Source organism: Peromyscus eremicus, unplaced genomic scaffold, assembly GCF_949786415.1.
Source record: "Peromyscus eremicus unplaced genomic scaffold, PerEre_H2_v1 PerEre#2#chr22_unloc_1, whole genome shotgun sequence".
NCBI classification, from domain to species: domain Eukaryota; kingdom Metazoa; phylum Chordata; class Mammalia; order Rodentia; family Cricetidae; genus Peromyscus; species Peromyscus eremicus.
In genome coordinates this window covers 381,717-453,329 of record NW_026734286.1, presented here as the reverse complement: position 1 = coordinate 453,329, position 71,613 = coordinate 381,717, and positions in this window count along the sequence as shown.

Sequence of the window (71,613 nt, the reverse complement as noted above, 5' to 3'; positions counted from 1 at the left end):
GTACAGTGTATTGGACTGAATAGAAGCTACTGTTCTTTTCAGTTTCCTAAGCAGAGTTGAACTAGATATGGCCCTTTTGTGTAGGAACCACAGTTCTTTTGTTCTGAGCAAGCTCACTGTTCTGGCCCTATTTGAAACACAGTAGAGTAGAAGAGTGCTCTTTTTTTCAAAAGCAGCACTCACATTTGTTCCCAGCACGTACAGTGTATTGGACTGAAGAGAAGCTACTGTTATTGTCACTTTCGTAAGCAGAGTTGACCCAGATATGGCCCATGTGTTTAGGAAACACAGTTCTTTTGTTCTGAGCAAGCACACTCTTCAGGCCCTTAGGAAACACAGTAGAGTAGAAGAGTGCTCTATTCTCAAAAGCAGAGTGTGTTTCTTGTAAGGTGAGCTAGTGTTTGTTTCCCATCCTTAAATGGAGTTAAATCACATGCAGTTTCTGGTCCTATGAGCAAGAGTTGTTTTCTGTTTAGGAAAGGCACTATTGTGTTCCCATTGCCATACACAGTGCAAATAGTACTCGCGTTTGTTCCCAGCAAGTACAGTGTATTGTACTGAAGAGAAGGTACAGTTATTGTCAGTTTCCTAAGCAGAGTTGAACTAGATATGGCCCGTGTGTGTAGGCGGCACAGTTGTTTTGTTCTCAGCAAGCTCACTGTTCTGTCCCTATAGGAAATAAAGTAGAGTAGAAGAGTGCTCTTTTCTCAAAAGCAGAGTGTTTCTTGTAAGGCAAGCTAGTGTTTGTTTCCAATTCCAAAACGGAGTTGAATCACATGCATTTTCTGGTCCTGCGAGGAAGAGTTTTTATGTTGTTAGGAAAGTCACCTTTGTGCTCCCATTTCAAAAACAGTGCAAATAGCACTTGCGTCTGTTCCCAGCATGTACAGCGTATTGGACTGAAGAGAAGGTACAGTTATTGTCAGTTTCCTAAGCAGAGTTGAACTAGATATGGCCCATGTAGGTAGGAAGCACAGTTCTTTCATTCTTGGCAAGCTCACTGTTCTGGCTGTAAAGGAAACACCGTAGAGGAGATGAGTGCTCTTTTCTTAAAAGCAAAGTGTGGTTCCTGTAAGGCGATCTAGTGTTTGTTTCCCATTCATAAAAGGAGTTGAATCACATCCAGTTTCTGATTCTACAAGCATGAGTTGTTTTATGGTTAAGAAAGACACTATTGCGCTGCCCTTTCCAGACACAGTGCTAATAGCACTCGCGTCTCTTCCCCACAAGTACAGTGTATTGGACTGAATAGAAGCTGCAGTTCTTGTCAGTTTCCTAAGCAGAGTTGAACTAGATATGACCTGTGTGTGTAGGAAGCACATTTCTTTTGTTCTGAGCAAGCTCACTGTTCTGGCTTTATTAGAAACACAGTAGGGTAGAAGAGTTCTCTTTTCTCAAAAGCAGAGTGTGTTTCTTGTAAGGCGAGCTAGTGTTTGTTGCCCTTTCAAAAACGGAGTTGAATCACGTGCAGTTTCTGGTCCTATGAGCAAGAATTGTTATCTGGTTAGGAAAGTCACTATTGCGCTCCCATTGCCATACACAGTGCAAATAGCATTGGTGTCTGTTCCCAGCAAGTACAGTGTATTGTAATGAAGAGAAGCTACAGTTCTTGTCAGTTTCGTATGCAGAGTTGGGCTAGATAATGCTCGTGAGTGTAGGAAACACAGTTCTTTTGTTCTGAGAAAGCTCACTGTTTGGGCCCTATAGGAAACACAGTAGAGTAGAAGAGTGCTCTTTTCTCAAAAGCAAAGTGTGCTTCTTGTAAGTCGAGCTAGTGTTTGTTTTTCAGTGATAAATGGAGTTGAACCACATGCAGTTTCTGGTCCTACGAGGAAGAGTTGTTTTCTCATTAGGAAAGTCACTATTTTGCTCCCTTTGCCATACACAGTGCAAGTAGCACTCATGTCTGTTCCCAGCAAGTACAGTGAATTGGATAGAAGAGAATCTACTGTTGTCAGTTTTGTATGCAGAGTTGAACCAGATATGGCCCGTGTGTTTAGGAAACACACTTCTTTTGTTCTGAGCAAGCACACTGTTCTGGATCTATAGGAAACACAGTAGTGTACAAGAGTACTCTTTTATCAAAAGCAGCGTGTGTTTCTTGTAAGGCGAGCTAGTGTTTGTTTCCCATTCATAAATGGAGTTGAATCACATGCAGTTTCTGATCCTACAAGCAAGAGTTGTTTTCTGGTAATGAAAGTAACTTTGTGCTCCCATTGCCATACACAGTGCAAATAGCACTCGTGTCTGTTCCCATCAAGTACAGTGTGTTGGACTGAAGAGAAACTACAGTTCTTGTCAGTTTCCTAAGCAGAGTTGAACTAGATATGGCCCGTGTGTGTAGGAAGCACAGTTCTTTTGTCTGAGCAAGCTCACTATTCTGGCCCTATAGGAAACACAGTAGAGTAGAAGAGTGCTCTTTTCTCAAAAGCAGACTGTGTTTCTTGTAAGGCCAACTAGTGTTTGTTTCCCATTCATAAACGGAGTTGAATCACATCCAGTTTCTGGTCCTTCAAGAAACAGTTGTTTTCTTGTTAGGAAAATCACTATTGCACTCCCATTTCCATACACAGTGCAAATTTCACTCGCGTCTGTTCCCAGTAAGTACAGTGTATTAGACTGAGGAGAATCTACTGTTCTTCTCTGTTTCCTAAGCAGAGAAGCTACAGTTCTTGTCAGTTTCCTAAGAAGAGTTGAACAAGATATGGCCCGTGTATGTGGGAAGCACAGTTCTTTTTTTCTGTGCAAGCTCACTGTTCTGGCCCATATAGGAAATTCAGTAGAGTAGAAGAATGCTCATTTCTCAAAAGCAGAGTGTGTTTCTAGTAAGGCAAGCTAGTGTTTGTTTCCCATTCTTAAACAGAGTTGAATCACATGCAGTTTCTGGTCCTGTGAGCAAGAGTTGTTTTCTTGTTAGGAAAGCCACTAATACGCTCCCATTGCCATACACAGTGCAAATAGCACTGGCGTCTGTTCCCAGCAAGCACAGTGTATTGGACTGAAGATAAGCTACAGTTCTTGTCAGTTTCCTAAGCAGAGTTGAACTAGATATGGCGCGTGTGGTTAAGAAGCACAGATCTTTTGTTCTGAGAAAGCTCACTGTTCTGGCACATATAGGAAATACAGTAGAGTAGAAGAGTGCTCTTTTCTCAAAAGCAGAGTATGTTTCTTGAAAGGCGAGTGAGTGTTTGTTTCCCATCATAAACGGAGGTGAATCACATGCAGTTTCTTGTCCTATGAGCAAGAAGTGTTTTCTTGTTAGGAAAGTCATTATTTCGCTCACATTGCTATACACATTGCAAATAGCACTGGCGTCAGTTCCCAGCAAGTACAGTGTATTGGACTGAAGAGTAGCTAGTGTTCTTGTCAGTTTCCTATAGATTTGAACTAGATATGGACCATGTGTCTAGGAAGCACAGCTCTTTCATTGTGAGCAATCTCACTGTTCTGGCCCTATAGGAAACATAGTAGGGTAGAAAAGTGCTCTTTTCTCAGAAGCAGAGTGTGTTTCTTGTAAGGCGAGCTAGTGTTTGTTTCCCATTCGTAAATGGAGTTGAATCACATGCAGTTTCTGGTCCAAAGAGCAAGAGTTTTTTCTGGTTAGGTAAGACAGTATTGTGCTGCCATTGTCATATGCAGTGCAAATAGCACTCGCGTCTGTTCCCAGCAAGTACAGTGTTTTGGAATAAAAGAAGCTACAGTTCTTGTCCATTACTTAAAAAGAGTTTAACTAGATATGGTCCGTGTCTGCAGGAATCACAGTTCTTTTGTTCTAAGCAAGCTCACTGTTCTGGCCCATATATGAAATACAGTAGAGTAGGAGAGTGCCCTTTTCTCAAAAGCAGAGTGTGTTTCTTGTAAGGCGAGCTAGTGTTAGTTTCCCATTCAAACACGGAGTTGAATCACATGCAGTTTCTGGTCCTACGAGCATGAGTTTTTTCCAGTTAGTAAAGTCACTATTGCATTGCCATTGCCATACACAGTGCAATTAGCACTCGCGTCTGTTCCCAGCAAGTACAGTGTATTGGAATGAAGAGAAGCTACAGTTCTTTTCAGATTCCTAAGCACAGTTGAACTAGATATGGCCCGTGTGTTGGAAGCACAGTTCTTTTGTTCTGAGCAAGCTCACTATTCTGGCACTATAGGAAAAACAAGAGAGTAAAAGAGTGCTCTTTTCTCAAAAGCAGAGTGTGTTTCTTAAAAGGCGAGCTAGTGTTTGTTTCCCATTCATAAACGGAGTTGACTCACATGCTGTTTCTGTTCCTACGAGCAAGAGTTGTTTTCTTGTTAGGAAAGTCACTATTTTGCTCCCATTGCCATACACAGTACACATGGCACTCGCGTCTGTTCCCAGCAAGTACAGTGTATTGGATTGAAGAGAATCTACACTTCTTGTCAGTTTCCTAAATAGAGTTGAACTAGATGTGGCCCTTGAGTGTAGGAAGCACAGTTCTTTTGTTCTGAGCAAGCTCACTGTTCTGGCCCTATATAAAACACTGTAGAGTAGAAGAGTGCTCTTTTCTGAAAACCAGATTGTGTTTCTTGTAAGGCGAGCTAGTGTTTGTTTCCCATTCATAAACGGAGTTGAATCACATGCAGTTTCTGGTCCTATGAGCGAGATTGTTTTCTGTTTAGGAAAGTCACTATTGTATTCCCTTTGCCATACATAGTGCAATTAGTACTCGAGTCTGTTCCCAGCAAGTACAGTGTATTGGACTGAAGAGAAGCTACTGTTCTTGTCAGTTTCCTAAGCAGAGTTGAACTAGATGCGGCCCGTGTGTGTAGGAAGCACAGTTCTTTTGTTCTGAGCAAGCTCACTGTTCTGACTCTATAGGAAACACAGTAGACTAGAAGAGTGCTCTTTTCTATAAGCAGTATATGTTTCTATTAAAGCAAGCTAGTGTTTGTTTGAGATTCAAAAACGGAGTGGAATCACAAGCAGTTTCTGGTCCTATGAACAAGAGTTGTTATCTCGTTAGGAAAGTCACTATTGTGCTCCCATTACCACACAGTGCAAATAGCACTCGCATCTGTTCCCAGCAAGTACAGTGTATTGGACAGAAGAGAAGCTACCATTCTTGTCAGTTTCTTAAGCAGAGTTGAACTAGATATGGCCCGTGTGTGTAGGAAATACAGTTCTTTTGTTCTGAGCAAGCTCACTCTTCTGGCCCTATAGGAAACACGGTAGAGTAGAAGAGTGCTCTTTTCTCAAAAGCAGAGTGTGTTTCTTGTAATGCGAGCTAGTGTTTGTTTCCCATTCATAAACGGAGTTGAATCACATGCAGTTTCTGGTCCTACGAGCAAAAGTTGTTTTGTGGGAACGAAAGTCACTATTGCGCTCTCATTGCTATACACAGTGCAAATACACTTGCGTCTGTTCGAGGAAGTACAGTGTATTGGACTGAAGAGAAGCTACAGTTCTTTTCAGATTTCTAATCAGAGTTGAACTAGATATGGCCCGTGTGTGTAGGAAGCACAGTTGTTTTGTTCTGTGCAAGCTCACTGTTCTGGCTCTATAGGAAACACAGTAGACTAGAAGAGTGCTCTTTTCTCAAAAGCAGAGTGTGTTTCTTATAAGGCGAGGTAGTGTTTTTTTCCTATTCAAAAACGGAGTTGAATCACATGCAGATTCCAGTCTTAAGAGCAAGAAATGTTTTGTTGTTAGTAAAGTCACTATAGGGCTCCCATTGCAATATACAGTGCAAATAGCACTCTCGTCTGTTCACAGCAAGTACAGTGTATTGGAGTGAAGAGAAGATGCTGTTCTTATCAGTTTCCTAAGCAGAGTTGAACTAGATATGGCCCATGTGTGTAGGAAGCAGTCTTTTTGTTGTGAGCAAGCTCACTGTTCTGTCCCTATAGGAAACACAGTAGAGTAGATGAGTGATCTTTTCTCAAAAGCAGAGTGTGTTTCTTGTAAGTCGAGCTAGTGTTTGTTTCACATTCTTAAATAGAGTTGAATCACATGCAGTTTCTGGTCCTACGAGCAAGACTTGTTTTCTGGGAAGGAAATCACTATTGCGCTCCCATTGCTATACACAGTGCAAATTGCACTTGCGTGTGTTCGAGGAAGTACAGTGTATTGTACTGAAGGGAAGCTATAGTTCTTGTCAGTTTCCTAAGCAGAGTTGAACTAGATATGTCCCGTGTGTGTAGGAAGCACAGTTCTTTTGTTCTGAGCAAGCTCAAAGTTCTGGCTCTGTAGGAAACACACTAGACTAGAAGAGTGCTCTTTTCTCAAAAGCAGAATGTGTTTCTTTTAAGGCAAGCTAGTGTTTGTTTCACATTCAAAAACTCAGTTGAATCACATGCAGATTCGAGTACTACTAGCAAGAGTTGTTTTCTTGTTAGAAAGTCACTATTGCGCTCCCCTTTCCATACACAGTGCAAATAGCACTCGCGTCTGTTCCCAGCAAGTACAGTGTATTGGACTGAAGAGAAGATACTGTTCTTGTCAGTTTCCAAAGCAGAGTAGAACTAAATACAGCCCGTGTGTGTAGGACGCTCAGTTCTTTTGTTCTGAGCAAGCTTACTGTTTTGGCACTATAGGAAACACAGTAGAATAGAAGAGTGCTCTTTTCAAAAGCAGAGTGTGTTTCTTGAAAGGCGAGCTAGTGTTTGTTTCCCATTCATATACAGAAGTTGAATAGCATGCAGTTTCTTGTCCTACGATCAAGAATTGTTTTCTTTTTAGGAAAGTCATTATTGTGCTCCCTTTGCCACATACAGTGCAAATAGCACTCACATCTGTTCCCAGCAAGTACAGTGTATTGGACTGAAGAGTAGCTACTGTTCTTGTCAGTTTCCTGAGTTGAACAAGCTATGGCCTGTGTGTGTAGGAAGCACAGTTCTTTTGTTCTGAGCAAGCTCACTGTTCTGGCAGTATAGGAAACACAGTAGAGTAGAAGAGTGCTCTATTCTCAAAAGTAGAGTGTGTTTCTTGTTAGGTGACCTAGTGTTTGTTTCGTATTCATAAGCAGAGTTGAATCACATGCAGTTTGTGGTCCTATGAGCAAGAGTTGTTTTCTTGTTAGGAAAGTCACTATTGCGCTCCCATTGCCATACACAGTGCAAATAGCACTCACGTCTGATCCCAGCAATTACAGTGTATTGGACTGAAGAGAAGCTACAGTTCTTGTCAGTTTCCTAAGCAGAGTTGAACTAGATATGTCCCGTGTGTGTAGGAAGCACAGTTCTTTTGTTCTGAGCAATCTCAAAGTTCTGTTTCTATAGGAAACTCACTAGACTAGAAGAGTGCTCTTTTCTCAAAAGCAGAATGTTTTTCTTGTATGGCAAGCTAGTGTTTGTTTTACATTCAAAAAACTGAGTTGAATCCCTTGGAGATTCTAGTCCTTCGAACAAGAGTTGTTTTCTTGTTAGTAAAGTCACTATTGCCCTCCCATTGCCATACACAGTGCAAATAGCACTTGCGTCTCTTCCCAGCAAGTACAGTGTATTGGACTGAAGAGAAGATACTGTTCTTGTCAGTTTCCTAAGCAGAGATGAACAAGATATGGCCTGTGTGTTTAGGAAGCACATTTCTTTTGTTCTGGGCAAGCTCACTGTTCCAGCATTATAGGAAAAACAGTAGAGTAGATGAGTGCTTTTTTTCTCAAAAGCAGAGTGTGTTTCTTGTAAGGCAAGCTAGTGTTAGTTTCCCCTTCTAAAACGTAGTTGAATCCCATGCAATTTTTGGTCCGACGAGAAAGAGTTATTTTCTGGTAAGGAAAGTCACTATTGCGCTCCCAGTGCCATACACAGTGCAAATAGCACTCTCGGCTGTTCCCACCAAGTACAGTGTATTGGACTGAAGAGAAGCTACTGTTCTTGTCAGTTTACTAAGCAGAGTTGAACTAGATATGGCCCTTGTGTTTAGGAAGCACAGTTCTTTTGTTCTGAGCAAGCTCACTGTTCTGACTCTATAGGAAACACAGTAGCCTAGAAGAGTGCTCTTTTCTCTAAAGCAGTATGTGTTTCTATTAAAGCAAGCTAGTGTTTGTTTCCCATTCATAAAAGGAATTGAATCACATGCAGATTCTGGTCCTACGAGCAAGAGTTGTTTTCTGGTTTGGAAACTCACTATTGGGCTCTCATTTCCATACACTGGGCAAATAGCACTTGAGTCTCTTCCCAGCAAGTACAGTGTATTGACCTGAAGCAAAGCTAATGTTCTTCTCAGTTTCCTAAGCAGAGTTGAACTAGATATGGCCCGTGTGTGTAGGAAGCACAGTTCTTGTCTTCTGAGCGAGCTCACTGTTCTGGCACTATAGGAAACACAATAGAGTAGAAGAGTGCTCTTTTCTCAAAAGCAGATTGTGTTTCTTGTAAGGCGAGCTAGCGCTTGTTTCCCATTAAACGGTTTCTTGTAAGGTGAAATGTTTGCTTCACATTCATAAACGGAGTTGAATTACATGCAGTTTTGGTCCTACGAGCAAGAGTTTTTTTTGGTTAGGAAAGTCATTATTGTGCTCCCATTGCCAAAGGCATTGCAAATAGCACTCTCATCTTTTCCCAGCAAGTACAGTGTATTGCACTGAAGAGAAGCTACAGTTCTTGTCAGTTTCCTAAGCAGAATTGAACTAGATAAGGCCTGTGTGTTTAGGAAGCAAAGTTCTTTTGTTTTTTTGCACCACACTGTTCCAACACTATAGGAAACACAGTAGGGTAGAAGAGTACACTTTTCTCAAAAGCAGAGTGTGTTTCTTGTAAGGCTAGCTAGTGTTTGTTTCCCATTCATAAATAGAGTTGAATCACATGCAGTTTCTCGTCCTAGAAGCAAGAATTGTTTTCTGGTTAGGAAAGTCACTATTGTGCTCCCATTGCCCTATACAGTACAAAAAGCACCCGCATCTGTTCCCACCAAGTACAGTGTATTGGAATGAAGAGAAGCTACTGTTCTTTTCATTTTCCTAAGGAGAGTTGAACTAGATATGGCACGTGTGTGTAGGAAGCACAGTTCTTTTGTTCTGAGCAAGCTCAACTATCTGGCCCTATAGGAAACACAGTAGAGTAGTAGAGTGGTCTTTCTTCAAAAGCAGAGTGTGTTTCTTGTACGGCCAGCTAGCATTTGTTTCCCATTCATTAAAGGAGTTGAATCAAATGCAGTTTCTGTTCCTATGAGCAAGAGAATTTTTTTGTTAAGGAAAGTCACTATTGCGCTCCAATTGCCACACACAGTGCAAATAGCACTCGCGTCTGTTCCTAGCAAGTACAGTGTATTGGGCTGAAGAGGAACTACAGTTCGTGTCAGTTTCCTAAGCAGAGTTGAGCTAGATATGGCCCGTGTGTGTAGGAAGCAGAGTTCTTTTGTTCTGAGCAAGCTCACTGTTCTGGCCCTATAGGAAACACAGTAGAGTAGAAGAGTGCTCTTACTCAAAAGCAGAGTGTGTTTCTTGTAAGGTGAACTATTGTTTGTTTCCCATTCATAAACCGAATTGAATCACATGCAATTTCTTGTCCTACAGGCAAGAGTTGTTTTCTTGTTAGGAAAGTAACTATTGTGCTCCCATTGACATACACAATGCAAATAGCACTTGTGTCTGTTACCACAAAGTACAGTGTATTGGACTGAAGAGAAACTACAGTTCTTGTCAGTTTCTTAAGCAGAGTTGAACTAGATATGGCCCATGTGTGTAGGAAGCAGAATTCTTTTGTTCTAAGCAAGCTCACTATTCTGGACCTATAGGAAACACAGTAGCATAGAAGAGTGCTCTTTTCTCAAAAGCAGAGTGTTTTTCTTGTAAGGTGAGCTAGTGATTGTTTCCCATTCATAAATGGAGTTGAATCACCTGCAGTTTCTGGTACTAAGAGCAAGAGTTTTTATCTGGTTAGGAAAGTCACTATTGTGCTCCCTTTGCAATACCCAGTGCAAATAGGACTTTTGTCTCTTCCCAGCAAGTACAGTGTATTGAACTGAAGAGAAAGTATATTTCTTGTCAGTTTCCTAAGTAGAGTTCAACGAGATATGGCCTGTGTGTGCAGGAAGCACAGTTCTTTTGTTCTGAGCAAGCTCAGTGTTCTGGCACTATAGGAAACACTGTAGAGTAGAAGAGTGCTCTTTTTTCAAAAGCAGAGTGTGTTTCTTGTAAGGCGAGCTAGTGTTTGTTTCCCATTCATAAATGGAGTTGAATCACATGCTGTTTCTGGACCTCCAAGCAAACGTTTTTTTCTGGTTAGGAAAGTCACTATTGTGCTCCCATTGCCATACACAGTGCAAAAAGCACTCGCGTCTGTTCCCAGCAAGTACAGTTATTGGACTGAAGAGAAGCTACTGTTCATGTCAGTTTCCTAAGCAGAGTTGAACTAGATATGGCCTGTATGTGTATGAAGCACAGTTCTTTTTTTCTGAGCAAGCACTCTGTTCTAGTCCTATAGGAAAAACAGTAGGCTAGAAGTGTGCTCTTTTCTCAAAAGCAGAAAGTGTTTCTTGTAAGTCGAACTAGTGTTTATTTCCCATTCATAAATGGAGTTGAATCACATGCAGTTTTTGGTTCTACAAAGAAGAGATGTTTTCTGGTTAGGAAAGTCACTATTGTGCTCCCGTTGCCATACACAGTGCAAATAACACTCGAGTCTGTTCACAGCAAGTATAGTGTTTTGGACTGACATAAGCTAAAGTTCTTGTCAGTTTCCAAGGTAGAGTTGAACTAGGTATGGACCGTGTGTGTAGGAAACACAGTTCTTTTGTTCTGAGCATTCTCACTGTTCTGGCCATATAGGAAACACAGTAGAGTAGAAGAGTGCTCTTTTCTCAAATGCAGAGTGTGTTTTCTGTAAGGAGAGCTAGTGTTTGTTTCACATTCATAAACGGAGTTGAATCACATGCTGTTTGTGGTCCTATGAGCAAGAGTTGTTTTCTGGTTAGGAAAATCACTATTGCGCTCACCTTCCCATTCACAGTGCAAATAGCACTCACGTCCATTCCCAGCAAGTACAGTGTATTGGATTCAAGAGAAGCTACTGTTCTTGTCAGTTTTTTAAGGAGAGTTGAACTAGATATGGCCCGTGTGTATAGAAAGTACAGTTCTTTTGTTCTGAGCAACTCTCTGTTCTGGCTCTATGGGAAACACAGTAGAGTAGAAGAGTGCTGTTTTCTCAAAACCTGAGTGTGTTTCTTGTAAGGCGAGCTAGTATTTGTTTCCCATTCATAAACAAAGTTGAATCACATGCATTTTCTGGTCCTATGAGCAAGAGTTCTTTTCTCGTTAGGAAAGTCACTATGCGCTCCCATTTTCATACCATTGCCATACACAGTGCAAATAGCACTCGCGTCTGTTCCCATTAAATACAGTGTATTGGAATAAGGAGAAACTACTGTTCTTGTTAGTTTCGTAAGCAGAGTTGAAGGAGATATGGCCTGTGTGTTTAGGAAACACAGTTCTTTTGTTCTGAGCAAGCACACTGTTCTGGCCCTATAGGAGACACAGTAGAGTACAAGAGTGCTCTTTTCTCAAAAGCAGAGTATGTTTCTTGTAAGGCGAGCTAGTGTTTGTTTCCCATTGATACAGAGTTGAATCACATGCAGTTTCTGTTCCTACAAGCAAGAGTTGTTTTCTGGTAATGAATGTCACTATTATGCTCAAATTGTCATACACAGTGCAAATAGCTCTCGTGTCTGTTCCCAGCAAGTACAATCTACTGGACTGAAGAGAAGCTACTGTTCTTTTCAGTTTGGTAAGCAGAGTTCAACTAGATATGGCCCGTGTGTGTAGGAAGCACAGTTCTTTTCTTCTGAGCAAGCTTACTGTTCTGGCCCTGTAGGAAACACAGTATAGTGTGGGGCGTTTACCCAACCACCCCCACAGTTCCCCAGAGTTTTCTTGAGTGCAAGCAGCAGGAAATATTAGAAGGATTTATTGTGGAGAATATGGCGGAGATAAACAGATAGAAAATAAAGGATAGCCTCGAGAGGGCCTGGGACCTATTCCAAAGGGCCCTGACTGTCTCTGCCCCAGGGTTTTTATAGAGTCACCAAGGGGTGGAGCAAAAGACCTCCTCCCCCAGCACAGCCAAGTGCAGACCATCTCAGACACCTGCACTCAGGCCCGTGGTCTAATCATCCTCTATGTGGACCTGCTGGGTAAAGCCACGAGGAACCGAGAACGGGCTCCCACAGGTCCCCCTTTCTTAATATATAAAAAAATAACTATTAATGGCTTACAGCAATTTCCATAGCTGTTATACCTCCCAATATGGGTGTAGAGGATGATAAAGATGGCATTTCTCTTTTGAATTAGGTCCAAGGTGACTACAGCAGTCTTAGCTGCCTCAAGCCCTTTCTAAGCCAAAAACTCTTAAGGCGACTACAAACTTAAAGAATACCTTAGCTTCATCATTACCATTAACAGGTTAACATAAACATTGCTATACATAGCCACAGTTCTCTCAGTCTTACAACTCAAAGCAAACTCTTAAGAGAACCATTTGAATTAGCATACATGGTGCTAAATATAGTTAACAATTTTCTCTGTCTTACAACTTTAACTCAATCATTTGAATTTTCTTGCTAACAGAACATAGGAAAAACTTCAATGTATTCATATCAAAATTAAATATTCCTTAACTCCACAAAACCAGGGTGCATTAATATCAATAGGGTAAATATAATTTCTGCAAACATAATTCAACCTCATAACTCCTCCTTTTCTTTATAATTTTTTAAACAAAATCTAAAACCTAGTTAGAAGAACCCAAACTCATACAATTCCTACAAACCCATATTGAAAAGCAATCTTCTCAATCTAACCATTAACACTTTGAAAACTTAGCAAAACATCCAAAAGCAGTTTCTTAATAAAACTCTTTACACTTTAAAAGTAGTCTCTTAATATACCCCATTTGCATTTCTTACTAACAAAAACATGACATTAATCCCTCAAACAACTTTTGAAATTAGACAAAGGAATATTAACTCTTCCCCCTTTCTTTATAATTTAAGCAAAATCTCAAGCCTAGTTAGAAAACCCAAACTTTTCAATTTAAACAGTTCCGTTTGTAACACAAAACCAGTTCTGTATGTAATTCCATTTTTACATAAACAGTTCCACAGAACAATTGCATTTTTAACATAGAATACATGAATCACCAATTAATAAAGCATATATGCATACACATCTTGACTCTAGGTAGAAATAATAAATTTCTTCATTTAAACAGTTCCATTTTTAACCCAATTCCAGAAAACAGTTCCTAGGTCATTACTATAAGTAAACTCAAAATTGTCCCATTGCAATGAAATCTCTACTATTCATTTCATTTCTTAAGTCCCAAAATTCAAATGATAAATTCTGGTACGAACCTTCCAAATATGAAGAAATTCATAACCAAAATCTTTTTGTAGTTTTATCTCATTTTAAGTTCAAAAAGTTCAAACAAATAAATTCTGGTATTAGGCTTTCACTTCAAAATATGAAGAAACGTTTTTCAACCAAAACTTTTTGCAGTTAACAATTTTTGTTCAAACAAGCGTCTCTGAACTTATTCTCAAGCCAGAGACCTTTTTAGGTACAGTAGTATTCTAAACCGCACCGTTTTTGATGTTAGCTCAGGTTTTTCTGTGTTGCGTCAATTTTCCACGGATCTCAGCTGCAGATGCCTTGTGCTGGTTCTCGTGTGCGCCATTCTTAGCTTCTTAGTGGCTTCTGGAGCTTTTGAAACCATTAAGACTGCCTACTTTGCAGTCTGCTGGAACACTACCTTCTGTGTCTCAGGTTCTTTCACCATATACATTAGGAATAGACTCACACATAACATATACACTTGTTTACAAACTCACATTCAACATTTACACATTTTTACAAACTCACATATAACGTATTAATATCTACTTATTTATACTCCTTAAGGAAACTATAGAACTACTTTAGCAAATATATTTATTACTTCTTATGTACTTATTTAAACTTACATTTACAACTAGCATCTTTACTTATTACAAGCTTATTACTACATGTCTTAAGACTATATTAGATACTTCTTGCAAGCTTATATTCTTAAAGGAACTCTATAGATCTATTTTACAAACTTATATAAGGCTACCATTAGCATATATTTAACTTAGCAAACACCCAAAGATTTCTTAACACAGAGATCTAACAAGAGAATAATTTCTACAAACTCACATATCTTATTTTCATCTTTTTCTATTTCTTACTCTTAATTATTATCACTATCTCTGTTAGAAAGATTCTCTTAACTAGACAGGAAGTATGTACATCATTTCTAAAGTTTAGAGTTTATAGTCAGCTTTGCTATAAAACACTGGGATTTAGTGAGTGTTGTTGTTATAGAATTGTGATAGTTGTTGCTAGGGGACTATAACCTTCCCAGGATGATGCCACACTCCAAAGTTGCCAGTTCTCTCAGCCGTTCCGGACCAGCAGAGATGCACTGTCAGCGGTAAACGGTTTTTAACTAGAGGCTGTCCCTTCACCCAAATTCATAGTAGTTCCCCTAAGTGTTTCAATTCAGACAAACGTTTCTATTACAGCAGTACTTTTGGTTTGTTCTACCGAAAAACTTCACGCTGAGGGTGAAATTACCGTATTTAGCTGCTGTAAAGTTCTTCGCCAAATACTGCACAGCTATTAGGTGATATAAAGTATTTTTCTAAAGGAGCTAGTAAAGCCACAAGTGGCACTGCTCCGAACTGTATTTAGTAATTTCTCTTCAATAGCTTTAACTCCTGATGTTATTAGCAGCTGTAATATTTAGCATTGATTTCTTATAAGGAACTTTCAGGTGAAGCAACTCTTTTGTAAGACAGCTTTTCTGAAGTTTGTTTCCCATCTATAAAGCAGTCATTTCTTTGAATGCCTATTTCTTATCCCCTTAATTAGATTTGCAAAGGAATCACTCATTGCAGGCTGTTTGTTCAAGACGTAAATAATTTTTAACTTCACATAAGTTTCTTCATATCTAAGACAACGTTCAGTGTATAAACTGCTTTCTCAAGGATTTTAAAGTGGCTTGTTTGCTCTTAAAGGTAGCTTTTTGTCATCTAACCACCGTAAAAACTTTGCACAGCTATTAGGTAAATAAGGCATTTTACCAATGGAGTCCCAAACCGTGAAGCACCTAGTTCCATATCCTTTCAATTTTTCATTGGAACTGACACTTAAACTCTTAGACGATTTTCCTCCTTATTCTTTTAAAAGCTGTATATTAAGTTTACCATGAACGCATTTTCGAGCTGACAAAAGTGTTTCAGGGCAATGTCACCATCTTTAGCGGAAAAACTACCTTTCCCAGAATGCATTTCCCTTATATCAGTCCATAATAATATCAGTCCCTTATATTATTCATTTCCCATAGTTCTTTTTGTATCTGAGAGTCAACTGGTTCTTTTACCAGACTTGCTTACAAATTCTTGCCCGGGAGGTTTGAACAAAGTTTTTTGCTTTTGCAATGGGAGATTTGAACAAGCATTTTACATTTTCAATTATGGCACATTGGGAGGGTTCTGGTCTCTCCTTAGCTGGCCTTAACAGGTGTCTCTCCTTCATTTGACACTGGCCCCCAAATAAGAACCACACCTGCCTCGTTAGCCGGCATTGAGGCTGGCATTTCTGATAGCAATTTTCCTAGTGTTTGCCTTAGCCAGTCAGTGAAAAACAAGATCATGTACAACAGCTTTTCTATAGCTCTTTTGGAGAGATTTTCTCCCACTGATTTTATTCTCATTTTGTTTGTTCCTTCCCCCCCAGATGCAGAACTTCAGGTATCTGTCTGCAGCTCTGTACCTCTGCTAGCTGCCTTTGGAGGTAGCGGCTTTTTTTCTCCCCCCGAATCTGCCTCAAATTCTAGCAGCGTTTTCAGGTCACATATTTTCTGGGGAGAATTATGTCCCATCTCTTTCTTCAGAGTCTTTCTCCCAGACAGTTCCCTGTTTGGTCTTAGTTTATCCCCTCTACCCCAGAAACAGTTTCCAACACTACAGTGGTGGCTTTCCCTGCTCCTGAAGGTAGGGGCTTTTTGTCCGTTTGTTTTCGGGGTCTGTGTGGTTTGCATACAGACTGAAAATCTAACAAGGGAGGTTTTTGCCATTTCTAAACTCCCATTAGGACAGGTGTTTTGTTTCATCAGGCCTTCACCTGGCCCAGTCCCCCAATGGGTTGCATTTGTTTGTCTGGGTGCTCAAGGACAGAGCTTATGCCAGAGCAATCACCCCTTAGGGCCACACTCCATCTCACAGGAGTCTGTTGAAACAAAGCTTTTCTCAAAGAGGTGCTTTCTCTGACACAAAAGAAAGCTTTACTCCTGGATAGTTGTGTTCTGCCCTGGCTGGGCTCTTTCCCCAGACAGCATTCTGACTCTGCAGCACAACTGCTTCAGACACAGTTCAGCTTTACTGTTTTCCCAGAAAGGTCCTTACTTTGATAGAAAAGCTTTTTTCTCAGATTTCTTTTTTTCAGCTGTGGACCTATCAACCGGGGACTTGTAGGAAAGCAGACAACTGTGCCGTTCCCACTGGCTTTAGCTTTGGTTGTTCATTAGCAATCTTCCCCTGGGTCCTGCACCTTCCCTGCCTCAGCTCTGTGCTCTAGGAAGTTTGCAACTGCAGGAACCCTAGTATCCCCGAAATGCACTCCAACTCAGAGACACTGGCCAGTCGCCTCTGGGTTTTTGCTCAGAAGAGAGGATACAAAGCTAACAGTTTGCATTGCTTCAGGGGATCTTTGCATTAGGACGATTAGGAGCACCTTTTCTTTCTGAAACGCTCAACTCAGAAACAAAACCCTTAATGCCTCAGCTTGGCTGTAACTGAAAAGCTTGGCTTTTTTGCTTTTCTCAGGTAAAGTTTCCCGCCCTTTTGGGCTCTCCGTAGCTCTTTACCCACACTCTCCCAAGCGTTTCCCTCAGGGTACTCTGCCCCACTGTCTTTTACTAGTTTGAAGAGACAGAGCTTAGAAGAGGTTTTTAGGAACTTGTCCCTGCCTCCTGCATTACAGGGAGGATTTTTAAAGCTTGAAAGAACTTAGGTTTTGCTGTCTTAAGAGGTTTGTTGTTTTCCCTTTGAGCTAATCACAGGTGGTCCCCATACTAATATCTTCAGGTGATTCTAATTTTGCCCTTTTGAGAGAAAGTTAAAGGCTTTAGTTTTTAAGTTTAAGATTAAGGCTTTTTAGAGAGATCCCCCCCCCCAAGTTTTCCAAGGAAACCTTTATAGTTTAAGAGAAAGATTTTTTCCCAAAAGAGAAAGACCAACTTTTCCCAAAACTTCCCAACTTTAAACTTTGGCTTTTTACACCCCCATTTTTGTCTCAGGGAGAAATCACTTTCTCCTGCAGCTTAGACTTAGCATTTCAGCTGTTTCCAGGTCAAAAGCTTCCATAGGAAACTTATTCTTCCCCATAAGCTCAAAGAGCATTTTTACTACCCGAAAAGCCCAAAGAAAGATTTTTTCCCAGTTTGTGTTTATAGCCCCAAAAGTTAGAAAATTGTAGAGTTTTTCCTGTTTAGTTGCCTTATTTTTTTCTACACGATCTTACACTTCTAAGTTTTTCCTACACTATATTACTACCCTATGCCTTATACTTATTTTTCACAGATAGAAATTGAGAAAGGGATAGAAGATAGAAAATTTTGACAGAAGAGAATTTCGCTGCAGCATTGGACATCCTTCCAGTCCGCTTTCCTTTTCTCTCAAGGATAAAACCCCTGCCTCTCAATAATATATATATATATATATATATATATATATATATATATATATATATATATATATTTCCATAACACTGGCATGCCTTATCCCCTGGCAGGGCTGAACTCAGCACTTTCGCCAAAAACTCTGTAATAAAACTATTATTTTACTTTGTCTTTAGTCCCTGTTCATTTGTCTTTAGTCCCTGTTCATTTGTCTTTAGTCCCCCCTTTTTTTTAGTCCCCCCTTTTTTTCTGTAGTCCCTTTTTTTTCTTTTTTCTTTAGTCCCTGTTCATGGCGCCATTCTGTGGGGCATTTACTCAACCACCCCCACAGTTCCCCAGAGTTTTCTTGAGTGCGAGCAGCAGGAAATATTAGATAGAAGGATTAATTGCGGAGAATATCGCAGAGATAAACAGATAGAAAATAAAGGATAGCCTCGAGAGGGCCTGGGACCTTTTCCAACGGGCACGACTGTTTCTGCCCCAGGGTTTTTAGAGTCGCCAAGGGGTGGAGCAAAAGACCTCCTCCCCCAGCTCAGCCAAGTGCAGACCATCTCAGACACCTGCACTCAGACCCGTGGTCTAATCATCCTCTATATGGACCTGCTGGGTAAAGCCACGAGGAACCCGAGAATGGGCTCCCACAGTATAGCAGAAGAGTGTTTTTTTTTCTCAAAAGCAGAGTGTGTTTCTTGTAAGGCAAGCTAGTGTTTGTTTCCCATTCATAAATGGAGTTGAATCACATGCAGTTTCTGTCCTATGAGCAAGAGTTGTTTTCTGGTAAGGAATGTCACTATTGTGCTCCCATTGCCATACACAGGGCAAATTGCACTTGCATCTGTTCCCAGCAAGCACAGTGTATTGGACTGAAGAGAAGATACAGTTCTTGTCAGTTTCCTAAGCAGAGTTGAACTAGATATGGCCCGTGTGTGTTGCAAGCACAGTTCTTTTGTTCTGAGCAAGCTCACTGTTCTGGCCCAATAGGAAAGAGAGTAGAGTAGAAGATTGCTCTTTTCTCAAAAGCAGAGTGTATTTATGTAAGGCAATCTAATGTTTGTTTCCCATTCATAAATGGAGTTAAATCACATGCAGTTTCTGATCCTACGAGCAATAGTTGATTTCTGGTAAGGAATGTCACTATTATGCTCCAATTGACATATACAGTGAAAATAACACTCGTGTCTGTTCCCAGAAAATACAGTGTATTTGACTTAAAAGAAACTACAGTTCTTGTCAGTTTCCTAAGCAGACTAGAACTAGATATGGCCCTTGTGTGTAGGAAGCACAATTCTTTGTTCTGAGCAAGCTCACTGTTCTGACTCTATAGAAAACACAGTAGAGTAGAAGAGTGCTCTTTTCTCAAAAGTAGTGTGTGCTTCATGTAAGGCGAGCTAGTGTTTGTTTCACATTCATAAACGGAGTTGAATCACATGCAGTTTTTGGTCCTATGAGCAAGAGTTGTTTTCTGGTAAGGAATGTCACTATTATGCTTCAAATGCCATACACAGTGAAAACAGCATTCGCTTCTGTTCCCAGCAATTACAATGTATTCAACTGAAGAGAAGCTACTGTTCTTGTCAGTTTAATAAGCAGAGTTGAACTAGATATGGCCTGTATGTGTAGGAAGCCCATTTCTTTAGTTCTGAGCAAGTTCACTGTTCTAACCCTATAGGAAACAGTGTAGAATACAAGAGTGCTCTTTTCTCAATAGCAGAGTGTGTTTCTTGTAAGGTGAGGTAGTGTTTGTTTCCCATTCATTATTGGAGTTGAATCACATGCAGTTTCTCGTACTACGAGCAAGAGTTGTTTTCTGGTAAGGAATGTCACTATGGCGCTCCCATTGCCATACACAGTGCAAATAGCACTCCCGTCTGTTCCAAGGAAGTACAATGTATTGGACTGAAGAGAAGCTACAGTCCTTGTCAGTTTCCTAAGCAGAGTTGAACTAGATATGGCCCATGTGTGTAGGAAGCACAGTTCACTAGTTCTGAGCAAGCTCACTGTTCTGGCCCTATAGGAAAGAGTGTACAGTACAAGAGTGCTCTTTTCTCAAAAGCAGAGAATGTTTCTTGTAAGGGGAGCTAGTGTTTGTTTCCCAGTCCTAAATGGAGTTGAATCACATGCAGTTTCTGGTCCTACAAGCAAGAGTTGTTTTCTGGTAAGAAGAGTCACTATTGTGCTCCCATTGCCATACACAGTGCAAAGAGCACTCGCGTCTGTTCCCAGCAAGTACAGTGTATTGGACTGAAGAGAAGCTACTGTTCTTGTCAGTTTCCTAAGCAGAGTTGTAGTAGATATGGCCTGTGTGTGTAGGAAGCACAGTTCTTTTGTTCTGAGCACGCTTACTGTTTTCTCTCTATATTAACCAAAGTAAAGTACAAGAGTGCTCTTTTTTCAAAAGCAGTGAATGTTTTTCGTACGGTGAACTAGTGTTTGTTTCCGATTCATAAACAGAATTGAATCACATGCAGTTTCTGGTCATATGAGCAATACTTGTTTTCTGGTAAGGAATGTCACTATTATGCTCCAATTGCCATACACAGTGCAAATAGCATTCGCGTCTGTTCCCAGCAAGTACAGTGAATTGGATTGAAGAGAAGCTACTGTCCTTGTTAGTTTCCTAAGCAGAGTTGAACTAGATATGGCCCGTGTGTGTAGAAGCACAGTTCTTTTGTTCTGAGCAAGCTCACTGTTCTCTCTCTATAGGAAACAGTGTACAGTATAAGAGTGCTCTTTTCTCAAAAGCAGAGTGTGTTTCTTGTAAGGCAAGCTAGTGTTTGTTTTCCATTCATAAACAGAGTTGAATCACATTCATTTTCTGGTCCTACGTGCAAGAGTTGTTTTCTGGTAAAGAATGTCACTATTATGCTCCAATTGCCATACACACTGCAAATAGCAGGCGCTTCTGTTCCCAGCAAGTACAGTGTATAGAACTGAAGAGAAGCTACTGTTCTTGTCAGTTTCCTAAGCAGAGTTGAACTAGAGATGGCCCGTGTGTGAAGGAAGCACAGTTCTTTTGTTCTGATCCAGCTCATTGTTACTCCCTATAAAAAAGAGTGTACGGTGCAAGAGTGCTCTATCTCAAAAGCAGAGAGTGTTTCTTGTAAGTGAGCTAGTGTTTGTATCGCATTCATAAACAGAGTTGAATCACATGCAGTTTCTGGTCCTACAAGCAAGAGGTGTTTTCTGGTAAGGAAAGTCACTATTGCGTTCCCATTGCCATACACAGTACAAATAGCACTCGCGTCTTTTCCCAGCAAGTACAGTGTATTGGACTGAGGAGAAGCTACTGTTCTTGTCTGTTTCCTATGTAGAGTTGAACTAGATATGGTTCGTGTGTGTAGGAAGCACAGTTCTTTTGTCCTGAGCAAGCTCACTGTTCTCTCCCTATAGGAAACAGTGTAGAGTACAAGAGTGCTCTTTCCTCAAAAGAAGAGAGTGTTTCTTGTAAGGCAAGCCAGTGTTTGTTTCCCATTCATTATCAGAGTTGAATCACATGCAGTTTCTGGTCCTATGAGAAGAGTTGTTTTCTAATAAGGAATGTCACTATTGCGCTCCAATTGCCATGCACAGTGCAAATAGCATTCGCTTCTGTTCCCAGCAAGTACAGTGTATTGGACTGAAGAGAAGCTACTGTTCTTTTCAGTTTCCTAGGCAGAGTTGAACTAGATATGGCCCATGTGTGTAGGAAGCTCAATTCTTTTGTTCTGAGCAAGCTCACTGTTCTGACACTATGGGAAACACAGTAGAGTAGAAGAGGCTCTTTTCTCAAAAGAGAGTGTGTTTCTTGTAAGGTAAGCTAGTGTTTGTTTCCCGTTCATAAACAGAGTTGAATCACATTCAGTTTCTGGTCCTACCAGCAAGAGTTGTTTTCTGGTAAGGAATGTCACTATTGTGGTCCCGTTGCCATACACAGTGCAAACTGCACTCGCGTTTGCTATCAGCAAGTACAGTGTATTGGATTGAAGAGGAGCTACTCTTCTTGTCAGTTTCCTAAGCAGAGTTGAACTAGTTATAGCCCGTGTGTGTTTGAAGCACAGTTCATTGGTTCTGAGCAAGCTCACTGTTCTGGCCCTATAGGAAACAGTGTACAGTACAAGAGTGCTCTTTTCTCAAGAGCAGAGAGTGTTTCTTGTAAGGCGAGCTAGTGTTTGTTTCCCATTCATAAACAGAGTTGAATCATATGCAGTATGTGGTCCTACGAGCAAGAGTTGTTTTCTGGTAAGGAACGTCAGTGTTATGCTCAATTGCCATACACAGTGCAAATAGCAGGCGCTTCTGTTCCCAGCAAGTACAGTGTATAGGACTGAAGAGGAGCTACTGTTCTTGTCAGTTTCCTAAGAAGAGTAGAACTAGATATGGCCCGTGTGTGTAGGAAGCACAGTTCTTTTGTCCTGAGCAAGCTCACTGTTCTCTCCCTATAAGAAAGAGTGTATGGTACAAGAGTGCTCTATGTCAAAAGCAGAAAGTGTTTCTTGTAAGGCAAGCTAGTGTTTGTTTCCCATTCATAAACAGAGTTGAATCACATGCAGTTTCTGGTCCTACAAGCAAGAGGTGTTTTCTGGTAAGGAAAGTCACTATTGCGTTCCCATTGCCATACACAGTAAAAATAGCACTTGCGTCTTTTCCCAACAAGTACAGTGTATTGGACTAAAGAGAAGCTAATGTTCTTGTCTTTTTCCTATGTAGAGTTGAACTAGATATGATTCTTGTGTGTAGGAAGCACAGTTCTTTTGTCCTGAGCAAGCTCCCTGTTCTCTCCCTATAGGAAACAGTGTAGAGTACAAGAGTCCTCTTTTCTCAAAAGCAGAGAGTGTTTCCTGTAAGGCGAGTCAGTGTTTGTTTCCCATTCATTATCAGAGTTGAATCACATGCAGTTTCTGGTCCTACGAGAAGAGTTGTTTTCTGGTAAGGAATGTCACTATTGTGTTCCAATTGCCATCCACAGGGAAAATAGCACTCAAGTGTTCCCAGCAAGTACAGTGTATTGGACTGAATAGAAGCTACGGTTCTTCTCAGTTTCCTAAGAAGAGTTGAAGTAGATATGTACCATCTGTGTAGGAAGCACAGTTCATTTGTTCTCAGCAAGCTCACTGTTCTGGCCCTATAGCAAACACAGTAGAGTAGAAGAGTGCTCTTTTCTCAAAACAGAGAGTGTTTCTCGTAAGGCGAGCCATTGTTTGTTTCCCATTCATTATCAGAGTTGAATCACATGCAGTTTCTGGTACTATGAGCAAGAGTTGTTTTCTGGTAAAAAGTCACTATTGCGCTCCCATTGCCATACACAGTGCAAATGGCACTCACGTCTGTTCCAAGGAAGTACATTGTATTGGACTGAAGAGAAGCTACAGTTCTTGTTAGTTTCCTAAGCAGAGTTGGACTAGATATGGCCCGTGTGTAGGAAGAACAGTTCTTTTGTTCTGAGCAAGCTCACTGTTCTGGCATATAGGAAACAGTGTACAGTACAAGAGTGCTCTTTTCTCAAAAGCAGAGAGTGTTTCATGTAAGTTGAGCTAGTGTTTGTTTTTCATTCATAAACAGAGTTGAATCACACGCAGTTTCTCACCTATGAGAGGAGTTGTTTTCTGGTAAGGATTGTCACCATTACGCTCCAATTTCCATACACAGTGCAAATAGTACTCATGTCTTTTCACAGCAAGTACAGTTTATTGGACTGAAGAGAAGCTACAGTTCTTTTCAGTTTTTTAGCAGAGTTGAACTAGATAGGGCCCGTGTGTTTAGGAAGCACAGTTCTTTTGTTCTGAGCAAGCTCACTGTTCTCTCTATATAGGAAAAAGTGTACAGTACAAGAGTGCTCTTTTTTTCAAAAGCAGAGAGTATTTCTTGTAAGGCGAGATATTGTTTGTTTACCATTCATAAACAGAGTTGATTCACATGCAGTTTCTGGTCCTAGGAGGAAGAGTTGTTTTCTGGTAAGGAATATCACTATTATGCACCAATTGCCATGCACAGTGCAAATAGCACTCGCTTCTGTTCCCAACAAGTACAGGGTATTGGAATGAAGAGAAGTTACTGTTCTTGTCAGTTTCCTAAGCAGAGTTGAATTAGATATGGCCCGTGTGTGTAGGAAGCACAGTTCTTCTTCTTCTTCTTTTTTTTTTTTTTTTTTTTTTTTTTTGGTTTTTCAAGACAGGGTTTCTCTGTGTAGCTTTGCACCTTTCCTGGAACTCACTTGGTAGCCCAGGCTGGCCTCGAACTCACAGAGATCCACCTGGCTCTGCCTCCCGAGTGCTGGGATTAAGGCGTGCGCCACCACCGCCCGGCCTCAGTTCTTCTTCTTCTGAGCAAGCTCACTGTACTGGCCCTATGGGAAACACAGTAGAGTAGAAGAGTGCTCTTTTCTCAAAAGAGAGTGTGTTTCTTGTAAGGCGAGCTAGTGTTTGTTTTCCCTTCATAAACGGAGTTGAATCACATAGAGTTTCTGGTCCTATGAGCAAGAGTTTTTTCTGGTAAGGAATGTCACTATTATGCTCCAATTGCCATACACAGTTTAAATAGCACTGGTGTCTGTTTTCAGCAAGTACAGTGCATTGGAATGAAGAGAAGCTACAGTTCTTGTCAGGTTCCTAAGCAGAGTTGAACTTGATATGGCCCGTTCTTGTAGAAAGCACCATTCTTTTGTTCTGAGCAATCTCACATTTCTCTCCCTTAGGAAACAGTGTACAGTACAAGAGTGCTCTTTTCTCAGAAGCAGAGAGTGTTTCTTGTAAGGCGAAATAATGTTTGTTTCCCATTCATAAACAGAGTTGAATCACATGCAGTTTCTGTTCCTACGAGCAAGAGTTGTTTTCTGGTAAGGAAAGTCACTATTATGCTTTAATTGCCATACAAAGCACAAATACCACTCTCGTCTGTTCCCAGCAAGTACAGTGTATTGGACTGAAGAAGAGATACAGTTCTTGTCAGTTTCCTAAGCAGAGTTGAACTAGATAGGGCCCGTGTGTGTAGGGAGCACAGTTCTTTGTTCTGAGCATGCTCACTTTTCTGGCCCTATAGCAAACACAGTAGAGTAGAAGAGTGCTCTTTTCTCAAAAGCAGAGCGTGTTTCTTGTAAGTCGAGCTAGTGTTTCTTTCCCATTCATAAACAGAATTGAATCACATGCAGTTTCTGGTACTACGACCAAGAGTTGTTTTCTGTTAAGGAAAGTAACTATGGTGCTCCCATTGCAGTACACATTGCATATAGCTCGAGGGTCTGTTTCCAGGAAGTACAGTGTGTTGGACTGAAGAGAAGCTACAGTTCTTGTCAGTTTCCTAAGCAGAGTTGAACTAGATAGGGCCCATGTGTGTAGGAAGCACAGTTCTTTTGTTCAGAGCATGCTCACTGTTCTGGCCATATAGGAAACTCAGTAGAGTAGAAGAGAGCTCTTTTCTCAAAAGTACAGTGTGTTTCTTGTAAGACAAGCTACTTTTTGTTTCACTTTCATAAACGGAGTTGAATCACATGCAGTTTCTTATCCTATTAGCATGAATTGTTTTCTGGAAAGGAATGTCACTATTATGCTCCAATTGCCATACACAGTGCAAGTAGCACTCGCGTCTGTTCCCACCAAGTACAGTGTATTGGACTGAAGAGAAGCTACTGTTCTTGTCAGTTTCCTAAGCAGAGTTGAACTAGAACTGTGTGTGTAATAAGCACAGTTCTTTTCTTCTGAGCAAGCTCGCTGTTCTCTCCCTATAGGAAACAGTGTACAGTACAAGAGTGCTCTTATCTCAAAAGCAGTGAGTGTTTCTTGTAAGGGGAACTAGTGTTTGTTTCCCATTCATAAACAGAGTTGAATCACATGCAGACTCTGGTCCAATGAGCAAGAGTTGTTTTCTGGTAAGGAATGTCACTGTTATGCTCCATTTGCCATACACAGTGCAAATAGCACTCGTGTCTGTTCCCAGCAAGTACAGTGTATTGGACTGAAGAGAAGCTACAGTTCTTGTCAGTTTCCTAGGCAGAGTTGAACTAGATATAGCCCGTGTGTGTAGGAAGCACAGTTTTTTCGTTCTGAGCAGGCTCACTGTTCTGGCCCTATAGGAAACATAGTAGAGAGGAAAAGTGCTCTTTTCTCAAAAGCACAGTGTGTTTTTTGTAAGGCGAGCTGGTGTTTGTTTCCCATTGATAAACAGAGTTGAATCACATGCAGTTTCTGGTCCTAGGAGTAAGACTTTTTTCTGGTAAGGAATGTCAGTATTATGCTCCAATTGCCATACACAGTGCAAATAGCGCTCGCGTCTGTTCCCAGCATGTACAGTGTATTGGACTGAAGAGGAGCTACTCTTCTTGTCAGTTTCCTAAGAAGAGTTGAACTAGATATGTCCCGTGTGTGTAGGAAGCACAGTTCTTTTGTTCTGAGCAAGCTCACTGTTCTCTCCCTATAGGAAACAGTGTATAGTACAAGAGTGCTCTTTTCTCAATAGCAGAGAGTGATTCTTGTAAGGCAAGCTAGTGTTGGTTTCCCATTCATAAACAGAGTTGAATCACATGCAGTTTCTGTTCCTACGAGCAAAAGTTGTTTTCTGGTAAAGAAAGTCACTATTATGCTTCAATTGCCATACACAGTGCAAGTAGCACTCACATCTGTTCCCAGCAAGTACAGTGTATTGGACTGAAGAGAAGGTACTGTTCTTGTCAGTTTCCTAAGCAGAGTTGAACTAGATATGGCCCGTGTGTGTAGGAAGCACGGTTCTTGTGTTCTGAGCAAGCTCACTGTTCTCTCCCTGTAGGAAACAGTGTACAGTACAAGAGTGCTCTTTTTTCAAAGTAGAGAGTGTTTCTTGTAAGGCAAGCTAGTGTTTGTTTCCCATTTATTATCGGAGTTGAATCACATGCAGTTTCTGGTCCTACGACCAAGAGTTGTTTTCTGGTAAGGAAAGTAACTATGGCGCTCCCATTGCCATACACAGTGCATATAGCACTCGCGTCTGTTCCCACGAATAACAGTGTGTTGGACTGAAGAGAAGCTACAGTTCTTGTCAGTTTCTAAGCAGAGTTGAACTAGATAGGGCCCGTGTGTGTAGGAAGCACAGTTCTTTTATTCACAGTTCTCTCCCTGTAGGAAACAGTGTACAATACAAGAGTGCTCTTTTCTCAAAAGCAGAGAGTGTTTCTTGTAAGGCAAACAAGTGTTTTTTTCCCATTCATAAACAGAGTTGAATCACATGCAGTTTCTGTTTCTACGAGCAAGAGTTGTTTTCTGGTAAGGAAAGTCACTACTATGCTCCTATTGCTATACACAGTGCAAATAGCACTCGCGTCTGTTCCCAGCAAGTATAGTGTGTCGGACTGAAGAGAAGCTACATTTCTTGTCAGTTTCCTAAGAAGAGTTGAACTAGATATGGCCCGTGTGTGTGGGAAGCACAGTTCTTTTGTTCTGAGTAAGCTAACTGTTCTGGCCATATCGGAAACACAGTATAGTAGAAGAGTGCTCTTTTCTCAAAAGTACAGTGTGTTTCTTGTAAGGCAAGCTAGTGTTTGTTTCCCATACATAAACGGAGTTGAATCACATGCAGTTTCTGATCCTATTAGTAAGATTTGTTTTCTGGTATGGAATGTCACTATTACGCTCCAATTGCCATAAACAGTGCAAATAGCATTTGAGTCTGTTCCCAGCAAGTACAGTGTATTGGACTGAATAGAATCTACTGTTCTTTTCAGTTTCCTAAGCAGAGTTGAACTAGATATAAGCCGTGTGTAGGAAGCACAGTTCTTTTCTTCTGAGCAAGCTCACTGTTCTCTCCCTATAGTAAACAGTGTACAGTACAAGAGTGCTCTTTTCTCGAAAGCAGTGACTGTTTCTTGTAAGGCAAACTAGTGTTTGTTTGCCATTCATAAACAGAGTTGAATCACATGCAGTTTCAGGTCCAATGAGCAAGAGTTGTTTTCTGGTAAGTAATGTAACTATTATGCTCCAATTGCCATACACAGTGCAAATAGCACTTGCGTCTGTTCCCAGCAATACAGTGTATGGGACTGAAGAGAAGCTACAGTTCTTCTCACATTCCTAAGCAGAGTTGAACTAGATATGGGCCGTCTGTGTACAAAGCACATTTCATTTGTTCTGAGCAAGCTCATTGTTCTGGCCCTATAGCAAACACAGTACAGTAGAAGAGTGCTCTTTTCTCAAAAGCAGAGGATGTTTCTTGTAAGTTGAGCTAGTGTTTGTTTCCCATTCATAAACAGAGTTGAATCACATGCAGTTTCTGGTCCTATGAGCAAGAGTTGTTTTCTGGTAGGAAATGTCACTGTTACGCTCCAATTGTCGTTGACAGTGCAAATAGCACTCGCGTCTGTTCCCAGCATGTACAGTGTATTGGACTGAATAGAAGCTACTGCTCTTGTCAGTTTCCTCAGCAGAGTAAAACTAGATATGGCCCGTGTGTGTAGGAAGCACAGTTCTTTTGTTCTGAGCAAGCTCACTGTTCTGGCCCTATAGGAAACACAGTTTGGTAGAAGAGTGTTCTTTTCCCAAAAGAGAGTGTGTTTCTTGTAAGGCGAGCTAGTGTTTGTTTCCCGTTCATTATCGGAGTTGAATCACATGCTGTTTCTAGTACTACTAGCAAGAGTTGTTTTTTGGTAAGGAAAGTCACTGTTGTGCTCCCATTGACATACACATTGCAAATAGCACTCGCGTCTGTTTTCAGCAAGTATAGTGTATTGGACTGAAGGGAACCTACAGTTCTTCTCAGTTTCCTAAGCAGAGTTGAACTAGATATGGGCCGACTGCATAGGAAGCACAGTTCATTTGTTCTGAGCAAGCTTATTGTTCTGGCTCTATAGCAAATCAGTAGAGTAGAAGAGTGCTCTTTTCTTAAAAGCAGAGAGTGTTTCTTGTAAGGCGAACTAGTGTTTGTTTCCGATTCATAAACAGAGTTGAATCACATGCAGTTTCTCTTTGTATGAGCAAGAGTTGTTTTCTGGTAAGGAAAGTCACTATTGTGCTCCAATTGCCATACACAGTGCAAATAGCACTCGCATCTGTTTCCATCAAGTACAGTGTATTGGACTGAAGAGAAGCTACAGTTCATCTCAGTTTCCTAAGTAGCGATGAACTAGATATGGGTCGACTGTATAGGAAACACATTTCATTTGTTCTGAGCAAGCTCATTGTTCTGGCCCATAGCAAAAAGAGTAGAGTAGAAATTTGCTCTTTTCTTAAAAGCAGAGAGTGTTTTTTGTAAGGCGAGCTAGTATTTGTTTCCCATTCATTATTGGAGTTGAATCACATGCAGTTTTTGGTCCTACGAGCAAGAGTTATTTTCTGGTAAGGAATGTCACTATTATGCTCCAATTACCATACACAGTGCAAGTAGCACTTGCGTCTGTTCCCAGCAAGTACAGTGTATTGTTCTTGTCAGTTTCCTATGCAGAGTTGAACTAGTTATGGCCCGTGTGTGTAGGAAGCACAGTTCTTTTGTTCTGAGCAAACTCACTGTTCTGGCCCTATAGGAAACACAGTAGAGTAGAAGAGTGCTCTTTTCTCAAAAGAGAGTGTGTTTCTTGTCAGGCGAGCTAGTGTTTGTTTCCCATTCATAAACAGAATTGAATAACATGCAGTTTCTGGTACTACGAGCAAGAGTTGTTTTCTGGTAAGGAAAGTCACTATTGTGATCCCATTGCCATACACAGTGCAAATAGCACTCTCGTCTCTTCCAAGGAAGTACAGTGTATTGGACTGAAGAGAAGATACTGTTCTTCTCAGTTTCCTAAGAAGAGTTGAACTAGATATGGTCCATGTGTGTAGGAAGCACAGTTGTTTTGTTCTGAGCAAGCTCACTCTTCTGTCCCTATAGGAAACAGTGTACAGTACAAGAGTGCTCTATCTCAAAAGCTGAGAGTGTTTTGTAAAGTGAGTTAGTGTTTGTTTCCCATTCATAAACAGAGTTGAATCACATGCAGTTTCTGTTCATACGAGCAAGAGTTGTTTTCTGGTAAGAAATGTCACTATTATGCTCCATTTGCCATACACAGTGCAAATAGCATTCATGTCTGTTCTCAGCAAGTATATTGTATTGGACTGAAGAGAAGCTACTGTTCTTGTCAGTTTCCTAAGCAGAGTTGAACTAGATATGGCCGGGATGTGTAGGAAGCACAGTTCTTTTTTTCTGAGCATGCTCACTGTTCTCTCCCTGTAGGAAACAGTGTACAGTACAAGAGTGCTCTTTTCTCAAAAGCAGAGAGTGTTTCTTGTTTGGCGAACTAGTGTCAGTTTCCCATTCATAAACAGAGTTGAATCACATGCAGCTTCTCTTCGTATGAGCAAGAGTTGTTTTCTGTTAAGGAAAGTCACTATTGTTCTTCCATTGCCAATAAGTGTAAATAGCATTTGAGTCTGTTCCCAGCAAATACAGTGTATTGGATGGAACAGAAGCTACTGTTCTTGTCAGATTTCTAAGCAGAGTTGAACTAGATATGGCCCCTGTGTGTAGAAGAAACAGTTCTTTTCTTCTGAGCATGCTCACTCTTCTGGGCCTATAGGAAATACTGTAGAATAGAAGAGTGGTCTTTTCTCAAAAGCAGAGTGTTTTTCTGTAAGCCAAGCTAGTGTTTGTTTCCCATTCATAAACGTAGTTGAATCACATGCAGTTTCTGTTCCTAGGAGCAAGAGTTGTTTTCTGGTAAGGAAAGTCATTATTGTGCTCCATTTGCCATACACAGTACAAATAGCACTGGAGTCTGTTCCCAGCAAGTACAATGTATTGGACTGAAGAGAAGCTACTGTTCTTGTCAGTTTCCTAAGCAGAGTTGAACTAGATATGGCCCGTTTTTGTAGGAAGCACAGTTCTTTTGTTCTGACCAAGTTCACTGTTCTGGCCCTATTGAAATGAGAGTAGAGTAGAAGGGTGTTCTTTTCTCAAAAGTAGAGTGTGTTTCTTGCAAGGCAAGCTAGTGTTTGTTTCCCTTTCAGAAACAGAGTTGAATCACATGCAGTTTCTGGTCCTGCATGCAAGAGTTGTTTTCTGGTAAGGAAAGTCACTATTGCCCTCCCATTACCATACACAGTGCAAATAGCACTCTCGTCTGTCCAAGGAAGTATAGTGTATTGGACTGAAGAGAAGCTACTGTTCTTGTCAGTTTCCCAAGGAGAGGTGAACTAGATATGGTCCATGTGTGTAGGAAACACAGTTCTTTTGTTCTGAGCAAGCTCACTGTTCTCACTATGGGAAACAGTATACAGTACAAGAGTGCTCTATCTGAAAAGCAGAGAGTGTTTCTTGTCAGGCGAGTTAGTGTTTGTTTCCCATTCATAAACAGAGTTGAATCACATGCAGTTTCTGGTCCTACGAGAAGAGTTGTTTTCTGGTAAGGAATGTCACTATTGTGTTCCAATTGCCATCCACAGGGAAAATAGCACTCAAGTGTTCCCAGCAAGTACAGTGTATTGGACTGAATAGAAGCTACAGTTCTTCTCAGTTTCCTAAGAAGAGTTGTAGTAGATATGCACCATCTGTGTAGGAAGCACAGTTCATTTGTTCTGAGCAAGCTCACTGTTCTCTCCCTATAGGAAACAGTGTACAATACAAGAGTGCTCTTTTCTCAAAAGCAGAGAGTGTTTCTTGTTAGGTGAACTAGTGTTGGTTTCCCATTCATAAACAGAGTTGAATCACATGCAGTTTCTGTTCCTATGAGCTAGAGTTGTTTTCTGTTAAGGAAAGTCCCTATTGTTCTTCCATTGCCAAAAAGTGTAAATAGCACTGGAGTCTGTTCCCAGCAAGTGTAGTGTCTTGGATGGAACAGAAGCTACTGTTCTTGTCAGTTTCCTAAGAAGAGTTGAACTAGATATGTCCCCTGTGTGTAGAAGACACAGTTCTTTTCTTCTGAGCATGCTCACTGTTCTGGACCTATAGGAAATACTGTAGAGTAGAAGAGTGGTCTTTTCTCAAAAGCAGAGTGTTTTTCTTGTAAGCCGAGCTAGTGTTTTTTTTTTCCATTTATAAACGGAGTTGAATCACATGCAGTTTCTGGTCCTAGGAGCAAGAGTTGTTTTCTGGTAAGGAAAGTCACTATTGTGCTCCCTTTGCCATACACAGTACAAATAACACTCGAGTCTGTTCCCAGCAAGTACAGTGTATTGGACTGAAGAGAAGCTACTGTTCTTGTCAGTTTCCTAAGCAGAGTTGAACTAGATATGGCCCGTTTTTGTAGGAAGCACAGTTCTTTTGTTCTGACCAAGTTCACTGTTCTGGCCCTATCGAAATGAGAGTAGAGTAGAAGAGTGCTCTTTTCTCAAAAGCAGAGTGAGTTTCTTGCAAGGCGAGCTAGTGTTTGTTTCCCATTCATAAACGGAGTTGAATCACATGCAGTTTCTTGTCCTGCAAGCAAGAGTTGTTTTCTGGTAAGGAAAGACACATTTGAGCTTCCATTGCCATACACAGTGCAAATAGCACTAGCCTATGTTTCCAGCAAGTACAGTGTATTGGACTGAAGAGAAGCTACTGTTCTTGTCAATTTCCTAAGCAGAGTTGAACTAGATATGACCCGTGTGTGTAGGAAGCACAGTTCTTTTGTTCTGAGCAAGCTCACTGTATTGACCCTATAGGAAACAAAGTAGAGTAGAAGAGTGCTCTTTTCTCAAAAGCAGAGTGTGTTTCTTGTAAGGTGAGCTTGTAGATGTAACCAACCTTCTTATTAAATTAGAAACACAGAACCAATGCAAAGAAGAAAGCCAAGAGTTCAGAGCTAAAAGCTAAAACATTACCCTTCCTCCTGCAGTGGTCCTACCTCTCCAAACTAGAACTACCCCTGTGTTAAAGTCTTTATGTAGTTTTCCTGTTCTGCCTTCTCATTGGTTGTAAACCCAACCACATGATCGCCTCATCACGGCCTGTCTGTATAGGCCTCCAGGTTTTCCATGCTTGGTATTGAAATTAAAGACATGTGTATCCAATATTGGCTGTATCCCTGAACACACAGATACTTACCCAGCTCTACCTACCAAGTGCTGGGATTACAAGTGTACGCCACCACTGCCCTGCTTTCCTATGGCTTACTAATAGCTCTGACCCCCAGGCAACTTTATTTATTAACATACAAATAACATTGTAATACAAATAAATATCACCATATTTCCCCTTTTCTGTTTTAATAAAGAGGAATAAAGAAAAATCTTATAACTAACATAAGAAAAACTATATACAAAAGTACAATAACTATATACAATATATACAAGTAATAAATACCTAAACAATGTCTAGTTCATTTGTATTTGACAAATTCAGAGAAAACAATTCCATTATCTATTCTATTGTATCTAATTCACTTTCTATCCTAATTAATCGTCAACTATAACTAACTAATCTTCAACTCCCTCAGAGATCCAGGAATTAAATAATATTAGCTAACAAAAAAAAAATAAAAACAAGAAGTATATGCAAGCAACTTCCAAAAAATTGTGAGTTGACAGAAACAGCCAGCTGCCTGGACAATCATCTGAGGTTTCTCCACAGTGTTGGGGCATCATCTTCAGCCTATAGGCTTAGCATATCTGACAGACTCATTTATGAATTAGAATGTACACAAGGTCAACAGTTCAACCTCACATTGGGTGAGAGCAGTCTATATACCAGAAATACCTGAATTCCACTAGTGTCATGTTATGATTCAGGATTTTAGATTCTGGAAATTGTTATGTTTTTTGAATTCAGCTGTCCATTCTTCTTGGCTATGTGTGTATGTGGCTTTATTTCAGCATCCCATTCTTCTCCACATCCCTCTATTAAATGCCATTCTTCTGTTGAGAGGTGTGAGCTTAATTACTCTTCAAGAATAACTGTTTCAGCTACCTCCCCATTGCACAACAGAAGCCATCGGCCCACTGCCTGTTCAGCTGCCTTTGAAGAAAAGGGCACTGTACCTTTCCTGGATTGCGAAGGCCACTTCAGGGATGGTGCCATATTGTCCTGGCCTCAGAAGATGCCTTTTGATAAAGCCATAACCACACTTGTTTTGACAAGAATCAGTAGTCCTTTGTTTCCTGTCCTGTCTGTCCTGTTTGTCAGCAGTTGATTCGAGGATACTTTGTTGTCCAGTGGCTAACATTTGCTACAATGAAAGTTAACTCCAATTGCAGTTTTTTCAATGCCCATATTTTCTCTGAAGTAGATTGGTACTGTCAGGAGCCAACATGTCTCATAGTCATAACAAAAAAGAAAAATTTTCTAAGTTATTAAAACATTTTAAGTGCCATATTCTGTAGATCTCTGAAGGGTTTGAAGATAACCTGTGTATCTAAAATATATCTACTCAATCTTGAAAACATACCTAATATAACTACAAGTTCTATTATAATGTCTAACTACTAACTTTCATTTCTTTATATCCTAATAGTTGATAATAACAACATTCAAGGATCAGAAATTGCATTACATTGTTAAATGAATGGTACAATTAAAAATATACATATAGCATTTTCTAACAATATCAATTTCAATATATATAATTTGTATACAATATAAAACAATCTAATCCAATGTAAAGTATTTACATTTTTCTTTCTTTTTTTTAAAATAAGAACCTTAAATCTAATCTCCTTTGCTTAGCCCTTTTTCTCACCCTTGACAACAACTTGTAACCAACCCCCTAATCAATGAAAATTATCCCAGACCCAAAACCCATTAAAAGACCAAAAAAAAAACCACCCGCCCCACACCACCTCTTTGGGAATGTGGGTGTTGTATTCTTGAAATTGCTTCCTGCTGGGTATGGGCAAAGATATCTTTATCCTGAAAAGAAAAATTTTAGGTTAATTGTCAAATTCTAGGAAAGGTAACTATATCCTTCGTTATCCAGTCTGTATATAATGCCAAAGTTCAGGGTTTATCTCAAATCCTTATTCAAGTAGTCTTTGAGACTGGATCATCTCAGCTAGCTTTCTCAAAATTGCTCTGAACACTTTGTAGTTCAAAGCTGATCTGTAGATAATGTTTGTCAGCTTAGTGATGTTATTATTGTCCACGTGGAATTGTTGTTGTGGGGCCCCATCTTCTTCCTGGAGACTTCAGTTGATGTTAGGCCTGACCGTGATTTCCTGCAAAAAAATGATAAGAGACTCGAACACAAAGACTATATGCGGCTTTTTAGATTTAGTTAGTACTCTATATGACCATTTATATCTTAACAGTTTAAAATGTATATATATCTATATATATTAATCTTGTAAATTTTGATATAAATTTCATACTTTAAGAAAAGTTTAAAGAATCAGAATAGAATCAAAGAGTTGAGATTAGTAATAGAATAGTCCCTTAATTAATTTGGCTTTTCTCCTGTCCCATAGCAGAAGATGGCTCTTTTCTTCTGGCATGATACAGGGAGTTTGCATTTTCCTTTTAACAACATGCTTGAGTTTAAAGAGGGAGAGAGCCATTCTCCAACTCCAAAGTCAGCTTTAAATTTTAATTGAACTGGGACTATTAGAAGTTAAATAGTGTTAAATCTTTAAAGAAAAGCAGAAACAAACATTTAGGAAGACATAAAATTTTTTAGATAACATACCCATATGCCATTTCACTCTGTTTCTTAGGATAGATATTTTGTCCCTTTTCTTCAGTTGTCTCATTTGTCCAGTGTTCTTCAAATTCCTTAACCTTCATTCTCCTAAAAGACAAAAACAAAAACCTTTTCCCAAGTTTTTTTTTGGGATGTTCCTTTTTGGCAAGTTATTATCTGATTAAATGAAAAGGCATATGTTACTGGTGTAAGTTAGTTTAAATTGGATGTTCATGATAGTTGATGAACTATCACCTCTAATTAAGAGGTGTCTCTTGTTCAAATTGAACCTTTATCAATTTTGATGGTACCCACCGCTTATCTTCTCCTGTAGAAATAAAAGCAAAACCTCGTCCCCAATGTAATACATATCCTGGTTTCCATTCTGAGGTCAGCACATCCTTAAAGTATATAGGTTGATTTAATTCTGTAGTTTTTTCTATCATCCAATGTCTCTCTGCAGCTGTTGTTCCTTTCTCATTGGCATTGAGAAAATTCAAAGTTAATATAGCATTATGTAGTCTATTTCTGGGGGTTTTGTTACTCCTTTTTGTTTATTTAGCATATCCTTTAGAGTTCTGTTTGAGCTTTCTATAACTGCTTGACCTGTAGGATTATGTGGTATACCTGTAATATGGTTTATATTATAATAAGCAAAAAACTGTTTTATTTTAACAGAGACATATGATGGAGCATTATCAGTTTTGATTTGTGCAGGTATACCCATAATGGCCATAACTTCTAGCAAATGAGTGATTACAGAATCAGCTTTTTCAGAACTCAAAGCAGTTGCCCATTGAAATCCTGAATAAGTATCGATAGTGTGGTGTACATATTTCAATTTTCTAAATTCTGCAAAGTGAAACACGTCCATCTGCCAGATTTCATTCCTCTGAGTACCCTTTGGGTTACATCCTGCTGGTAATGGTGTTTGATTGTAGAAGGAACAAGTAGGACATTTCTTTACTATTTCTTTGGCTTGTTGCCAGGTTATGGAAAAATTCTTTTTTAAACCTTTACTATTTACATGATGTTTTTTATGAAATTCTGAGGCCTCCAGCACATTTCCTATCAATAATTTATCAATCTCATCATTGCCTTGTGCTAGAGGGCCTGGCAGACCAGTATGAGATCGGATGTGAGTTATATATAAAGGATGACTCCTTTTTCTGATTGTATCTTGTAATTGAATAAATAATGAAGTTAATTCTGGAGCATCGTGGATAAATTCTGCAGTCTCAATATGTAATACTACTCTTTCAGCATACTGAGAGTCAGTTACTACATTGAGAGGTTCTGAAAAATCCATTAATACCAACAGAATAGCATACAATTCTGATTTTTGAACTGAATTATAAGGACTTTGAACCACTTTACTTAAATTTTCTGATTTGTAACCTGCCTTTCCTTGTTTGTTGGCATCTGTATAAAATGTACGAACTCCAGATATGGGTTTTTTCCTCACAATTCAAGGCAAGATCCAATCAGCTCTCTTTATAAGATCAATTCTATTGCTTTTGGGATATTTGCTGTTAATTTCTCCCAAAAAATTACTACAAGCTTTTTGCCAAGCTTCATTTTCTATCCATAATTTTTCAATATCCTCCTTAGTTAAAAGTACAACAATTTCAATTCCTGCTAATTGATGAAGTCTCAATTTTCCTTTCCAAATCAAGTCAGAGATTTTTTCCACATAAGTTTTTAATTTTTTATTTGGTAAAAATATCCATTCCAATATGATATCTTCCCTTTGCATTAATATTCCTTTTGGAGAATGCCTAGAAGGTAAAATAACCAAAATGCAATCCAGCTTTGGATCAATATGATCTATGTGCCCTTCATGTACTTTCTTTTCTACCAAGGCCAATTCTTTCTCAGCTTCAGGTGATAATTCTCTTGGACTATTTAAGTCCTTATCACCATCTAAGGTTTTAAACAAATTATTCAGTTCATCATTTTTTACCCCAACAATTGTTCTTAGATGAGAAATGTCTCCAAATAATCTTTGAAAGTCATTAAGAGTCTGTAGTCTATCTCTCCTAATTTGCACCTTTTGAGATCTAATTTTTTGAAGTTCTATTTTATATCCTAAATAATTAATAGAATCTCCTCTTTGTATCTTTTCAGGAGCAATTTGTAATCCCCAGCAAGGCAAAATTTTCTTTACTTCTTCAAACATTCTTTCTAAAGTATCTGCATTTGAGTCAGCTAATAAAAAATCATCCATATAATGATAAATTATAGATTTAGGAAATTTTTTACATACCACTTCTAATGGCTGTTTTACAAAATATTGGCACAAAGTTGGGCTATTCAACATTCCCTATGGGAGAACCCTCCACTGAAATCTTTTAACCGGTTGAGAATTATTATAAGTAGGCACTGTGAAAGCAAATCTTTCTCTGTCTTTTTCTTGTAAAGGTATTGAAAAGAAACAGTCTTTTAAATCAATAACTGTGAGAGGCCATCCTTTTGGTAACAGCGTAGGCAAAGGAATTCCAGATTGTAAAGAGCCCATTGGCTGAATTACTTTGTTAATTGCTCTAAGGTCTGTTACCATTCTCCATTTACCAGATTTCTTTTTAATAACAAATACAGGACAATTCCAAGGGCTGGTTGATTCTTCAATATGATGAGCATTTAACAGTTCTTCCACCAGCGCTTGTAACGCCTGGAGTTTCTCTGTTGTTAAAGGCCATTGCTGAACCCATACAGGTTTGTCTGTTGACCATTTTAAAGGTAGAGCTGTTGGTGTTTTTGGAAAATTATCTCTTGTTGTGCCCTGTTCTTGTATGACATGGATGGCTGGTGAGCACTCATTAGAATAATATCTTTTAATATTTCTCTCAGAAACATGTACTAATTTATGATTTGTTTCTGAGATTGGAGGGATATTAATCTGAGTATTCCATTGTTGTAACAAATCTCGACCCCACAGGTTCATAGCTATGTTAGCCATATATGGTTTTAATTTTCCTTTCTGTCCTTCTGGACCTATACATTCAAGCCATCTTGCATTTTGTTTCACTCGAGATAATGTCCCAATTCCTAACAGTTGAACGTTTACCTCCTGAAGAGGCCAAGTTGGATGCCAAAATTCTGGTGCAATTATGGTAATGTCAGCACCTGTGTCTACCAGACCAGACAACAAAACACCATTTATCTTTATTGTTAGTTTTGGTCTTTGTTCATTAATAGAAGTTTGCCAAAAAATTTTCTTTATGTTTTTTCCTGAATTTCCTATTTTCTCTGTTTCATCATCTCGACTAACATGATTTATTCCAATAGCCATTTGGTTATTTAGTTTCTTTGAGTAGGGGTTTCCTCTACAACTGCAGGAAACGTTTGAACTGGATTTACTGTGGGGGCCTGCCTGAGGCCCCTCTGGGAGTTTCCCGAAGCTCGAGGAAGAGGATTACCCTGTCTGTCCCTTGTTGATCTACATTCGTTGGTCCAGTGTTTTCCCTTACCACACCTTCTGCATACTCCAGAAGGAAGGGGCATTCTGTTGCCAGTGTTCCTTGAAGAAACATTATTTCTAGGAATGACCTGTTTACAATCCCTTTTCAAATGTCCTTGCTTTCCACATCCAAAACATCTAACATTGCTCAAACCTTTTGAAATTGCTTTTCCTACCCACATATCATCATGGTCATAAGCCTCAACATTAAGTGTATCTCTAATCCAATCTTCCAAAGGTGCCTTTAACGGCCTGATTATTCTTTTGCATGCTGCATTTGCATTCTCAAAGGCCAAAGATTCAATTATTATCTGACTACCCTCTGAATTTGGAACCATTTTCTGTACTGCTGAAGTCAATCTTTGTAAGAAATCTGTGAGAGATTCTTTTGGGCCCTGTATAACCTTTGTAAATGACTCAATTTTTTCCTGGTTCTTCAACTCTGTCCTATGCATTCAAAGCTGCCATTCGACATAGAACTAGGGTTTGGACATCATATAAACATTGTGTTTCTACTGAAGCATATTGGCCTTCTCCAATAAGCTGATCCTGGCAGACTTGTATTCCGCTATCCTTCCATTGTTTTTCTATATTTTTAGCCTCATTATTGAACCACATTTTCCACTGGAGATGTTGTCCGGGTTCAAGAACAGCCTGTGCCAATTCCTGCCAGTCCTTTGGTATAATCCTGTTACAAGTTGACCAGGCATTTAACATTTGCTTTACATATGGGGAGTGCATGCCATAAGATGCTATTGCCTCCTTAAATCTTCGTAGGTCTAACATTTTAACTGGAGCCCAAGTATTTTGTTCATTCTCTTCATCAGGTAGCTGCTGTACAGCTACCGGATAAATTAAGGGTGATTGTGTGAAAACTGGCTTTCTTTCTGTAACCTTATGATGCAATTTTGAAACAACTTCACTGTTTATTTCTTCTGTCTGAGTTTGAATTTCTCTATAATTCATTTTTACTGGTTTAACAAGTTTTTCTAAGACTGTTATCCTGGCACTTAAATTGACTATCTTTTTAAATAGTAAAATGAGGATAAGAAAAGTAATAAACTGAATAATTCGATCAATATTAATCTTTTCATATAGTCGTTCCATTGTCAGAGTGCCTAAAATTTCAAACAAAGCCCAATTTTCTTCCAATGGACACATAAAGCCCATTTTTTTAATGTAGAAAAAAATTCTCTTTTAAATAGATATGTTAATTGACTTATCAAGTCTGGGTAGAACAGTAGAATACCAGGGAATTTCAACACAGCCACCTGATGTTCGAGGTGTGAATCCAGAGAGAGAGAGAGAGAGAGAGTTGCAAGTAGCTCCAGCTGCGGGTCAGGCACCCAGGCCGCCCAGGCCAGAAACCAGACCTGCCGCCAAGCCAAGCCAAGCGGTTTTTAATGGATTCTTGTCATGCTGGGTGCCAAATGTAGATGTAAACAACCTTCTTATTAAATAAGAAACACAGAACCAAAGCAAAGAAGAAAGCCAAGAGGTCAGAGCTAGGAGCTAAAACCTTACCCTTCCTGCTGCAGTGGTCCTACCTCTCCAAACTAGAACTACCCCTGTGTTAAAATCTTTATATAGTGTTCCTGTTCTGCCTTCTCAATGGTTGTAAACCCAACTACATGATCGCCCCATCACAGCCTGTCTGTATAGGCCTCCAGGTTTTCCATGCTTGGTATTGAGATTAAAGGCATGTGTATCCAATAATGTCTGTATCCCTGAACACACAGAGACTTACCCAGCTCTACCTACCAGGTGCTGGGATTACAAGTGTATGCCACCAATGCCCTGTTTTCCTATGGCTTGCTAATAGCTCTGACCCCCGGGCAACTTTATTTATTAACATACAAATAACATTTTAATACAAATAAACTATCACCATACGAGCTAGTGTTTGTTTACCATTCATAAACAGAGTTGAATCCCATGCAGTTTCTGGCCTACCAGCAAGAGTTGTTTTCTGGTATGGAAAGTCACTATTGCGCTCCCATTGTGATACACAGTGCAAATAGCACTCGCGTCTGTTCCCAGCAAGTACAGTGTATTGGACTGAAGAGAAGCTACTGTTCTTGTCAGTTTCCTAAGCAGAGTTGAACTAGATATGGCCCATGTGTGTAGGAAGCACAGGTCTTTTGTTCTGAGCAAGCTCACTGTTCTGGCGCAAAACACAGTAGAGTAGAAGAGTGCTCTTTTCTCAAAAGCAGAGTGTGTTTCTTATAAGGCGAGCTGGTGTTTGTTTCCCATTCATATACTAAGTTGAATCACAAGCAGTTTCTGATCCTATGGGCAAGAGTTTTTTCTGGTATGGAAGTCACTATTGTGCTTCCATTGCCATACACAGTGCAAATAGCACTCGCTTCTGTTCCCAGCAAGTACAGTGTATTGGACTGAAGAGAAGCTACTCTTCTTGTCAGTTTCCTAAGCAGAGTTGAAGTAGATATGACCCGTGTGTGTAGGAAGCACAGTTCTTTTGTTCTGAGCAAGCTCACTGTTCAGGCCCTATAGAAAAGAGAGTAGAGTAGAAGAGTGCTGTTTTCTCAAAAGCAGAGTGTGTTTCTTGTAAGACGAGCTAGTGTTTGTTTCCCATTCATAAACGGAGTTGAATCCGATGCAGTTTCTGGCCAATGAGCAAGACTTGTTTTCTGGTACTGAAAGTCACTATTGTGTTCCCATTGCCATACACAGTACAAATAGCACTCGCGTCTGTTCCCAGCAATTACAGTGTATTGGACAGAAGAGAAGCTACTTTTCTTGTCAGTTTCCTAAGCAGAGTTGAACTAGATATGGCCCGTGTGTGTAGGAAACACAGTTCTTTTGTTCTGAGCAAGCTCACTGTTCTGGTCCTATAGGAAACACAGTAGAGTAGAAGAGTGCTCCTTTCTCAAAAGCAGAGGGTGTTTCTTGTAAGGTGAGCTAGTGTTTGTTTCCCATTTATAAACGGATTGAATCACATGCAATTTCTGGTCCTACGAGCAAGAGTTGTTTTCTGGTAAGGAAAGTCACTATTGCGCTGCCATTGCCATACACAGTGCAAATAGGACTCGCATCTGTTTTTAGCAAGGACAGTGTATTGGACTGAAGAGAAGCTACTGTCCTTGTCAGTTTCCCAAGCCAAGCTGAACTAAATATGGCCCATGTGTTTAGGAAGCACAGTTCTTTTGGTCTGAGCAAGCTCACTTTTCTGGCCCTATAGGAAAAACTGTAGAGTAGAAGAATGATCCTTTCTCAAAAGCAAACTGTGTTCCTTGTAAGGCGAGCTAGTGTTTGTTTCCCATTCATAAACGATGTTGAATCACATGCAGTTTCTGATCCTATGAGCAAGAGTTGTTTTCTGGTATGGAAGTCACTATTGCACTCCCATTGCCATACACAGTGCAAATAGCACTCGAGTCTGTTCCCAGCAAGTACAGTGTATTGGACTGAAGAGAAGCTACTGTTCTTGTCAGTTTCCTAAGGAGAGTTGAACTAGATATGGCTTGTGTGTATAGGAAGCACAGTTCTTTTTTTCTGAGCAAGCTCACTGTTCTGGCACTTTAGGAAACACAGTAGAGTAGAAGAATGCACTTTTCTCAAAAGCAGAGTGTGTTTCTTGTAAACCTAATTAGGTTTTGTTTCTCAAACATAAACGGAGTTGAATCACATGCAGTTTCTGCTCCTACCAGCAATAGGTGTTTTCAAGTTAGGAAAATCACTATTGTGCACCCATTGCATTACACAGTGCAAATAGCACTCGAGTCTATTCCCAGCAAGTATAGTGTATTGGACTGAAGAGAAGCTACTGTTCTTGTCAGTTTCCTAACCAGAGTTGAACTAGATATGGCATGTGTGTGTAGGAAGCAGAGTACTTTTGTTCTGAGCAAGCTCACTGCTCTGGCCCAATATGAAACACAGTAGAGTAGAAGAGTGCTCTTTTCTCAAAAGCAGAGTATGTTTCTTGTAAAGCGAGCCAGTGTTTGTTTCAAATTCACAAACAGAGTTGAATCACATTCAGTTTCTAGTCCTAAAGCAAGACTAGTTTTCTGGTAAGGAAGGTCACTATTGCACTCCTTTTACAATACACAGTGCAAATAGCACTCTCGACAGTTCTCATCAACTACAGTGTATTGGACTGAAGAGAAGCTACTGTTCTTATCAGTTTCCTAAACAAAATTGAACTAGATATGGCCAGAGTGTGTAGGAAGCACAGTTATTTTGTTCTGAGCAAGCTCACTGTCCTAGCCCTATAGGAAACAGAGTAGAGTAGAAGAGTGCTCTTTTCTCAAAAGCAGAGTGTGTTTCTTGTAAGGCAAGCTAGTGTTTGTTTCCCATTTATAAAAGGAGTTGAATCACATTCAGTTTCTGGTCCTTTGAGCAAGAATTGTTTTCTTTTAAGCAAAGTCACCATTGCGGTCCCTTTGCCCTACACAGTGCAAATAGCCTTCACTTCTGTTATTCAGCAAGTACAGTGTATTGGACTGAGGAGAAGCTACTGTTCTTGTCAGTTTCCTAAGTAGAGTTGAACTATATATGGCCCGTGTGTGTAGGAAGCTCAGTTCTTTTGTTCTGAGCGAGCTCATTGTTCTGGCCCTATAGGAAACACAGTTGAGTAGAACAGTGCTCTTTTCTCAAATCAGAGTGTGTTTCATGTAAGGCAAGCTAGTGTTTGTTTCCCATTCATAAATGAAGTTGAATCACATGCAGTTTCTGGTCCTATCATCAAGAGTTGTTTTCTGGTAAGAAAAGTCACCTTTTCGCTCCCTTTGGCATAAAGAGTGCAAATAGCACTCGCATCTGTTCCCAGCAAGTACAGTGTATTGGACTGAAGAGAAGCTATTGTTCTTCTCAGTTTCCTAACCAGAGTTGAACTAGATATGGCACGTGTGTGTAGGAAGCAGAGTACTTTTGTTCTGAGCAAGCTCACTGCTCTGGCCCAATATGAAACACAGTAGAGTAGAAGAGTGCTCTTTTCTCAAAAGCAGAGTATGTTTCTTGTAAAGCGAGCCAGTGTTTGTTTCAAATTCATAAACAGAGTTGAATCACATTCAGTTTCTAGTCCTAAAGCAAGACTAGTTTTCTGGTAAGGAAGGTCACTATTGTACTCCTTTTAGAATACACAGTGCAAATAGCACTCTCGACAGTTCTCATCAACTACAGTGTATTGGACTGAAGAGAAGCTACTGTTCTTATCAGTTTCCTAAACAAAATTGAACTAGATATGGCCAGAGTGTGTAGGAAGCACAGTTATTTTGTTCTGAGCAAGTTCACTGTCCTAGCCCTATAGGAAACAGAGTAGAGTAGAAGAGTGCTCTTTTCTCAAAAGCAGAGTGTGTTTCTTGTAAGGCGAGCTAGTGTTTGTTTCTCATTTATAAAAGGAGTTGAATCACATCCTGTTTCTGGTCCTATGAGCAAGAGTTGTTTTCTGGTAAGGAAAGTCACTATAGTGCTCCCATTGCCATACACAGTGCAAATAGCACTCGCGTCTATTCCCAGCAAGTACAGTTATTGGACTGAAGAGAAGCTACTGTTCTTTTCAGTTTCCTAAGCAGAGTTGAACTAGATATGGCCCATGTATGTAGGAAGCACAGTTCTTTGTTCTGAGCAAGCTCACTCTACTTGCCCTTAGGAAACACAGTTGAGAAGAAGAGTGCTCTTTTATCAAAAGCACAGTGCGTTTCTTGTAAGGCGAGGTAGTGTTTGTTTCCAATTCATAAAAGGAGTTTAATCTCATCCAGTTTCTGGTCCTACGAGCAAGAGTTGTTTTCTGGTAAGAAAAGTCACCTTTTTGCTCCCTTTGCCATAAAGAGTGCAAATAGCTCTTGAGTTTGTTCCCAGCAAGTACAGTGTATTGGACTGAAAAAAGCTACTGTTCTTGTCAGTCTTCTAAACAGAGTTGAAATAGATATGGCCCGTGTGTGTAGGAAGCACAGTTCTTTTGTTCTGAACAAGCTCACTGTTCTGGGCCTATGGGAAACACACTAGAGAAGATGAGTGCACTTTTCTCAAAAGCAGAGTGTGTTTTTTTGTATGGCAAGCTAGTGTTTGTTTCCCATTCATAAACAGAGTGGAATCCCATGCAGTTTCAGTTCCTACAAGCAAGAGTTGTTTTCTGGTAAGGAAAGTTACTATTGCGCTCCCATTGCCATGCAGAGTGCAAATAGCACCCGCGTCTGTTTCCAGCAAGCACAGTGTATTGGACTTAAGAGAAGCTACTATTCTTGTCTGTTTCCTAAGCAGAGTTGAACTAGATATGGCCCGTGTGTTTAGGAAGCACAGTTCTTTTGTTCTGAGCAAGCTCACTGTTCTGGCACTATAGGAAACACTGTAGAGAAGATGATTGCTCTTTTCTCAAAAGCAGAGTGTGTTTCGTGTAAGGCGAGCTAGTGTTTTTTTCCCATTCATAAATGGAGTTGAATCACATGCAGTTTCTGGTCCTACCAGCAAGAGTTGTTTTCTGGTAAGGAAAGTCACTATTGCGCTCCCATTGCCGTACACCATACAAATAGCATTCATGTCTGTTCCCAGCAAGTACAGTGTATTGGACTGAAGAGAAGCTAGTGTACTTGTAGGTTTCATAAGCAGAGTTGAACTAGATATGACTAGTACTCGTGTCTGTTCCCAGCAAGAAGAGTGTATTGGACTGAAGAGAAGTTACTGTTCTTGTCTTTTTCCTAAGCAGAGTTGGAACACCCGCGTCTGTTTCCAGCAAGCACAGTGTATTGGACTTAAGAGAAGCTACTATTCTTATCAGTTACCTAAGCAAAGTTGAACTAGACATGGCTTGTGTGTATAGGAAGCACAGGTTTTTTTGTTCTGAGCAAGCTCACTGTTCTGGGCCTACAGGAAACACAGTTGAGTAGAAGAGAGCTATTTTCAAAATCAGAGTGGGTTTCTTGTAAGGCGAGCTAGTGTTTGTTTCCCACTCATACACGGAGTTGAATCACATGCAGTTTCTGGTCCTACGAGCAAGAGTTGTTTTCTGGTAAGTCAAGTCACTAATGCGCTCCCATTGCCATACACAGTGTAAATAGCACTCCCGTCTGTTCCCAGCAAGTACAGTGTATTGGACTGAAGAGAAGCTACTGTTCTTGTCAGTTTCCTAAGCAGAGTTGAACTCGATATGGCCCGTGTGTTTAGGAAGCACAGTTCTTTTGTTCTGAGCAAGCTCACTCTACTTGCCCTATAGAAAAACAGATGAGTAGAAGATTGCTCTTTTATCAAAAGCAGAGTGTGTTTTTTGTAAGGCGAGCTAGCGTTTGTTTCCCATTCATAAAAGGAGTTGAATAACTTCCAATTTCTTGTCCTATGAGCAAGAGTTGTGTTCTTGTAAGGCAAGTCACAATTGTGCTCTCTTTGTCATACACAGTGTAAATAGCACTCGCATCTGTTCCCAACAAGTACAGTGAATTGGACTCAAGTGAAGTTACTGTTCTTGTCTTTTTCCTAAGCAGAGTTGGAACAGGATATCGCACGTGTGTGTAGGAAGCACAATTCTTTTGTTCTGAGCAAGCTCACTTTTCTGGGAATATAGGAAATAAAGGAGAGTAGAAGAGTGCTCTTTTGTCAAAAGCAGAGTGTGTTTCTTGTAAAGTGAGCTAGTATTTGTTTCCCATTAATAAACGGAGTTGAATCACATGCAGTAATTGTTCCTAAGATCAAGAGTTGTTTTCTGGTAAGGAATGTCTTTATTGAGCTCCCATTGCCATACACAGTGCAAATAGCACTCGCGTCTGTTCCCAACAAGTACAGTGTACTGGACTGAAGAGAAGCTACTGTTCTTGTCAGTTTCCTAAGCAGAGTTGAACTAGATATGGCCCGTGTGTGTAGGAAGCACAGTTCTTTTGTTCCGAGCAAGCTCATTGCTCTGGCACTGTAGGAAACACAGTAGAGTAGAAGAGTGTTCTTTTCTCAAAAGCAGAGTGTGTTTCTTGTAAGGCGAGCTAGTGTTTGTTTCCCATTTATAAAAGGAGTTGAATCACATCCAGTTTCTGGTCCTATGAGCAAGAGTTGTTTTCTGTTAAGGTTAGTCACTCTAGCGCTCCCATTACTATACACAGTGCAAATAGCACTCCCGTCTGTTCCCAGCAAGTACAGTGTGTTGCACTAAAGAGAAGCTACTGTTGTTGTCAGTTTTCTAAGCAGAGTTTACCTAGATATATCCCATGTTTGTTGGAAGCACAGTTCTTTTGTTCTGAGCAAGCTCACTGTTCAGGCCCTATAGAAAAGAGAGTAGAGTAGAAGAGTGCTGTTTTCTCAAAAGCAGAGTGTGTTTCTTGTAAGACGAGCTAGTGTTTGTTTCCCATTCATAAACGGAGTTGAATCCGATGCAGTTTCTGGCCAATGAGCAAGACTTGTTTTCTGGTACTGAAAGTCACTATTGTGTTCCCATTGCCATACACAGTACAAATAGCACTCGCGTCTGTTCCCAGCAATTACAGTGTATTGGACAGAAGAGAAGCTACTTTTCTTGTCAGTTTCCTAAGCAGAGTTGAACTAGATATGGCCCGTGTGTGTAGGAAACACAGTTCTTTTGTTCTGAGCAAGCTCACTGTTCTGGTCCTATAGGAAACACAGTAGAGTAGAAGAGTGCTCCTTTCTCAAAAGCAGAGGGTGTTTCTTGTAAGGTGAGCTAGTGTTTGTTTCCCATTTATAAACGGATTGAATCACATGCAATTTCTGGTCCTACGAGCAAGAGTTGTTTTCTGGTAAGGAAAGTCACTATTGCGCTGCCATTGCCATACACAGTGCAAATAGGACTCGCATCTGTTTTTAGCAAGGACAGTGTATTGGACTGAAGAGAAGCTACTGTCCTTGTCAGTTTCCCAAGCCAAGCTGAACTAAATATGGCCCATGTGTTTAGGAAGCACAGTTCTTTTGGTCTGAGCAAGCTCACTTTTCTGGCCCTATAGGAAAAACTGTAGAGTAGAAGAATGATCCTTTCTCAAAAGCAAACTGTGTTCCTTGTAAGGCGAGCTAGTGTTTTTTTCCCATTCATAAACGATGTTGAATCACATGCAGTTTCTGATCCTATGAGCAAGAGTTGTTTTCTGGTATGGAAGTCACTATTGCACTCCCATTGCCATACACAGTGCAAATAGCACTCGAGTCTGTTCCCAGCAAGTACAGTGTATTGGACTGAAGAGAAGCTACTGTTCTTGTCAGTTTCCTAAGGAGAGTTGAACTAGATATGGCTTGTGTGTATAGGAAGCACAGTTCTTTTTTTCTGAGCAAGCTCACTGTTCTGGCACTTTAGGAAACACAGTAGAGTAGAAGAGTGCACTTTTCTCAAAAGCAGAGTGTGTTTCTTGTAAACCTAATTAGGTTTTGTTTCTCAAACATAAACGGAGTTGAATCACATGCAGTTTCTGCTCCTACCAGCAATAGGTGTTTTCAAGTTAGGAAAATCACTATTGTGTACCCATTGCATTACACAGTGCAAATAGCACTCGAGTCTATTCCCAGCAAGTATAGTGTATTGGACTGAAGAGAAGCTACTGTTCTTGTCAGTTTCCTAACCAGAGTTGAACTAGATATGGCATGTGTGTGTAGGAAGCAGAGTACTTTTGTTCTGAGCAAGCTCACTGCTCTGGCCCAATATGAAACACAGTAGAGTAGAAGAGTGCTCTTTTCTCAAAAGCAGAGTATGTTTCTTGTAAAGCGAGCCAGTGTTTGTTTCAAATTCACAAACAGAGTTGAATCACATTCAGTTTCTAGTCCTAAAGCAAGACTAGTTTTCTGGTAAGGAAGGTCACTATTGCACTCCTTTTACAATACACAGTGCAAATAGCACTCTCGACAGTTCTCATCAACTACAGTGTATTGGACTGAAGAGAAGCTACTGTTCTTATCAGTTTCCTAAACAAAATTGAACTAGATATGGCCAGAGTGTGTAGGAAGCACAGTTATTTTGTTCTGAGCAAGCTCACTGTCCTAGCCCTATAGGAAACAGAGTAGAGTAGAAGAGTGCTCTTTTCTCAAAAGCAGAGTGTGTTTCTTGTAAGGCAAGCTAGTGTTTGTTTCCCATTTATAAAAGGAGTTGAATCACATTCAGTTTCTGGTCCTTTGAGCAAGAATTGTTTTCTTTTAAGCAAAGTCACCATTGCGGTCCCTTTGCCCTACACAGTGCAAATAGCCTTCACTTCTGTTATTCAGCAAGTACAGTGTATTGGACTGAGGAGAAGCTACTGTTCTTGTCAGTTTCCTAAGTAGAGTTGAACTATATATGGCCCGTGTGTGTAGGAAGCTCAGTTCTTTTGTTCTGAGCGAGCTCATTGTTCTGGCCCTATAGGAAACACAGTTGAGTAGAACAGTGCTCTTTTCTCAAATCAGAGTGTGTTTCATGTAAGGCAAGCTAGTGTTTGTTTCCCATTCATAAATGAAGTTGAATCACATGCAGTTTCTGGTCCTATCATCAAGAGTTGTTTTCTGGTAAGAAAAGTCACCTTTTCGCTCCCTTTGGCATAAAGAGTGCAAATAGCACTCGCATCTGTTCCCAGCAAGTACAGTGTATTGGACTGAAGAGAAGCTATTGTTCTTCTCAGTTTCCTAACCAGAGTTGAACTAGATATGGCACGTGTGTGTAGGAAGCAGAGTACTTTTGTTCTGAGCAAGCTCACTGCTCTGGCCCAATATGAAACACAGTAGAGTAGAAGAGTGCTCTTTTCTCAAAAGCAGAGTATGTTTCTTGTAAAGCGAGCCAGTGTTTGTTTCAAATTCATAAACAGAGTTGAATCACATTCAGTTTCTAGTCCTAAAGCAAGACTAGTTTTCTGGTAAGGAAGGTCACTATTGTACTCCTTTTAGAATACACAGTGCAAATAGCACTCTCGACAGTTCTCATCAACTACAGTGTATTGGACTGAAGAGAAGCTACTGTTCTTATCAGTTTCCTAAACAAAATTGAACTAGATATGGCCAGAGTGTGTAGGAAGCACAGTTATTTTGTTCTGAGCAAGTTCACTGTCCTAGCCCTATAGGAAACAGAGTAGAGTAGAAGAGTGCTCTTTTCTCAAAAGCAGAGTGTGTTTCTTGTAAGGCGAGCTAGTGTTTGTTTCCCATTTATAAAAGGAGTTGAATCACATCCTGTTTCTGGTCCTATGAGCAAGAGTTGTTTTCTGGTAAGGAAAGTCACTATAGTGCTCCCATTGCCATACACTGTACAAATAGCACTCGCGTCTATTCCCAGCAAGTACAGTTATTGGACTGAAGAGAAGCTACTGTTCTTTTCAGTTTCCTAAGCAGAGTTGAACTAGATATGGCCCATGTATGTAGGAAGCACAGTTCTTTGTTCTGAGCAAGCTCACTCTACTTGTCCTTAGGAAACACAGTTGAGAAGAAGAGTGCTCTTTTATCAAAAGCACAGTGCGTTTCTTGTAAGGCGAGGTAGTGTTTGTTTCCAATTCATAAAAGGAGTTTAATCTCATCCAGTTTCTGGTCCTACGAGCAAGAGTTGTTTTCTGGTAAGAAAAGTCACCTTTTTGCTCCCTTTGCCATAAAGAGTGCAAATAGCTCTTGAGTTTGTTCCCAGCAAGTACAGTGTATTGGACTGAAAAAAGCTACTGTTCTTGTCAGTCTTCTAAACAGAGTTGAAATAGATATGGCCCGTGTGTGTAGGAAGCACAGTTCTTTTGTTCTGAACAAGCTCACTGTTCTGGGCCTATGGGAAACACACTAGAGAAGATGAGTGCACTTTTCTCAAAAGCAGAGTGTGTTTTTTGTATGGCAAGCTAGTGTTTGTTTCCCATTCATAAACAGAGTGGAATCCCATGCAGTTTCAGTTCCTACAAGCAAGAGTTGTTTTCTGGTAAGGAAAGTTACTATTGCGCTCCCATTGCCATGCAGAGTGCAAATAGCACCCGCGTCTGTTTCCAGCAAGCACAGTGTATTGGACTTAAGAGAAGCTACTATTCTTGTCTGTTTCCTAAGCAGAGTTGAACTAGATATGGCCCGTGTGTTTAGGAAGCACAGTTCTTTTGTTCTGAGCAAGCTCACTGTTCTGGCACTATAGGAAACACTGTAGAGAAGATGATTGCTCTTTTCTCAAAAGCAGAGTGTGTTTCGTGTAAGGCGAGCTAGTGTTTTTTTCCCATTCATAAATGGAGTTGAATCACATGCAGTTTCTGGTCCTACCAGCAAGAGTTGTTTTCTGGTAAGGAAAGTCACTATTGCGCTCCCATTGCCGTACACCATACAAATAGCATTCATGTCTGTTCCCAGCAAGTACAGTGTATTGGACTGAAGAGAAGCTAGTGTACTTGTAGGTTTCATAAGCAGAGTTGAACTAGATATGACTAGTACTCGTGTCTGTTCCCAGCAAGAAGAGTGTATTGGACTGAAGAGAAGTTACTGTTCTTGTCTTTTTCCTAAGCAGAGTTGGAACACCCGCGTCTGTTTCCAGCAAGCACAGTGTATTGGACTTAAGAGAAGCTACTATTCTTATCAGTTACCTAAGCAAAGTTGAACTAGACATGGCTTGTGTGTATAGGAAGCACAGGTTTTTTTGTTCTGAGCAAGCTCACTGTTCTGGGCCTACAGGAAACACAGTTGAGTAGAAGAGAGCTATTTTCAAAATCAGAGTGGGTTTCTTGTAAGGCGAGCTAGTGTTTGTTTCCCACTCATACACGGAGTTGAATCACATGCAGTTTCTGGTCCTACGAGCAAGAGTTGTTTTCTGGTAAGTCAAGTCACTAATGCGCTCCCATTGCCATACACAGTGTAAATAGCACTCCCGTCTGTTCCCAGCAAGTACAGTGTATTGGACTGAAGAGAAGCTACTGTTCTTGTCAGTTTCCTAAGCAGAGTTGAACTCGATATGGCCCGTGTGTTTAGGAAGCACAGTTCTTTTGTTCTGAGCAAGCTCACTCTACTTGCCCTATAGAAAAACAGATGAGTAGAAGATTGCTCTTTTATCAAAAGCAGAGTGTGTTTTTTGTAAGGCGAGCTAGCGTTTGTTTCCCATTCATAAAAGGAGTTGAATAACTTCCAATTTCTTGTCCTATGAGCAAGAGTTGTGTTCTTGTAAGGCAAGTCACAATTGTGCTCTCTTTGTCATACACAGTGTAAATAGCACTCGCATCTGTTCCCAACAAGTACAGTGAATTGGACTCAAGTGAAGTTACTGTTCTTGTCTTTTTCCTAAGCAGAGTTGGAACAGGATATCGCACGTGTGTGTAGGAAGCACAATTCTTTTGTTCTGAGCAAGCTCACTTTTCTGGGAATATAGGAAATAAAGGAGAGTAGAAGAGTGCTCTTTTGTCAAAAGCAGAGTGTGTTTCTTGTAAAGTGAGCTAGTATTTGTTTCCCATTAATAAACGGAGTTGAATCACATGCAGTAATTGTTCCTAAGATCAAGAGTTGTTTTCTGGTAAGGAATGTCTTTATTGAGCTCCCATTGCCATACACAGTGCAAATAGCACTCGCGTCTGTTCCCAACAAGTACAGTGTACTGGACTGAAGAGAAGCTACTGTTCTTGTCAGTTTCCTAAGCAGAGTTGAACTAGATATGGCCCGTGTGTGTAGGAAGCACAGTTCTTTTGTTCCGAGCAAGCTCATTGCTCTGGCACTGTAGGAAACACAGTAGAGTAGAAGAGTGTTCTTTTCTCAAAAGCAGAGTGTGTTTCTTGTAAGGCGAGCTAGTGTTTGTTTCCCATTTATAAAAGGAGTTGAATCACATCCAGTTTCTGGTCCTATGAGCAAGAGTTGTTTTCTGTTAAGGTTAGTCACTCTAGCGCTCCCATTACTATACACAGTGCAAATAGCACTCCCGTCTGTTCCCAGCAAGTACAGTGTGTTGCACTAAAGAGAAGCTACTGTTGTTGTCAGTTTTCTAAGCAGAGTTTACCTAGATATATCCCATGTTTGTTGGAAGCACAGTTCTTTTGTTCTGAGCAAGCTCACTGTTCAGGCCCTATAGAAAAGAGAGTAGAGTAGAAGAGTGCTGTTTTCTCAAAAGCAGAGTGTGTTTCTTGTAAGACGAGCTAGTGTTTGTTTCCCATTCATAAACGGAGTTGAATCCGATGCAGTTTCTGGCCAATGAGCAAGACTTGTTTTCTGGTACTGAAAGTCACTATTGTGTTCCCATTGCCATACACAGTACAAATAGCACTCGCGTCTGTTCCCAGCAATTACAGTGTATTGGACAGAAGAGAAGCTACTTTTCTTGTCAGTTTCCTAAGCAGAGTTGAACTAGATATGGCCCGTGTGTGTAGGAAACACAGTTCTTTTGTTCTGAGCAAGCTCACTGTTCTGGTCCTATAGGAAACACAGTAGAGTAGAAGAGTGCTCCTTTCTCAAAAGCAGAGGGTGTTTCTTGTAAGGTGAGCTAGTGTTTGTTTCCCATTTATAAACGGATTGAATCACATGCAATTTCTGGTCCTACGAGCAAGAGTTGTTTTCTGGTAAGGAAAGTCACTATTGCGCTGCCATTGCCATACACAGTGCAAATAGGACTCGCATCTGTTTTTAGCAAGGACAGTGTATTGGACTGAAGAGAAGCTACTGTCCTTGTCAGTTTCCCAAGCCAAGCTGAACTAAATATGGCCCATGTGTTTAGGAAGCACAGTTCTTTTGTTCTCAGCAAGCTCACTGTTCCATCCCTATAGGAAACACATTAGAGTAGAAGAGTGCTTTTTTCTCAAAGGCAGAGTGTGTTTCCTGTAAGGCAAGCTAGTGTTTGTTTCAAATTCATAAACGGAGTTGAAAAACATCCTGTTTCTTGTCCTATGAGAAGAATTTTTTCTGGTAAATAAAGTCACTATTGCACTCCCATTGACATACACAGTGCAAGTAGCACCAGTGTCTGTTCCCAGCAAGTACAGTGTGTTGGGCTGAAAAGAAGCTACTGTTCTTGTCAGTTTCCTTAATAGAGTAGAACTAGATAAGGCCCATGTGTGTAGGAGGCACAGTTCTTTTGTTGTGAGCAAGATCACTGTTGTGGCCCTATAGGAAACACAGTAGAGTAGAAGAGTGCTCTCGTCTCAAAAGCAGAGTGTGTATCTCATAAAGTGAGCTAGGGTTTGTTTATTATTAATAAACGGATTTGAGTCACATGCAATTTCTGGTCCTACATGTAAGAATTTTTTTCTTGTAAAAAAAGTCACTATTGTGCTCCCATTGCAAAACACAGAGCAAATAGCACTCACGTCTGTTCCCAACAAGTACAGTGTATTGGACTGAATTGAAGCTACTGTTCTTGTCTTTTTCCTAAGCAGAGTTGAACTGGAAATGTCCGTGTGTAGGAAGCACAGTTCTTTTGTTAAGAGCAAGCTCACTGTTCTGGGCCTATAGGAAACACAGTAGAGTAGATAATTGCTCTTTTCTCAAAAGCAGAGTGTGTTTCTTGTAAAGTGAGCTAGTGTTTTTTTTTTTTTACCATTTATAAACAGAGTTGAATCAAATGAAGTTTCTGGTCTTACCAGCAAGAGTTGTTTTCTGGTAAGGAAAGTCACTATTGCACTCGCATTGCCATACACAGTACAAATAGCACTCGCGTCTGTTCCCAACAAGTACAGTGTATTGGACTGAAGAGAAGCTATTGTTCTTCTCAGTTTCCAAAGCAGAGTTGAACTAGATATGGCCCGTGTGTGCAGGAAGCACAGTTCTTTTGTTCTGAGCAAGCTCACTCTACTTGCCCTAGAGAAAAACAGATGAGTAGAAGATTGCTCTTTTCTCAAAATCAGAGTGTGTTTCTTGTATGTGAGCTAGTGTTTGTGTCCCATTCATAAACGGAGTTGAATCACAAGCAGTTTCTGGTCCTACCAGCAAGAGTTTTTTTCTGGTAAGTAAAGTCACTCTTGTGATTCCATTGCCATACACAGTACAAATAGCACTCGCGACTATTCTCAGGAAGTACAGAGTATTGGACTGAAGAGAAGCTACTTTTTTGTCAGTTTACGAAGGAGAGTTGAATTAGATATGGCCTGTGTTCGTAGGAAGCACAGTTGTTTTGTTCTGAGCAACCTCACTCTTCTGGCCCTATAGGAAAGACAGTAGAGTAGAAGAGTGCTCTTTTCTCAAAAGCAGAGTGTGTATCTCGTAAAGGGAGCTAGGATTTGTTTTCCATAAATAAACGGATTTGAATCACATGCAGTTTCTTATCTTACCAGCAAGAGTTTTCTTCTGGTCAGGTGAGTCACTATTGTGTCCCTTTGCCATACACAGTGCAAATAGCACTCGCCTCTGTTCCCAGCAAGTAAGGTGTATAGGACTGAAGAGAAGCTACTGTTCTTTTAAGTTTCCTAAGCAGAGTTGAACTAGATATGGCTCGTGTGTGTATGAAGCACATTTTTTTTTTTTTGTTCAGAGCAAGCTCTCTACTCTGGCCCTGTAGGAAACAAAGTAGAGTAGAAGAGTGCTCTTTTCTCAAAAGCAGAGTGTGTTTCTTGTAAGGCGAGCTAGTGTTTGTTTCCCATTTATAAAAGGAGTTGAATCACATTCAGTTTCTGGTCCTTTGAGCAAGAATTGTTTTCTTTTAAGCAAAGTCACCATTGCGGTCCCTTTGCCCTACACAGTGCAAATAGCCTTCACTTCTGTTATTCAGCAAGTACAGTGTATTGGACTGAGGAGAAGCTACTGTTCTTGTCAGTTTCCTAAGTAGAGTTGAACTATATATGGCCCGTGTGTGTAGGAAGCTCAGTTCTTTTGTTCTGAGCGAGCTCATTGTTCTGGCCCTATAGGAAACACAGTTGAGTAGAACAGTGCTCTTTTCTCAAATCAGAGTGTGTTTCATGTAAGGCAAGCTAGTGTTTGTTTCCCATTCATAAATGAAGTTGAATCACATGCAGTTTCTGGTCCTATCATCAAGAGTTGTTTTCTGGTAAGAAAAGTCACCTTTTCGCTCCCTTTGGCATAAAGAGTGCAAATAGCACTCGCATCTGTTCCCAGCAAGTACAGTGTATTGGACTGAAGAGAAGCTATTGTTCTTCTCAGTTTCCTAACCAGAGTTGAACTAGATATGGCACGTGTGTGTAGGAAGCAGAGTACTTTTGTTCTGAGCAAGCTCACTGCTCTGGCCCAATATGAAACACAGTAGAGTAGAAGAGTGCTCTTTTCTCAAAAGCAGAGTATGTTTCTTGTAAAGCGAGCCAGTGTTTGTTTCAAATTCATAAACAGAGTTGAATCACATTCAGTTTCTAGTCCTAAAGCAAGACTAGTTTTCTGGTAAGGAAGGTCACTATTGTACTCCTTTTAGAATACACAGTGCAAATAGCACTCTCGACAGTTCTCATCAACTACAGTGTATTGGACTGAAGAGAAGCTACTGTTCTTATCAGTTTCCTAAACAAAATTGAACTAGATATGGCCAGAGTGTGTAGGAAGCACAGTTATTTTGTTCTGAGCAAGTTCACTGTCCTAGCCCTATAGGAAACAGAGTAGAGTAGAAGAGTGCTCTTTTCTCAAAAGCAGAGTGTGTTTCTTGTAAGGCGAGCTAGTGTTTGTTTCCCATTTATAAAAGGAGTTGAATCACATCCTGTTTCTGGTCCTATGAGCAAGAGTTGTTTTCTGGTAAGGAAAGTCACTATAGTGCTCCCATTGCCATACACTGTACAAATAGCACTCGCGTCTATTCCCAGCAAGTACAGTTATTGGACTGAAGAGAAGCTACTGTTCTTTTCAGTTTCCTAAGCAGAGTTGAACTAGATATGGCCCATGTATGTAGGAAGCACAGTTCTTTGTTCTGAGCAAGCTCACTCTACTTGCCCTTAGGAAACACAGTTGAGAAGAAGAGTGCTCTTTTATCAAAAGCACAGTGCGTTTCTTGTAAGGCGAGGTAGTGTTTGTTTCCAATTCATAAAAGGAGTTTAATCTCATCCAGTTTCTGGTCCTACGAGCAAGAGTTGTTTTCTGGTAAGAAAAGTCACCTTTTTGCTCCCTTTGCCATAAAGAGTGCAAATAGCTCTTGAGTTTGTTCCCAGCAAGTACAGTGTATTGGACTGAAAAAAGCTACTGTTCTTGTCAGTCTTCTAAACAGAGTTGAAATAGATATGGCCAGAGTGTGTAGGAAGCACAGTTCTTTTGTTCTGAACAAGCTCACTGTTCTGGGCCTATGGGAAACACACTAGAGAAGATGAGTGCACTTTTCTCAAAAGCAGAGTGTGTTTTTTGTATGGCAAGCTAGTGTTTGTTTCCCATTTATAAATGGAGTTGAATCACATGCAGTTTCTTGTCCTTTGAGAAAGAGTTGTTTTCTGTTAAGGCAAGTCACTATTGCGCTACCATTGCCATACATAGTACAAATAGCTCCCACGTCTGTTCCCAGCAAGTATAGTGTATTGCACTGAAGAGAAGCTTCTGTTCTTGTCAGTTTCCTAAGAAGAGTTGAACTACTTAGGGGCCATGTGTGTAGGAAGCACAGTTCTTTTGTTCTGAGCAAGCTCACTGTTCATGCCCTAAAGGAAACACAGTAAAGTAGAAGAGTGTCTTTTCTCAAAAACAGAGTGTGTTTCTTGTAAGATGAGCTAGTGTTTGTTTCCCATTCATAAACGCAGTTGCATCACATGCAGTTTCTGGCCTATGAGCAAGAGTTGTTTTCTGGTTTGGAAAGTTACTATTGCGCTACCATTGCCATACACAGTGCAAATAGCACTCCCGTCTGTTCACAGCAAGTACAGATTATTGGACTGAAGAGAAGCTACTGTTCTTGTCAATTTCCTAAGCAGAGTTATTCTAAATATTGTAGCATGCAAATTAAAAGTTCTTATTAATAAAATTAAACCCAAGCCAGTTATTGGGGTAAATGCTGGAAGTTCAGAGTACCAGAAAAAGCCACAGCTAACCTCACCTTGCCAGATCCTCAGCTGGTCTTGTTTCCTTTTACTGGAGGCCTCTGAGTCCTCATCCAGAATGGGTTCCAGCTGAACTGCTGCTAGAAGCCTGAAATCTTAACCAGCCAAATGTTTAACCAGCCAAATGCTTCTAGTTTCTGGTCCTCACACCTTATAAACCTTTCTGCTTTCTACCACCACTCCTGGGATGAAAGGCTGCTTTCTGGGATTAAAGGTGTGAGTCACCATGCCTGGCTGTTTCCAATGCGGTCTTGAACTAACAGACATCTAGAGGGATTTCTGTCTCTGGAATGCTAGGATTAAAGACGTGTGCTACCACTGTCTATCCTCATGTTTAATACTGTGGCTGTCCTGTTCTCTGACCCCAGATAAGTTTATTAGCATACACAATATTTTGGGGAACACAATACTACCACATTTCCTTTCTTTTTGTCTAAAATTGAAAAAAAAGCTTATAACTAATACAAGAAAAATTATGTCCAATAAGTCAAGATTACATAAATGATGTCTAGTCCGTTAACATTTGACAGATTCAGGCAAAATACTCCATTATATATATTAACAATGTCCAGTCCAGGAACATTTGACAAATTCAGACAAAAAAATTTCATTACTTATCTTATTTAAAACAAGTAGTTCCTTTTATAAGTAGATTCCACAATCCCCCTTTTTATGTTATCATATCCATATTCTCTCTTTTTTCTTTTCATAATACATTCAGTAGTCTACCTTTTGTCATTTTATATCTTCTCCTTTTTCTTCAGTGTAGATTCAGTGATCTACCTACTTATCCTATTATTTCTTTATCTTTTTTCTCAGAGTAGATTCGATTATCTATGTCATACCTATATTCTCTCTTTTTTTTGCTTTCTAGGGGTGAAGATATCTTTAGGGAATCTTGAAATGAAAATTTTTGAGTTACTTGTCAAGTCCTGTATCATTTGTCCAGTCACTGATAGTAGGAAAGTTCAGGGCTTGTGACAAGTCCTTGCTCGAGTAGTTTGTCAGGCTGGATCATCTCAGCTAGTCATCTCAAAATTTTCCTTAACAGTTTGTAGTCCAAAGCAGATCTTTCCGTGGTGTTAACCAGCCTAATGGCTTTACCATAGTTAATGTGGAATCATCATTGCGGAGTCCTGTTGTCTTTTGAAGATTTCAAAGTCACTGTGCGTGGTCATGGTTCCCTGCAGACTTTTTTTTTGCCTCCTCTGTGGGTTTGGTGTAATCACAGTCTGATAAATGTCTGTCTCTCGGAACCATGAACATTCTTCCCTACAACAGAAAATCTTCACAGCAATTTCTCCCCCACCATTTGTCTTGCCAAACTTTTCCAGACTGACCTTTGCCAATGCTTTCTTGTAACACGATGGTTCTGGCAATTCCTTTCTGAAGCAGCAGTAGTAAACCCTTTTTCCCAGGTAGCAGCATCACTGCAGTCACCAACACGATGAGAAGGAGCTGGCAACGTGGAGCAGTAGCCACTGCTTCCATGGTCCCATCACTGTTTGTGGCTCAGTCTGGGCTGAAGCTTCTTCCAAGTCTCCTAGGCCGGCCTCAAACTTGGGATCCTCCTGCCTCTGCCTCCTTCAGCATATCCAACCGGCATGTATACCACAACTGGCCGAGTGTAGCTCAGGTCTGAGCTGGGGCCAGTAAGGCCCTACCCAAGTAGCTTTTTCAAGAATTTGTAGCAAAACGTTGGGCGCCAGATGTAGCATGAATCTTAAAAGTTCTTATTAATAAAATCAAACCCAAGGCCAGTTATTGGGGTAAATGCTGGAAGGTTAGAGTACCAGAACAAGCCACAGCTAATCTCACTAGCCCAGAACCTCAGCTGGTCTTATTTCCTCTGACTGGAGGCCTCTGAGTCCTCATCCAGAATGGGTCCCAGCTGAAATGATGCTAGAAGCCTGAATGCTCAAACAGCCAAATGCTTAAGCAGCCAAATGCTTCTAGTTTCTGGTCCTCACACCTTATAAACCTTTCTGCTTTCAACCACCACTCCTGGGATGAAAGGCTGCTTTCTGGGATTAAAGGCATGAGTCACCATGCCTGGCTGTTTCCAATGCAGTCTTGAACTAACAGACATCCAGAGGGACTTCTGTCTCTGGAATGCTAGGATTAAAGACGTGTGCTACCACTGCCTATCCTCATGTTTAATACTGTGGCTGTCCTGTTCTCTGACCCCGGTTAAGTTTATTAGCATACACAATATTTCGGAAACATAATACCACCACAAAATATGGCCCGTGTGTATTTAGGAAGCACAGTTCTTTTGTTCTGAGCAAGGATACTGTTCTAGCCCTATAAGAAACACAGTAAAATAGAAGAGTGGTCTTTTCTCAAAAGCAGAGTGTGTTTTGTGTAAGGCGAGCTAGTGTTTGTTTCCATTCATAAATGGAGTTGTATCACATGCAGTTTATGGTACTACGAGCAAGATGTGTTTTCCAGTAAAGAAAGTCACTATTGCGCTCCCATAGCCATACACAGTGCAAATAGCACTCGAGTCTGTTCCCTGCAAGTACAGTGTATTGGACTGAAGTGAACCTACTGTTCTTGTCAGTTTCCTAAGCAGAGTTGAACTAGATATGGCCCGTGTGTGTAGAAAGCACAGTTCTTTTGTTCTGAGCAAGCTCACTGTTCTGGCCCTACAGGAAAGAGAGTTGAGTAGAAGAGTGCTCTTTTCTCAAAAGCTGAGGGTGTTTCTTGTAATGCGAGCTAGTGTTTGTTTCCCATTCATAAATGGAGTTGAATCACGAGCAGTTTCTGGTCCTATGTGGAAGAGTTGTTTTCTGGTAATGAAAGTCACTATTGTGCTCCCATTGCCATACACAGTGCAAATAGCACTCCTGTCTGTTCCCAGCAAGTACAGTGTATTAGACTGAAGAGAAGCTACTGTTCTTATCAGTTTTCTAATCAGAGTTGAACTGGATATGGCCCATGTGTGTAGGAAGCACAGTTAATTGGTCTGAACAAACTCACTGTTCTGGCCCTATAGGAAAGAGAGTAGAGTAGAAGAGTGCTCTTTTCTGAAAAGCAGAGTGTGTTTCTTGTAAGGCGAACTAGTGGTTGTTTCTCTTTCAAAAATGGAGTTGAACCACATGCAGTTTCTGTTTGTAAGAGCAAGAGTTGTTTTCTCGTAAACAAAGTCACTATAGCGCTCCCCTTGCCAAACAGAGTGCAAATACCACTCGAGTCAATTCCCAGCAAGTACAGTGAATTGGACGGAATAGAAGCAACTGTTCTTGTCAGTTTCCTAAGCAGAGTTGTAGTAGATATGGCCCGTGTGTTTAGGAAGCACAGTTGTTTTGTTCTGAGCAAGCTCAATGTTCTGGCCCTATAGGAGAGCGTAGAGTAGAAGAGTGCTCTTTTCTCAAAAGCAGAGTGTGTTTCTTGCAAGGCGAGCAAGTGTTTGTTTCCCATTCATAAAGAGAGTTGCATCACATGCAGTTTCTGGTCCTACGAACAAGAGTTGTTTTCTGGTAAGGAAAGTCACTATTGCGCTCCCATTGCCATACACAGTACAAACAGCACTCGAGTCTGTTCCAAGCAAGTACAGATTATTGGACTGAAGAGTAGCTAATGTTCTTGTCAGTTTCGTAACCAGAGTTGTACGAGATATGACCTGTGTGTGTGTAGGAAGCACAGTTCTTTTATTCTGAACAAGCTCTCTGTTCTGGCCCCATAAGAAACACTGTAGAGTAGAAGAGTGGTCTTTTCTCAAAAGCAGAGTGTATTTCATATAAGCCGAGCTAGCATTTGTTTCCCATTCATAAACAGAGTTGAATCACATGCAGTTTCTGGTCCTACGAGCAAGATTTGTTTTCTGGTAAGGAAAGTCATGATTGCATTCCCATTGCCATACACAGTGCAAATAGCACTCATGTCTGTTCTCAGAAAGTACAGTTATTGGACTGATGAGAAGCTACTGTTCTTGTCAGTTTCCTAAGCAGAGTTGAACTAGATATGGCCCGTGTGTAGGAAGCACAGATCTTTTGTTCTGAGCATGCTCACTGTTCTGGCCCTATACAAAAGAGAGTAGAGTAGAAGAGTGCTCTTTTCTCAAAAGGAGAGTGTGTTTCTTGTAAGGCGAGGTAGTGTTTGTTTCCCATTCATAAAAAAAGTTGAATCCCAAGAAGTTTCTGGTCCTACGAGAAAGAGTTGTTTTCTAGTAAGTAAAATCACTATTGTGCTCCCATTGCCTTACATAGTACAAATAGCACTTGTGTCTGTTCCCAGCATGTACAGTGTATTGGACTGAAGAAAAGCTACGGTTCTTGTCAGTTTTCTAAGCAGAGATGACCTGGATATGGCCATGTGTGTAGGAAGCACAGTTCATTGGTCTGAGTAAGTTCACTGTTCTGGCCCTATAGGAAAGAGAGTAGAGTAGAAGAGTGCTCTTTTCTCAAAAGCAGAGTGTGTTTCTTGTAAGGTGATCTAGTGGTTGTTTGTCTTTCAAAAAATGGAGTTGAATCACATGCAGTTTCTCTTTCTAAGAGCAAGAGTTGTTTTCTGGTAAGGAAAGTCACTATAGCACTCCCATTGCCAAACACAGTGCAAATAGCACTTGCGTCTGTTCCCTGCAAGTACAGTGTATTGGACAGAAGAGAAGCTACTGTTCTTGTCAGTTTCCTAAGCAGAGTTGAAGTAGATATGGCCCGTGTGTGTAGGAAGCACAGTTCTTTTGTTCTGAGCAAGCTCACTGTTCTAGCCCTATAGGGAAGAGCATAGAGTAGAAGAGTGCTCTTTTCTCAAAAGTAGAGTCTGTTTCATCTAAGGCAAGTTAGTGTTTGTTTCTGATTCATAAACAGAGTTGAATCCCATGCAGTTTCTGGTCATCTGAGCAGGAGTTGTTTTCTGGTAAGGAAAGTCATGATTACGCTCCCATTGCCATTCACAGTGCAAATAGAACTTGCATCTATTCCCAGCAAAAACAGTGTATTGGACTGAAGAGAAGCTACTGTTCTTGTCAGTTTCCTAAGCAGAGTTGAACTAGAAATGGCCTGTGTGTGTAGGAAACACAATACTTTTGTTCTGAGCAAGCTCACTGTTCAGGCCCTATAGGAAACACAGTAGAGTATAAGAGTGCTCTTTTCTCAAAAGAAGAGTGTGTTTCTTGTAACACAAGCTAGTGTTTTTTTTCCCATTCATAACTGGCGTTGAATCACATGCAGTTTCTGGTCCTACGAGCAAGAATTGTTTTCTGGTAAGGAAAGTCACTATTGCACTCCCATTGTCATACACAGTACAAACAGCACTGGAATCTGTTCTCAGCAAGTACAGATTATTGGACTGAAGAGTAGCTAATGTTCTTGTCAGTTTCGTAACCAGAGTTGTAGGAGATATGACCTGTGTGTGTGTGTAGGAAGCACAGTTCTTTTATTCTGAACAAGCTCTCTGTTCTGGCCCCATAAGAAACACTGTAGAGTAGAAGAGTGGTCTTTTCTCAAAAGCAGAGTGTATTTCATATAAGCCGAGCTAGCATTTGTTTCCCATTCATAAACAGAGTTGAATCACATGCAGTTTCTGGTCCTACGAGCAAGATTTGTTTTCTGGTAAGGAAAGTCATGATTGCATTCCCATTGCCATACACAGTGCAAATAGCACTCGTGTCTGTTCTCAGAAAGTACAGTTATTGGACTGATGAGAAGCTACTGTTCTTGTCAGTTTCCTAAGCAGAGTTGAACTAGATATGGCCCGTGTGTGTAGGAAGCACAGATCTTTTGTTCTGAGCATGCTCACTGTTCTGGCCCTATACAAAAGAGAGTAGAGTAGAAGAGTGCTCTTTTCTCAAAAGCAGAGTGGGTTTCTTGTAAGGCGATCTAGTGTTTGTTTCCCATTCATACTTGGCGTTGAATCCCATGCAGTTTCTGGTCCTCTGAGCCAGTGTTGTTTTCTGGTAAGGAAAGTCAGTATAGCGCTCCCATTGAGAAACACAGTGCAAATACCATTCGAGTCTGTTACCAGCAATACAGTGTATTGGAGGAAAAGAAATGAATGTTGTTGTCAGTGTCCTAAGCAGAGTTGGAGTAGATAAGGTCCCTGTGGGTAGGAAGCAAAGTTCTTTTGTTATGAGCAAGCTCACTGTTCTGGCCCTATAGGAAACACAGTAGAGTAGAAGAGTGCTCTTTTCTCAAAAGCAGTGTGTGTTTCATGCATGGCAAACTAGTGTTTGTTTCCCATTCATAAACAGAGTTGAATCACATGCAGTTCCTGGTCCTATGAGTTAGAGTTGTTTCCTCATAAGGAAAGACACTATTGTGCTCCCATTGCCGTACACAGTACAAACAGCACTTGAGTCTGTTCCAAAAAGTACAGATTATTGAACTGAAAAGGAGCTATTGTTCTTGTCAGTTTCCAAACCAGAGTTGTACGAGATATGGCCCGTGTGTGTGTAGGAAGCACAGTTCTTTTGTTCTGAACGAATTCTCTGTTCTGGCCCCATAGGAAACAGTGTAGAGTAGAAGAGTGTTCTTTTCTCAAAAGCAGAGTGTGTTTCATATAAGCCGAGCTAGCATTTGTTTCCCATTCATAAACAGAGTTGAATCACATGCAGTTTCTGATCCTAAGACCAAGAGATGTTTTCTGGTAAGGAAAGTCTCTATTGTGCTCTTTTTGACGTACACAGTGCAAATAGCACTCGCGTCTGTTCCCAGCAAGTACAGTGTATTGGACTGAAGAGAAGCTACTGTTCTTGTCAGTTTTCTAAGCAGAGTTGAACTGGATATGGCCCATGTGGGTAGGAAGCACAGTTCATTGGTCTGAGTAAGTTCACTGTTCTGGTCGTATAGGAAAGAGAGTAGAGTAGAAGAGTGCTCTTTTCTCAAAAGCAGAGTGTGTTACTTGCAAAGCGAGCTAGTGTTTGTTTTCTCTTCATAAACGGAGTTGAATCACATGCAGTTTCTGTTTCTACAAACAAGAGTTGTTTTCTGTAAAAAAAAAAAGTCACTATTCCACTCCCATTTCCATACACAGTGCAAATAGCACTCTCATCTCTTCCCAGCATGTACAATGCATTGTACTGAAGAGAAGCTACAGTTCTTGTTAGTTTCCTAAGCAGAGTTGAACTAGATATGGCCCGTGTGTGTAGGAAGCACAATACTTTTGTTCTGAGCAAGCTCATTGTTCTTGCCCGATAGGAAACAGAGTAGAACAGAAGAGTGCTCTTTTCTCCAAAACACAGTGTGTTTCTTATAAGGCAAGCTAGTGTTTGTTTCTCAGTCATACATGGAGTTGAATCACATGCAGTTTCTGGTGCTGTGAGCAAGAAATGTTTTCTGGTAAGGAAAATCACTATTGCACTCCCATTGCCATACACAGTGCAAATAACACTCGAGTCTGTATTCAGCATGTACAATGTATTGGATGGAAGAGAAGCTACTGTTCTTGTCAGCTTCCTAAGCAGAGCTGAACTAAATATGGCCAGTGTTTAGGAATCACAGTTCTTTGGTCTGAGCAAGCTCCCTGTTCTGTCCCTAAAGGAAACACAGTAGTGTAGAAGAGTGCTCTTTTCTCAAGAGCAGAGTGTGTTTCTTGTAAGGTGAGCTAGAGTTTGTTTCCCATTCATAAACGGAGTTGAATCAACATGCACTTTCTGGTCCTTCGAGCAAGATATGTTTTCTGGTAAGAAGAGTCACTATTGTGCTCCCATTGCCATACACAGTGCAAATAGCACTCGCATCTGTTCCCAGCAAGTACAGTCTATTGGCATGAGAGAAGCTACTGTTCTGTCAGTTTCCTAAACAGAGCTGAACTAGATATGGCACGTGTTTGTAGAAAGCACAGTTCTCTTGTTCTTGGCATGCTCACTGTTCGGTCCTATAGAAAAGAGAGTAGAGTAGAAGAGTGCTCTTCTCTGAAAAGCAGAGTGTGTTTTTCTAAGGTGAGATAGTGTTTGTTTCCCATTCATAAACGGAGTAGAATCCATGCAGTTTCAGGACCTATGTGCAAGCATTGTTTTCAGGAAAGGAAATTCACTATTGCGCTCCCATTGCCACAACAGTACAACTAGTACTCATGTTTGTTCCCAGCAAGTACAGTGTATTGGAATGAGAGAAGCTACAGTTCTTGTCAGTTTCCTAAGCAAGTTGATCTAGATATTGCCCGTGTGTGCAGGAAGCACAGTTCTTTTGTTCTGAGCAAGCTCACTGTTCTGGCCCTATAGGAAAGAGAGTAGAGTAGAAGAGTGCTCTTTTCGCAAAAAAAGAGAGTGTTAATTGTAAGGCAAGCTAGTGTTTGTTTCCCATTCATAAACGGAGTTAAATCCCATGCAGTATCTGGTTCTAGGAGCAAGAGTTGTTTTCTGGTAAGGAAAATGACTATTGCACTCCCATTACAATACACAGTGCAAATAACACTCGAGTCTGTTTTCAGCAAGTACAGTGTATGGGACTGAAGAGAATTACTGTAATTGTCAGTTTTCTAAGCAGAGTTGAACTACTTATGGCCCGTGTGTGTAGGAAGCACAGTTCTTTGTTCTGAACAAGCTCACTGATGTGTCCCTATAGTAAACACAGTAGAGTAGAAGAGTGCTCTTTTCTCAAAAGCAGAGTGTGTTTCTTGAAAGGCGAGCTAGTGTTTGTTTCCCAGTCAGAAATGGAGTTGAATCACGTGCAGTTTCTGGTCCTACAAGCAAGAGTTGTTTTCTGGTAAGAAGAGTCACTATTGCGCACCCATTGCCATACACAGTGCAAATAGCATTCGCATCTGTTCCCAGCAAGTACAGTGTAATGGACTGAAAAGAAGCTACTGTTCTATTTCAGTTTCCTAGGCAGAGTTGAAGTAGATATGGCCCGTGTGTGGGAATAACAGTTCTTTTGTTCTGAGCAAGCTCACTGTTCTGGCCCTATAGGAAACACAGTAGAGTAGAAGAGTGCTCTTTTCTCAAAAGGAGAGTGTGTTTCCTTTAGGGAGAGCTAGTGTTTTCTTTCCCAGTCATAAACGGAGTTGAATCACATGCAGTTTGTGGTCCTACGAGCAAGAGTTGTTTTCTCGTAAGAAGAGTCACTATTGCGCTACCAATGCCATACACAGTGCAAATAGCACTTGCATCTGTTCCCAGCAAGTACAGTGTATGGGACTGAAAAGACGCTACTGTTCCTGTCAGTTTCCTAAGCAGAGTTGAACTAGATATGGCCGTGTGTGTAGGAAGCACAGTTTTTTTGTTTTGAGCAAGGTAACTGTTCTGGCACATGGAAACACAGTAGAGTAGAAGAGTGCTCTTTTCTCAAAAGCATATTGTGTTTCTTGTAAGGCGAGCTAGTGTTTGTTTCCCAGTCATAAATGAATTTGAATCACATGCTGTTTCTGGTCATTCGAGCAAGAGTTTTTTTTCTGGTAAGAAGAGTCACTATTGTGCTCCCATTGCCATACACAGTGCAAAAGCACTTGTGTCGGTTTCCACCAAGTAAAGTGTATGGGACTGAAGAGAATTACGATTCTTGTCAGTTTCCTACGCAGAGTTGAGCTACTCATGACCCGTGTGTGTAGGAAGCACCGTTCTTTTGTTCTGAGCAAGCTCACTGTTCTAGCCCTATAGGAAACACAGTACAGTAGAACAGTGCTCTTTTCTTAAAAGCATAGTGTGGTTCTTGTAAGGTGAGCAAGTGTTTGTTTCCCAGTCATAAATGCAGTTGAAGCACATGCAGTGTCTGGTTATGAGCAAGAGTTTTTTTCTGGTAAGAAGAGTCACTATTGCCCTCCCATTGCCATACACAGTGCAAATAGCACTTGTGTCTCTTTTCAGCAAGTACAGTGTTTAGGACTGATAAGACGCTACTGTTCCTGTCAGTTTCCTAAGCAGAGTTGAAATAGATATGGCCGTGTATGTAGGAAGCCATTTCTTTTGTTGTGAGCAAGGTAACTGTTCTGGCTCTTGGAAACACAGTAGAATAGAAGAGTGCTCTTTTCTGAAAAGCAAGTGTGTTTCTTGTAAGGCGAGCTAGTGTTTGTTTTTCAGTCATAAATGGATTTGAATCTCATGCAGTTTCCGGTCCTACGAGCAAGAGTAGTTTTCTGGTAAGAAAAGACACTATGGTGCTCCCATTGCCATACACAGTGCAAATAGCACTCACGTCTGTCCGCAGGAAGTACAGTGTATGGTACTGAAGAGAAGCTACTGTTCTTGTCAGTTTCCTGAGCAGAGTTGAACTAGATATGGCCAGTTTGTGTAGGAAGCACAGTTGTTTTGTTCTGAGCAAGCTCACTGATCTGGCCCTATAGGAAACACAGTAGAGTTGGAAAGTGCTCTTTTCTCAAAAGTAGAGTGTGTTTTTTGTAAGGCGAGCTAGTGTTTGTTTCTCAGTCATAAAGGGAGTTGAATCACATGCAGTTTCTGGTGCCATGAGCAAGAGTTGTTTTCTGGTAAGAAGAGTCACTATTGTGCTCTCATTGCCATACACTGTGCAAATATCACTCACGTCTGTTCCCAACAAGTACAGTGTATTGGACTGAAGAGAAGCAACTATACTTCTCAGTTTCTTAAGCAGAGTTGAACTAGATATGGCCCGTGTGTGTAGGAAACACAGTTCTTTTGTTGTGAGCAAGGTAACTGTTCTGGCACTTGGAAACACAGTAGAGCAGAAGAGTGCTCTTTTCTCAAAAGCAGAGTGTGTTTCTTGTAAGGCGAGCTAGTGTTTGTTTCCCAGTCATAAATGGAGTTGAATCACATGCAGTTTCTGGTCCTACAAGCAAGAGTTGTTTTCTGGTAAGAAGAGTGACTATTGCGCTCCCATTGCCATTCACAGTGTAAAGAGCACTCGCGTCTGTTCCCTGCAAGTACAGTTTATTGGACTGAAGAGAAGCTACTGTTCTTGTCAGTTTCCTAAGAAGAGTTCAAATAGATATGGCCCGTGTGTGTAGGAAGCACAGTTCTTTTGTTCTGAGCAAGCTCACTGTTCTGGCCCTATAGGAAACACAGTATACTGCAAGAGTGCTCTTTTCTCAAAAGTAGAGTGAGTTTCTTGTAATGCGAGCTAGTGTTTGTTTCCCAGTCATAAATTCAGTTGAATCACATGCAGTTTCTGGTCCTATGAGCAAGAGTTGTTTTCTGGTAAGAAGCGTCACTATTGTGCTCCCATTGCCATTCACAGTGCAAATAGCACTTGTGTCTGTTCCCAGCAAGTACAGTAAATGGGACTGAAGAAAATTACTGTTCTTGTCAGTTTCCTAAGCAGAGTTGAACTACTTATGGCCTGTGTGTATAGGAAGCACAGTTCTTTTGTTCTGAGCAAGCTCACTGTTCTGGCCCTATAGGAAACACAGTAGAGTAGAAGAGTGCTGTTATCTCAGAAGCAGAGTGTGTTTCTTGTAAGGCGAGCTAGTGTTTGTTTCCCATTCATAAACTGAGTTTAATCACATGCAATTTCTGGTACTACGAGCAAGAGTTGTTTTCTGGTAAGAAGAGTCACTATTGTGCTCCCATTGCTATACACAGTTCAAATAGTACTCGCATCTGTTCCCAACAAGTACAGTGTATTGACTGAAGAGAAGTACTATTCTTTTCAGTTTCTTAAGCAGAGTTGAACTAGATATGTCCTGTGTGTGTAGGAAGCACAGTTCTTTGTTCTGAGCAAGCTCACTGTTCTGGCCCTCTAGAAAACACAGTAGAGTAGTAGTGCGCTCTTTTCTCTAAAGCAGAATCTGTTTCTTGTAAGGCGAGCTAGTGTTTGTATCCCAGTCATAAACGGAGTTGAATCACATGCAGTTTCTGGTCCTACGAGCAAGAGTTGTTTTCTGGTAAGAAGAGTCACTATTGCGCTACCAATGCCATACACAGTGCAAATAGCACTGGCATCTGTTCCCAGCAAGTACAGTGTATGGGGCTGAAAAGAAGCTACTGTTCCTGTCAGTTTCCTAAGCAGAGTTGAACTAGATATGGCCGTGTGTGTAGGAAGCACAGTTCTTTTGTTGTGAGCAAGGTAACTGTTCTGGCACTTGGATACACAGTAGAGTAGAAGAGTGCTCTTTTCTCAATGGCAGAGTGTGTTTCTTGTAAGATGAGCTAGTGTTTGTTTCCCAGTCATAAATGCAGTTGAATCACATGCAGTTTCTGGTCCTATGAGCAAGAGTTGTTTTCTGGTAAGAAGCATCACTATTGTGTTGTCATTGCCATATGCAGTGGAAATAGCACTCGTGTGTGTTCCCAGCAAGTACAGTGTATAGGACTGAAGAGAATTACTATTCTTGTCAGTTTCCTAAGCAGAGTTGAACTAGATATGGCCCGTGTGTTTAGGAAGCAGAGTTCTTTTGTTCTGAGCAAGCTCACTGTTCTGGCCTTATATGAAACACAGTAGAATAGATGAGTGCTCTTTTCTCCAGGGCAGATTGTGTTTCTTGTTATGTGAGCTAGTGTTTGTTTCCCATTCATAAACTGAGTTGAATCACATAAAGTTTTTGGTCCTACGAGCAAGAGTTGTTTTCTGGTACGGAAAGTCGATTTTGTGCTCCCATTGCCAAACACAGTGCAAATAGCACTCAAGTCTGTTCCCAGCAAGTACAGTGTATTGGACTGAAGAGAAGCTATTCTTCCTGTCAGTTTCCTAAGCAGAGTTGAACTAGATATGAACCGTGTGTGTAGGAAGCACAGTTGTTTTCTTCTGAGCAAGCTCACTGTTCTGGCCCTATAGGAAACAGAGTAGAGTAGAAGGGTGCTCTTTTCTCAAGAGCAGAGTCTGTTTCATGTAAGGTGAGCTAGTGTTTGTTTCCCATTCATAAACGGAGTTGAATCCCATGAAGTTTCTCTCCTAGGAGCAAGAGTTGTTTTCTGGTAAGTAAAGTCACTACTGCACTCCCATTGCCATACATAGTGCAAATTGCGCTGGTGTCTGTTCCCAGTTAGTACAGTGTATTGGACTGAAGAGAAGCTACTGTTCTTGTCAGTTTCCTAAGCAGAGCTGAACTAGATGTGGCCCACGTGTGTTGGAAGCACAGTACTTTTGTTCTGAGCAAGCTCACTGTTTTAGCCCTATAGGAAAGAGAGTAGAGTAGAAGAGTGCCTTTTCGCAAAAGCAGAGAGTGTTAATTGTAAGGCGAGCTAGTGTTTGTTTCCCATTCATAAACCGAGTTGAATCCCATGCATTATCTGTTCCTAGGAGCAAGATATGTTTTCTGGTAAGTAAAGTCACTATTGTGCTTCCATTGCAAATAGCACTCACGTCTCTTCCCAGCAATTACAGTATATTGGACAGAAGAGAAGCTACTGTTCTTGTCAGTTTCCTAAGCAGAGTTCAACTAGATATGACACGTGTGTGTAGGAAGCACAGTTCTTTTGTTCCGAGCAAACTCACTGTTCTGGCCCTTCAGGAAACAGAGTCGAGCAGAAGAGTGCTCTTTTCTCCAAAACACAGTGTGTTTCTTATAAGGCGTGCTAGTGTTTGTTTTTCAGTCACACAGGAAGTTGAATCACATGCAGTTTCATGTCCTGTGAGCCAGAGTTTTTTTCTGGTAAGGAAAATGACTATTGCACTCCCATTGCAATACACAGTACAAATAACACTCGAGTCTGTTTTCAGTAAGTACAGTGTATGGGACTGAAGAGAATTACTGTTCTTGTCAGTTTCCTAAGCAGAGTTGAACTACTTATGGCCCGTGTGTGTAGGAAGCACAATTCTTTGTTCTGAACAAGCTCACTGATGTGTCCCTATAGTAAACACAGTAGAGTAAAAGAGTGCTCTTTTCTCAAAAGCATAGCGTGTTTCTTGTAAGGCGAGCTAGTGTTTGTTTCCCAGTCATAAATGCAGTTGAATCACATGCAATTTCTGGTCCTACGAGCAAGAGTTGTTTTCTGGAAAGAAGAGTCACTATTGAGCACCCATTGCATACAGTGCAAATAGCACTCGCGTCTGTTCCCAGCAAGTACAGTGTATTGGAATGAAGAGAAGCTACTGTTCTATTTCAGTTTCCTAAGCCGAGTTGAAGTAGATATGGCCCGTGTGTGTAGTTGCACAGTTCTTTTGTTCTGAGCTAGCTCACTGTTCTGGCCCTATAGGAAACACAGTAGAGTAGAAGAGTGCACTTTTCTCAAAAGCAGAGTGTGTTTCTTGTAAGGCGAGCTAGTGTTTGTTTCCCAGTCATAAATGGAGTTGAATCACATGCAGTTTCTGGTCCTATGAGCAAGAGTTGTTTTCTGGTAAGAAGACTCACTATTGTGCTCTCAGTGCCATACACAGTGCAAATAGCACTCGTTTCTGTTCCCAGCAAGTACAGTGTATTGGACTGAAGAGAAACTACTGTTCTTGTCAGTTTCC